This window comes from Micromys minutus (genome assembly GCF_963924665.1).
Source record: "Micromys minutus genome assembly, chromosome: 16".
Classification (NCBI taxonomy): Eukaryota; Metazoa; Chordata; class Mammalia; order Rodentia; family Muridae; genus Micromys; species Micromys minutus.
The window spans coordinates 45,184,087-45,256,175 of record NC_137985.1 but is presented as its reverse complement, the minus strand read 5'-3'; the positions used below and the strand labels follow the sequence as shown (position 1 = coordinate 45,256,175).

The 72,089-nt window shown below is 43.9% G+C and overlaps 1 protein-coding gene across 1 annotated transcript; it reads left to right on the top strand.

Annotated features, from left to right (window-relative positions):
- Positions 1-21,306: 21,306 nt before the first annotated feature.
- On the top strand, positions 21,307-47,572 carry CYP19A1 (cytochrome P450 family 19 subfamily A member 1; the record flags this gene model as incomplete). Its single annotated transcript, XM_080929985.1, has 9 exons — positions 21,307-21,451; positions 27,120-27,270; positions 33,053-33,207; positions 37,946-38,122; positions 40,668-40,782; positions 41,178-41,292; positions 41,961-42,123; positions 45,521-45,762; positions 47,324-47,572. 9 exons carry the CDS (start codon positions 21,307-21,309, stop codon positions 47,570-47,572), a joined length of 1,512 nt encoding a protein of 503 aa, XP_080786111.1.
- Positions 47,573-72,089: the final 24,517 nt, after the last annotated feature.

The following is a 72,089-nucleotide window of genomic DNA, read 5'->3' as shown; positions in this document are numbered from 1 at the left end:
GTGGGTTCTGGCAACTGAACCTCAATCCTCTGCAAGAGAAACAGATGCTCTTTAACGGCCGAGGCCACCCAATATGAGCCTTCATGAACACTTTCCCAATGTGCCAGGCGATCTGCCTAATATCAATTTGCCTTAATGGACCAATGTGCCTGGCACTCTGACAAGGCTTTTACCTAATTTCCTCCTTGAGGTAACCATATCAGGAGACATTGTTTTCCCCAGGTTTTTCTCTTCTGATGGAGAAACTGAGGCAAAGCACGAGACAGAGGGCATACTTGAACACACAAAGGTTAGTGGTAATGGAGGGGAACAAGAGCGGCTGTGGGCTTCCTGTCATTTCTTTTCCCATTGTCTCAGACACACACACACACACACACACACACACACACACACACACACACACGTTAAGAGCACTGACTGCTCTTCTTCCAGAGGTCCTGAGTTCAATTCCCAGCAACCACATGATGGTTCTTAGCCATCTGTTATGAGATACAGTGCCCTCTTCTGGCCTGTAGGCATACATGCAGGCAGAATGCTGTGTGTATCACAAATGAATAAATCTTAAAGCAAGCAAGCAAAACGCTGCTGGCTATCTGCTCCCCAAGGCCATGCCCCAGCTTCATTTTACCCAACTGGACACTTAGACGACCTGACTTTTATTGCATTTGCAGAGGCGGTATTATCTTGACTAAATTAATTCAGTAAGAGCAGAATTTTTCTGTATGCTCAGAGCCTGGAATAATGGGTAGGATATAATAGATTGATTATTCTTTGAGTGAAGACAACGGTCTGAACAAGCATGGGCATTCCATGAGCGGAGTGGGGGTGGGGATCTTCTGTGGAAGAAATAGAGAAGGACCCTGATCCTGGGGAGGGTAAGTAACCCCGAGACAGTGATAGACTGTGGTAGGTCGCAGGGTCACAGGTGGGGTCTTGAGGTTTCAGATGTGCCTCCTTCCCTGCTCTGTTAAGTCATCATACTTGCTCCGTGGGCCAAATAATCTTCAACTTTATCATCAAACCTTCACCCGCAGATTTGGGATCCAGTTAAAAAGAGTAACCTCTAAGGAAATGTCTCTTACATACACACTGGAAGGGATACTTGGCTGGTCAGTGGAGGTGGTTTGGATCTCTAGGACACTGGACATTTGAGGCTAAAAGGTAACAACACCAAAGCAAACCTGCACCGACTTGTTTGTGGGAGGTCAGCTGATAGGCCTCAGGGAGTTCAGAAAGTTAGTACTGGGTTTGAACATTGCCTGTTGATTCTCTACTGTGTCTCTTCAGAGAGCCTTTGTTACTGCATCAGCCTGGGCCCCGGGGCTTGTATGAGAATGGGAAGAGTTAGAGATGGCGGCCAAGGCTTCTTCACCCCAGCCTTCACCACCTCTAACTTGGGGTAATCTAGGCCCTCAGACACCACTGTCTGCTGTACAGTAGTGGTTCAGAAGGATAGGAGGAGCCGAGATGGAGAGAGCCGAGGTACCAAGGAGGACTGTAGGAGCTAGGGGATTAAGGCAAAGTTAGAAATGCTGGACTTTTGAGGCTGTAAGGAGTCCTCATGTGGTCCCACCCCCATTACTAATAGATAAGGAAATGGAGGTCCGGGGAGGTTAAGTAACCCCAACACTCTGGGGGTCATTCAGAAGTCTCCTTGCCAGAGAGTGGCCCTGCTCCAGGACATCTCTGTGTCCTCACAGTGTGTTCATCAAACAACAGATAAGCTCACAAGGAAAGACCAATGGTGCTGCTGCTATCTGGCTGTTTGGGTGGTAGCTATAGGCCACTGGGCTGCTGGGACTTGGCATTTGTAATCACAGATAGGACAAAGAAAACATTTTTCTGGGGATATGTGAATGTATTAGAGGGTTTTTTTTCTTCAGTTTATTTTTTTTCTATTTTACACTCAACTTAAAATGCTTAGGATGTTAACCATTTATTCGTCTACTTCCTTAAGACTTATTAAGCATTCCTGGCTCCGTGGCAGCCTCCGTGGAGGTTAAGGACAGATCTCTCTGGGGAAGGGGGGTCAGGTTGACAAACACCATAATGCAGGGGCAACTGGTTGTTTGGGTGGGGTGGAGTACCTTAAAAGAGCCTACCATATTCAGGCCAAAGAGTAGATGCAAGTCTTGGATACCGAGACTCAGGTGTGGGCATGGATCGCCATGGAAACAGTATCTGGACCACCCCCAAGAACTGTGTATTCATTTGTGGGATCCGTTACAGCTGCTACCCAGGTCGTGAGATCACATGGCTTCACTTGTCATGGAGAATTTAAAGACCAAGGAGTGACGACCATTGCGGCGCGTGTGTGGCTTGCAAGGTTCTTTGCCTCGGACCTCAGTACCCTGCAGCAGAGAACTGACTTACCTAAGCCGGAGATTAAGCCACTTGGGAAGCGAGTGGGCTTCTGAGGCTAGTTGACCCCTGAGTTGAATTCTGGTCTTCTGGCCCCAGCCAAATCATCATAGTTTGACGCTGTCATTTCTGCCCTCCCTTCTTTCAAACTAAAAACCAGAAGTTCTCTGAAAAATTCTGATGAGGCAGGCAATGTAAGAAAAAAAAATAAAAGGAAACAACTAACTGTTTTTTTTTTTTAACTCTTCTTTTCTTCCTTCCCCGAGACAGGATCAGTGAGGGGGAATACACACACACACACACACACACACACACACACACACACACACACACACACACACACACATATATATATATATATATATATATATATATATATATATATATATATATATATATATATAGTTTCAGTGTCAGAGGACCCCAGTTTGACCTTGGAGCCCTTGTTAAAACTTTGATCCCCAGCAATCACTAGCATTGTAATGCATTTGATGGGCCTTTAACTATCAAGACCTAAAATGCTCGTAAGGTGAGTCACTGCTGGCTTCCACGGGAGATAACATCAGACAGACCACACTGGGAAGATATTGGACCATATAACGAGAAATGAGGCACCATTGGGGCACAGACAAAGCTGCAGCAAGAAGATGTTCCTGTTTTGGTCCTGAGGGAGCTGGACTGGGAAGTTGTCATGAAAAAGGAAGGGCTTCACTAAACATCCAGCTCTCCTACTGGGTACCGGACAGGGCCTCAGAGTTGAGGGAGGAAGGCCCTGTGAGCTCACTAAACTGTGGCTCAGATAGCATGTGCCTACCATGTACCATCAAGTCTTCTGGTGTGAGGAGCCCACTGGGTGAGGCTTTCCAATGTTACCCCTCCCTCTTTCCTACATATCTAATTAGGAACTTCCCCAGAAATATGGGGTTAGTGAGGGGCTTGCCCTAAAATTGACTCAGGACAACATATTGATTAGAATTTCCCTTGCAGTTTTTTTTTTTTTCTCTCTTCTGCTATAGAACAAGTGGCGTCCCATTGAAACCTTACGGAGAAGGATGGGCAGGGCCTTTGTGTCAGGTCCCAGAAAGCAAGTGTCAGGCATGACTCCACTTTTAAATGACCCCAAAAGAAGAATCTAACTTTGTAGAGTCTCACACCATTGGATTCATTTCTAAAGGGAAAGGCTACTAGACCTCAGGATTTTTTCATCTCTAGTAACCCAGTGATTCCTTAATGATACACTTTGATTATTCCTCTTTGTTCTCATCTCTCTCCAGGCAAGCCCCTTCCTAACTCTTGCGTGTGTGTATCTGTATGTGTGTGTTCACTCCACTTCATTTGATTAGGGTTGCTCCTTGGGCAAGGGTAACTAGACATTGGCCACAACACTGAGGAACAGGATATATCCTCCCTAGCAACCATTAGCTACCATGCTCCTTAATGTTTCTTTTTACGAAGCCCTCTGAGTCTTTTTTTCTATGGTACCATCCCATTTGAAAGCCAGAGTGCATCCACATTCTGGTCTTCTTTCTTTTTGAATTTCATAAGTTCTGTGGATAGTTTCTAGGCTATTCTGAGCTTTTGGGAGGGGAGAGGGGTTAGTATCCACTTATAAGTAAGTGCATACCATGAATGTTCTTTTGTGACTGGTTTACCTCACTCAGGATAATTGCTTCAAGGTCTATCCATTTGGCAGGAATTTCATGAACTCATTTTTAATAGCTGAGTTGTACTCCATTGTATATATGTACTACAATTTCTGTATCCATTCCTCTGTTGAAGGACATCTGAGTTCTTTCCAGCTTCTGGCTATTATTAATAAGGCTGCTGTGAACATGGTGGAGCATGTGTCCTTGTTATATGTTGGAGCTACTTTTGGGTATATGCTCGGGAGTGGTATTACTGGGTCCTCAGGTAGTACTATGTCCAATTTTCTGAGGAACTGCTAGACTGATTTCCAAAGTGGTTGTACCAGTTTACAATTCCACTAACAGTGGAGGAGTATTTCTCTTTCTCCACATCCTTGCCAACAACTGCTGTCATCTGAGTTTTTGATCTTAGCCATTCTGACTGGTATAAGGTGAAATCTTAGGGTGGTTTTGATTTGCATTTCCCTAATGACTAGGACTGTTAAGAATTTCTTTAGGTGCTTCTCAGCCATTTGATATTTCTCTGTTGAGAAGTCTCTGTGTAGCTCTGTACCCCAATTTTTAAATAAGATTTATTTAAATTATTTATTATTTAATACATTTAATTATTATTTAATTATTATATTTATATTATTTAATAAATTTAATATTATTTAAAATTATTATTTAAATATGATTGATTCTCTAGAGTCTAACTTCTTGAGTTCTTTGTATATATTGGATAATAGTCCTCTATTAGGTGTAGGGTTGGTAAAGATCTTTTCCCAATCTGTTGGTTGCCATTTTTTCTTTTTGAGAGTGTCTTTGGCCTTACAGAAGCTTTGCAATTTTACGAGATCCCATTGTCAATTCTTGATCTTAGAGCATAAGTCATTGGTGTTCAGAAAAATTTCCCCTGTGCCTATTGTTCTAAGCTCTTTCCCACTTTCTGTTCTATTAGGTTCAATGTACCTGGTTTTAGGTGGAGGTCTTTGATCCACTTGGACTTGAGTTTTGTATGGAGATAAGAAGGGATCTATTTGCATTCTTCTGAATGTTGACTGCCAACTGAAGCAGCACCATTTGTTGAAGAAGCTGTCTTTTTAAGAAGCTGTCCTTTATCCACTGAATATTTTTAGCTGCTTTGTCAAAGATCAAGTGATCATAGGTGTGTGGGTTCATTTCTGGGTCTTCGATTCTATTGCGTTGGTCTACCTGCCTGTCTCTGTACCAATATCAGGCAGTTTTTTTTTTAATCACAGTTGATCTGTAATACAGCTTGAGGTTAGGGATGGTGATTTCCCCAGAAGTTTTTTTTTTTTTTTTTATTATTGAGAATGGTTTCTTACTATCCTGGTTTTTTTTTTTTTTTTTTTTTTTTTGTTTTTTTTTTTTGTTTTGTTTTTGTTTTTGTTTTTTTTTATTCCAAATGAATTTGCAAGTTGCTTTTTCTAACTGATAATTGAGTTGAAATTTTGATGGGGATTGCATTAAATTTGTAGATTGCCTTAGGCAAGATGACCATTTTTATAATGTTGATCCTTCCAATCCTTAAGCATGAGCGATCTTTCCATCTTCTGAGGTCTTCTTCAATTTCCTACTTCAGAGACTTGAAGTTCTTGTCATACATATCCTTCACTTGCTTAGTTAGGGTCACATCAAGGTATTTTATATTTTTTTGTGGCTATTGTGAAGGGTATCAATTCTCGAATTTCTTTCTCAGCCTGTTTGTCTTTTGAGTAGAGGAAGGCTCAAGATTTGCTTGAGTTAATTTTATATCCAGCCACTTTGCTGAAGGTGTTTATCAGCTGTAAAAGTTCCCTGGTGGAAATTTTGGGGCCATTTAAGTATACTATTATATCATCTGCAAATAGTGATATTTTTACATCTTCCTTTCCAATTTGTATCCCTTTGACCTCTTTTTGTTGTCTTATTGCTCTGGCTAGTACTTCAAGTACTATATTGAATAGGTATGGAGAGAGTGGACAGCTTTGTCTAGTCCCTGATTTTAGTGGGATTACTTCAAGTTTCTCACCATTTACTTTGATGCTGGCTACTGATTTGATGTATATTGCTTTTATTGTGTTTAAGTATGTGCCTTGAATACCTGACCTTTCCAAGACTTTTAACATGAAGGAGTGCTGAATTTTGTCAAATGCTTTCTCCCCCTCTAGAGAGATAATCATGTGATTTTTTTTCCCTTTGAGTTTGTTTATATAGTGAATGACATTGATGGATTTCCATATATTGAACCAACCTTGCATCCCTGGGATGAAACCTACTTGGTCATGTTGAATGATCATTTTGATGTGTTCTTGGATTCAGTTTGTAAGAATTTTATTGAGTATTTTTACATCAATGTTCCTGAAGGAAATTGGCCTAAAGTTCTCTTTCTTTGTAGGGTTTTTGTATGGTTTAGGAATAAGTGTAATTGTGGTTTCGAAGAATGAGTTGGGTAGTATTCCTTCTGTTTTTATTTTGTGGAATAGTTTGGAGAGTATTGGTATTAGGTCTTCTATGAAGGTCTGATAGAATTCTGCACTAAACCCAACAGGTCCTGGGCTTTTTTTGGTTAGGAACTTTTTGATGACTGATTCTATTTCTTTAGGGGTTATGTGGCTGTTTATGTGGCTTATCTGATCCTGATTTAACTTTGGTACCTGGTATTTGTCTAGAAAATTGTCCATTTTCTCTAGATTTTCTAGTTTTGTTGAGTATAGGCTTTTATAATAGGATCTGATAATTTCTTGAATTTCCTCAGTTTCTGTTGTTATGTCTCTCCTTTCATTTCTGATGTTGTCAATTTGGAGACTCTTCTGGGCCCTCTCATTAGTCTGGCTAATGGCTTGTTGATTTTCTTAAAGAACCAGCTCTTGGTTTTGTTGATTCTTTGTATAGTTCTTTTTGTCTCTACTTGGTTGATTTCAGCTCCGAGTTTGATTATTTCCTGCCTTCTACTTCTCTTGGGTGTATCTGCTTCTTTTTGTTCTAGAGCTTTCAGTTGTGCTGTCACGTTCTTAGTGTATGCTCTCTACAGTTTCTTTTTGGAGGTGCTCAGTGCTATGAGTTTTCCTCTTAGCACTGCTTTCATTGTATCATATAAGTTTTGGTATGTTATCCCTTCATTTTCATTAAATTCTAAAAAGTTGTTGGTTTCTTACTTTACTTCTTCCTTGACCAGGCTATCATTGAGTAGAGCATTGTTTAGCTTCCATGTGTATGTGGTCTTTCTGTTGTTGCTGTTATTATTTTTGAAGACCAGCCTCAGTCTATGGTGATCTGATAGGATGCATGGAATTATTTGTCTTCTTTTATCTGTTGAGCCCTTTTTTGTGGCTGACTATATGGTCAATTTTGGAGAAGGTGCCATGAGGTGCTGAGAAGAAGGTATATTCTTTTGTTTTAGGATGAAATATTTTATAGATGTCTGTTAAATCCATTTGGTCCATAACTTCTGTTAGTTTCACTGTGTCTCTGTTCAGTTTCTGCATCCATGATCTGTCCATTGATGAGAGTGGGGTGTTGAAGTCTCACACTATTATTGTGTGTTGTGTAATATATGCTCTGAGATTTAGTAGAGTTTCTTTTATGAATGTGAGTGCTCTTTTATTTGGAGCATAGATGTTCAGGATTGAGAGTTCATCTTGATAGATTTTTCTTTTGATGAATAAAAGTGTCCTTCCTTGTCTTTTTTGATGACTTTTAGTTGAAAATATATTTTATTTGATATTAGGATGGCTACTCCAGCTTGTTTCTTGGGACCATTTGCTTGGAAATTTTTCCCCCACCTTTTACTCTGAGGTAGTATCTGTCTTTGTTGCTGAGATGAGTTTTCTGTATGCAGCAAAATGCTGGATACTGTTTACGTATCTAGTCTGATAGTCTATGCCTTTTTATTGGGGAATTGAGCCCATTGATGTTAAAGAATACTAAGGAATAGTGATTGTTATTTCCTGTTATTTTTGTTGTTACAGGTAGAGTTATGTTTGTGTGCTTTTCTTCTGTGGTGTTTGTTGCAAGAGGATTAGTTTCTTGATTTTCCTGGAGTGAAGTTTCCCTCTTTGTGGTGGAGTTTTCTACCTATTATCCTTTGTAGGGCTGGATTTGTGAACAGTTACTGTGTAAATTTGTTTTTGTCCTGGAATATCTTGGTTTCTCCAACTATAGTGATTGAGAGTTTTGCTGGATATAGTAACCTGGGCTGCAACCTGTGTTTTCTTAGGGTCTGTATGATATCAGTCCAGAATCTTCTAGCCTTCATAGTCTCTGTTGAAAAGTCTGGTGTAATTCTGATCAGTCTGCCTTTATATGTGACCTGTCCTTTTTTTCTTAATGCTTTTAGTATTCTCTCTTTGTTTTGAGCATTTGTTGTTTTGACTATTATGTGTTTGTAAGAATTTCTTTTCTGGTCCAGTATATTTGGGGTTCTGTAGGCTTCTTGTACATTTGTGGCCATCTCTTTCTTTAGATTGGGGAAGTTTTCTTCTATAATCCATTTTATTTTAAAGAGATTTGAGTAATGTCATAGTAAAACATCCAAATCTGAAGGCTAAGCATAAGTAAATCATTTATATTATTCTTAATATCTTCTCTACAGATAAGTTTCACAGAGCTGATCTTAGGAGGACCAGCTTACCTTTTGGCTGCCAAGCATGACTGAATAAATTTCAGAAAAGACATCAATGGTTAGATCCCCTCATGTGGTTCTCTGAAAGTTATGACATTTAACTTGGCTACCAAGCCTGAAGAACGGCTACAAAAAGACTAGAGTAGGCTCTGGACTCAAAGAGAGATACTTTGTTTGGCACTGTACCTGGTAGTTTTAGAGGAAGGTTGTACTACTCCACACTGCGTGGCTACCAGTCCCTCCCCTTCAACATGCATCTTACCTGCTCAGCCCCTGAAAACTCTGAAACTTGGAGTCACCCAGAGAGGACTGACCATCCTCCCACGATTTCTCAGTAGATTTTTCACAGGAGCTTTTAAAAACCATTTGAATACTAGAGAACCTAGAGGGAAGAGATGAACTGCATTCACCCAACTGCCTGTTATCAAGAATTGAGCAGAAAGTACTGTAAGCAGCTATTTACATTAAATCGGGGCTAGGCCACTGTATTCTCTTGCAGAGAGATCTTTGATCCTCTGGGCCTTGAGCCTTAATCAGACAGAGACCTGGGCTTGAATACCAAAAAGTGGTCAAGTGTAAGAATAAGAAAACAAACCACCTCCCTCTTTCCTTTGGGCAGGCATGGCTGGGTCCCATCAATCCCCAGGGCATGACTAGGTCCCATCAACCATCGGGGCATGACTGAGTCCCAGCATCCACCTGGGCACTAGAAGTTTAATCTCTCCCAGCCAGGCAGGTGGAGGTTGAAATACTAGGAATGACTAAGTATACAGAAAGACACTGGATAGGGCCAGGGTGACTGATGCACAAGTAGAGAATGAAGGCTTCAGGTCTTGCCCACTAAAGGTACCAGCAAAGGGACTCCATATCCCTTTAAGTAAGGGGTCTGTTCCCAAGGTCACAAGCCCATGAGAGAAGCTATAGGAAATTGCCCGGTTCATGCTGAACTGGTCTCCTGCTCCCGGGATGCTGGCAGTGATTCAGCCAGACCCTCAGCCTTGCAGGACCTCGAGAAGGGCAGTGCTGCCAGCCCAAGGATCCTCTGTGGATTGAGAGAGTTCTATGAATGTCACCAACTTATGAATAAATCTATCAAAGCTGTTTTTGAAACATGAAAACTTGTTTTTCTGGAGACGTCATAATTCTTCAACCATTAAACATTTCCGTACTGATAAAAAAGTGAAACATTGGACTGAAGGCCAAGGAAATAAAGGAAAATGTCTTTGTTTAGGGACAGGGCATTTTGGGGAAATAGCTCACAGTGATTGGACATGGGAGGCTGTGATATGAGTATACTGGTTAGAAAGATAGGGGAAAGGGAGGGTGAGAGGCACCAAGATTCTGAAGCCAATACAAGAAGGCTCTGGGTCTGGAGGTTTGGAGAGCCTTGCCAAGTTTGTGTTTAACCTAACTGTGAAGACCTCTGTCTAAGTGACTGTGTGTACCAGGGGATGGGGTTGGGGGAGGGAGGCAGCTGGACTTGAGAGGTAGATGGGGGTGGGGCCAAGGAGTTGTAGTCTTTCATGTGTTTTATGTTAACTCATTTGTCTCCTTATGTTCTCCTCTTTTCTGTTATTGACTCTTGGTGTCCTTTGAGACCATTCTCAGTGTAAACAGCTTCACTGAATGGCGCTTTCAACAGCCTAGGGGTTAATTCGTTCATTTGGAGCTGCCCCCTGATCTCCTAAACATTAGCACCGGAATGTTTGAACAGTTCCTGGAACTCAAACTCAAAGTGTCAATGAGTTTCCCATACCTCAAAATTGCTTCTGTCTAAGAGAATGGCATCACCATTTCTTAATGTAGAAATTTCCAATCTGGGAGCTTAGTGAGGGTTCCTAACACTCTTGACCCTGTTTTGGCAAATTTAAATCAAGACCCGCTTACATTACTTCAAATACCCAATACCTTTTAACCCATCTGCCTGCCAGCTTTGACCTCCTTGAGCCCACAGTTCTCTCATCTCCTCTCTTGTCTACAAAACGATGGAAGATAACAGTGTGTCTCTTTTTAACCTCAACACCTACTACTTCTGTGGTACTCTTTCTTCTGCAGCCAGAATATTTGGAACATTTCTGAAGATGTGATCATATTGACTTCTATTATTGTCCTTTGGTATACAGGACAGTCCTCCAAGCCAAACTGCCACCATCTTTATGATTTGAACTATGCCTATTTACAAAAGATCATCATAGCTGGACCTGTTGACTTTTCCTCGTACAAGAAGGGGTGAGAGGGCCGTGGAACCTGCATTTTTGTATCTGGCCACTCCTCCAAACCAGATGTATGCAATTCTGTCCTAATTGCACATAAAGTCAGGGAGGGACTGGACTACATAAAGGGGGAGGGACTAAAGTGGGGTTTCATTTATGTGCAAACAGACATGTGTGGTGCAGACACTCCAGTGTTGGGGCTTTGGGACTACCTATGATCTCACCCATGACCTTTCACACATATCTTTTTAAGCCTAGTGAACCCATTGGCTCTCCAAAGTGAGCTGTGGTGAAACCACACCCTGGTTTGTCTTTAGGACTTCTGATGAGGGGATCATTGTTTATATGTTCTCTAAGAAGTGAATTCTGGTGATACCCTTCATTTCTTCTCATTTCATGCTTAGCTTCCCATTTCTCTCAGGAAAAGTTCCAGCATCTTTACCACAACCACAGTCTATATGGATGTGTCAGGCCCAGTGTGCTCCACATAGTCTTCCTCTTTTGGAGCTCTGGGTCCTTAGCTTTCTTTCTCTGTCTCTGTGTCTCTGTCTGTTTGTCTCTGTTTCTCTGTCTCTTTCCCCACCCTCCTCTCTCTGAGTGTGTGTGTTTCTTTCTCACAATGGTTCTTTCTTCTTAGCATCAATATTTCTCATCTAAGCCTCCATGCCTTCTACTCCACAGCCCCTTTCTTCTTAGAACAAAATGTTCTCCAGCCAAAAAGACTCTCAGCCCTCTCTAGAAATTGTCACTCACTTGAAAAACCATTCAATAAATGTTTATATGTTTTCAAGATCCTCAGCCACAGGGAGCCAAGGTTACAAGTGTCTTAGTGGTTACTTAGTGCCAACCTTCGGAGTCATTCCCCTGGGGAGGGCCCAGGGAAAGGGGTGTATGCAGTTTTTTTTTTCTTCAGGAAATGAGGGACATAAAAGAGAGAGAGAGCCTGAGGATACTGGAGAGAATGACAAGGGATGGAGACTTGTTCTCATCCCTCAAACTCATAATGACTGGGTCATCTCCCCAGTGGACAGACAAAAAGGCAGAATGTAGTAGTATGGTCTGTTACACTTGCATCCACTTCCTGAAGAGGCTTTAACTGGGGTGTCTAGGGATCCCTTCTAGTGCTGTGGGGACGGAGGTTCGTGCCCTAACCTCAGGGTTGTCAGGACACCAACGCTGTACTCTGTCCTTTCAGGTCTTGCCACAAACCAAGCTGAGGACTTTGCATGGAAGCTTGGTATTTTGTTAACCTGAGGTTAACCAGGGCAATAAGGGAAAGTATTAAGACCTGAGGCAATGACCCTCAGGTGGGCAGTGAAGACACTGGTAGTTAAATTGCTCTTGAAGGCACTGAGCATTTGAAAGTGGTGTGCAAACATGTGTGCATGTGTGTGTGTGTGGTGGGAGAGTGCTTTGTATGTCCATGTATGGGTGTGCAAGCATGTACATTTATGTATTTGAGAGTGTGAGCATGTGTGCATGTGATTGTGCATGTGTGCACATGTGTGTGAGTGTGTGAACATTTGTCAGTGTGCTTGTGACTGTGTGTGAGCATGTGTGTGTATGTTTCCAGTCATGTGAACAATCATAGATTTACCCATGCTAGACCACTGACATCAGACTAAAGACACGATTCCTTCCAAATCTAGCTTAGTGAGACCATGGATTTACTGGTGTCACAGGGTTACAGGTGACAAAAAGTCAGGTGCTTCACCAAAGGCCCACCCCAGCATGGGGAAGATGCACAGATTCGACACATTTGGCATCCTCTGATTAATTGGCAGGCATCTCCAGAGAAGAGAATTTCCTCACACTGACACTCGGTTCACAGTTTACAATGCTGGAGATGGATCGTAAAAACCACGCAGCATCCCAAATACTTCGAATCTTGAGCTTCCTTCTTGTCACTACCGTCTCCGACCAGCAGAAAAGGAGCAACGACACAGCGGTCTTCTCAAAGCGGTTTATTCAGGAACCTTACAGCATGCAAGTGAAAATCTTTCTGTCTCTTCCTTTCTGTCTCTCTTTCTGTCTCCCCTCCCCCCAAAGCCCCCAAGCGCAGTCTCTTTTATCCTCTCTCAACTCCACTTCCTCAGTCCATGTTGCCTGGCTGCAGTTCACAGGTCCGTGTCATCTGGCCTGATCTCGAGTCATGGGTGTGCTCGCGAAGCTTGCACAGTGGGAGTGGCTAATCTGGGGGGGGGCAGGAGGAAGTCAGGTGCTAGTCACAAGACTTGGCCAGAGTCCCAAGTGCCATCTTGGGACTTCAACCATACCCACTCTCCACACCTCCCCCTTCTTTATAATTTTGGCCAAGAGAATGTCTGTCTTAGGTTGCCCCCCCCCGTGGCAGTGCCCCTTACCCGTCATTGGGAGACAAACAGCATTGGTTTGATCCCTGTCTTAGGTTGGTGACATGCCCAGGAAGTCTTACCTGTCACTGATGACTTCTCTAGCATGCCAAGCCACACTTGAGGAGACTGCCCAGTCTCCACTGCTGCAAAAGCCTGTATCATTAAGGCTCGAGTTCTGCGCTGTTGAAATTGTATATGGCACATGCACCAGAATGCCAGGATGCTTATGAGGACCAAACGAAGGGCTAATCCAGCTAGTTCAGCCTATTCTTTCAGCCTTGAGGCAGTGGCGGTGATCCAGAATTCCTTTTAGGCCTGAATAAGGTCATAACTGAGGGGGCCTGTACAGGCCAGGGAACAAAGCTTGGCATTCTAGTTTTCACAGTCAAATGATGTGTGGATGCATTCCAACACATGCTATAAAAACAATTATCATTACTACAATTCAAATTCTATCCTCATAACTACCATTATAAATGATAAACACAAAAGGAGGCGACATGCAAACAGGCGTAGTCTTAAAGGTAACATTTTGTCCCCCAGCACATTGAGACACTGAGGTCTCAAACTTTGTAGATCCATTCCAAAGAAAGCTAGCATTACCCCAACCCCCTCCCATTAGCATGCTTAAAGTAGATAAATCTGTGCAACTACCATTAACACCACACAGCAACCATACATTAAAGGGATTGCTGGCAATTGCCTGACAAGTACTTTGGTATGTCCAATTATATCCTGAAAATGATCCATTATGACTAGTACTGATATATGGAGAAAAGGTAAAATACTCCTTCACCACCCAGACCACCTTTCTAGCTTGGCACCCCGTCCAGGGCGGTAGAGTATCTCGGGAACCCTTACAAAAGGGAGTCTATCGTGGCTGAGAAGGAGGACTGCTACCATTGCCCTTGGAAATCATGGCCGGCCACACTCCTTGAATCCAGGTGGCATTGACCTTGGTAGAGCTATTGATGGGCAAGTCAAACCAAGCTGCAGATTGATTATACATCTGTATGCATTCGCTATTCTGAGAAATGTTGAAAATCATCTGGAAGCATAAGAGGCCTTTCAAGGTAAGTGAAACAGAACCCTCAAGGGGTGCAATGTCCTCGTTCCATGGTAAGAAAGGCAATTGCAAGGAGGTATTAGATGCAAAGAATCGAGGAAAACCTTGCGCTGAATGCGTAAGAGGTAAAGGCTTAGGGAACACTGATAGGAGCCCCCATCGTAGATCTTCAGTCCGTCCCACTGGAAGCATCAGCAGCATCAGGCTCATCCACATGGTCATTGCTCTGCTCATCCTGGACCACTCTGGTCAACCTCTCAGGGACCCACAGTGGCTGTTGATGTTCCTGAGGAAACACACAAACAGACCCTCTCGCCCAAACCAACACCGGATCGGGAACCTGCCATTTGCCAGTCAGGACATCTTTCCACATAACCAGGCCTTTGGGAGAAACATCAGAATTGGCGTGACATTCAGCAGCGACCTGCACATGCTTGTCTTCATTTAAAAAATTTAAGGTAAAAAGGGCAATAGCCAGTCTCTCCCTAGGGGAAGAATCTGCGGAGGCAATTCCCCCCTTTTGTTTAACTAGACACTCCTTGAGGGTGCAGTGAGCACGATCAATGATTTTTTGTCCTGAGGATTATAGGGCAATCTGTGAGTTACTCAAACACCCATCATTTTGCAGAAGGACATAGCAGAAGTATAGGCACGCCCATTATCTGTTTTCAATTCTTTTGGCTGCCCCCAGTTGCCCCATGCTTCAAAGAAATGTGCAATTACATGACGTGCCTTTTCCCCTGTATGTAGAGATGCAAAAATAATCCCAGAGGTTGTATCAACAGAAACATGGAGATACTTTAGTTTTCAGGGAAATGAGTGACATCCATTTGCCAGAGGTGTAGAGGACGCAAACCCATGTGGGTTAACCCCAAACTCAATCTGGGGTAGCATAGGGGCACACTTCTGACACCCTTTTACAATATCCCGTGCCTCATCGCGCATGATCTTAAAGTGTGAGGACAGGGTCTTGGAATTAACATGGAACTGTGAATAAAATTCTTGAGCCAATGAAATAGGTGATGTATCAAGCAAGCCCTGGTGGCTTTATCTGCAATATCATTTCCTTCCACTAGAGGACCAGGTAAGTTAGTATGGGCACAGATATGCTGTACAAAAAGGGGTGATGTTCTTTTTAAAATCAAGTCACGCAAGGTGACAACGAGATGTCCAATAGTAGATTTTGAATTGATTTTACCCACTACTTCTAAGCAGAGCAACATGTTAACAACATACTGGCTATCAGAAATCAAATTAAAAGGGTGATGCAGGTGGAAATTGTATGGTCACTGGTGAGGACCCTGCTACCATGTACGCGCCCTTTCCTGTCTTGGAGCCATTTGTAAAAATGAGCGGGGTACCAGGTAATGGTTCATTAGAGGTAATATGAGGGAAGACCACAGGATGGGCGGCAATCAAGTGTAAGATGGGATCCTTAGAAAAATGATTATCAAAGTTGCCTTGAAAGCTGCATCTCAGAATAGCCCAGTCATCTATAGTAGATGACAATACTTCTAGTTGTTTCACATTATAAGGGATTATAAGATTCTTAGGTAGGATGCCAAAATACTGTATGCATTGTTGAATGCCTAGCAAAGCCAATTGTGCCACTGAAGTGGTATAATGCAGAAGTGTTTTGACTGGGGAAATCTTGGGATGTATCCAAAGCAAAGGATTCCTTGCCATAGAACTCCTGTAGGCTGTGCCTCTGTGGGCAAAATACACAGCAAAATGGGTTGTGATTCATCCCAGCGTTTTAAGGCCGCAGTCTAGATGCCCTGCTCTACTCGTTGGAATGCGGCTCGGGCAGCATCAGTGAGTTGCCTGGGAGAATCAAGAGCAGAATCACCTGGCAAGAATATCATAGAGTGGTTGCAGCTGTCTAGTGGTCAGAGATAAATAGGGTTGAACCCATTGAATATCTCCTAATAATTTTTGAAAACCATTTAGTGTTTTTAACTTATCAGTACAAATTTGGATTTTCTGGGGAGTCACCTAATCCATAGTTATTTTAGTCCCCAAGTAGTTTACCACCATATATAGTATGCCTTCTCATCTAAATATTGACCAGAGGTCAGGCAAGCACGAGCCAAATTTTGCCAGTTACTAGGGGTAATGCAATACCGGTGTAGGTATTCTAGTTGTGCCACAACATACGCAGCACTAACTCCATAGGTGCGCACTCCCTCGGCCAGCCTCTGAACGATTTTCCAGTCTAGCAGCTCATGATAATGATCACCTTATCTTGGAGAGAGCACTGGGCTCACAGCAATCTCCAAGATTCAGAATTCGGACTATGCCCTACGCCCTTCTGCTCTGCCTGGGGCATAAGGAGGCAGAGTTGGCGGCCCCAGAGCGGACAGTTCAACCTGTACTTTCACTTTCTCCAAACTGTCGGCTATGCTCTCCAGATCATCTTCCGACATTTCTCCCTCACTAGACACTTCTCCTGCCTCTGAATTCTGAGAGTGCTCTTCCCTAACCTGATTCAGAGCCTCATTTCCCTTCTCCAGCTCCGCACTACACTGTTCCTCATCTTCTATACCAATTCAATCATCTTCACCAATTTCCATACCGGCAGCACTCCTTTAGCTAGTACCCCTTGCTCTTCGGCAAATCGCAAATCTTTTCCTAATTTTTCCCAACTAGACATTGTGAGATGTCCAGATACCGGGAACCAGGGAGCTACCTGGTCCACTGCTTTTAAATTTTTTTCTACAGTTTCCTTTTTTAGCCTTTCACTTTCAGCAAATCCCTCAGAGCTTGGTGAACTGTCTGAACTGATGTGTTTCCCATAGTGCCGGGTGCAACTTGTCCCTGTACCGGGATCTTTATCATCTCAAACTTCGAACCTTTATCGTCCCCTTTACTGGGGAGCTTTATTGTCTCAAACTGAGAACCTTGATTGTCCCACTTATCTGGGAGCTCACCAACTAGTCACCCTGAACTCGATGAGTTCTAAACGCTGAAGAGGAGGTCCCGTACGGTCTACCACTTGTCGCTACCATCTCCGACCAGCAGAAAAGGATCAACAACACAGCATTCTTCTCAAAGCGGTTTATTCAGGAACCTCACAGCATGCCAGTGAAAATCTTTCTGTCTCTCCCCTTTCCGTCTCCCCCTGCCCTCAAGCGCAGTCCCTTTTTTCCTCTCTCAACTCCACCTCCTCAGTCCATCTTGCCTGGCAGCAGTTCACAGGTCCACGTCATCTAGTCTGATCTCGCGTCATGGGTGTGTCCTCGAAGCTCAAATAGTGGGAGTGGTTAATCTTGGGGGCAGGAAGAAGTCAGGTGCTAGTCACAAGACTTGGCCAAAGTCCCAAGCGCCATCTTGGGACTGCTGCTACACCTGCTCTCCGCACCTTCTGACTTCAGGAAGGAACATTTCCACTCATAGGAAACAGCTGCATGCGTGTGCTTTGGGGTAAGCGCTAATACTGCCAGCAGATTTGAAGCTACCTACCTCTTTGAAGTTTTAGAGCTTTTCTACATTCCTGTATTCAACTAACCTACATTGCTTATTAGAGTGTCCTACTAAATACTAAGCCCAAAGTGTAGCTCTAGGACCCCCTTTCAGGGACCCCCACTTGAGTCTTGAGAGAGGGGTTACCCACTTGAGACACAGGGTTACCCAATGAAATGCGAGAGACCTTCTTGCTGCAAAAGCACGAGGCAGTTTAATGGCGGAGCTCTGGGCCGATACGTATCTCACGCAGGAGACCGAGGTATCGACCTTGAGACTCGAAAGCTGGGTTTTTTTTTATAGGGACAGGATTGGGGGCTAGAAAGAATTAGCACGAGTACAAAGCTCACCCAACACTCACAGCTTACGTGCAGTCAGAAAGTCAGGAGACCAAGCCCCACACAATGACCTCCTCACTCCATTCCCCCTATGTGAGAGCATGGACTCTTCCCAGGGCCCTGGTATCTACACAAGAATTAACAACACTTTGGGGTTCCGAAGTCCCAGGCACCATGGTGTTTATACAAGTTACAGCTTCGCTAATGACTGTGAATTCCGGAGCTCCGCAATCAATGGTGCCCAGGTGTCTCGAGAAGGCAGTTAAGCCCTAAATCTCCTAGCTAACAACTGACAAGATGCTTCCCTCTGTGTGTTCACCCCGCATTCCATCCCCTTGTATAAGAGACAGCCTAAACAAATCATATTCAGACAACTAAAACTAAGGGAAGTATAGGAAACATTATTTCTCCTTAAAGAGAGAATTCAGCATTGCAGAGATTGTCAGATTGTGGAAGGTATTAATTATTAAAGACTAAAATATACTATGAAGAAAATACCAAAAACCAGCAACAGGATTATCAGACCTTGAATTTAATTTCCTTTCATAGCATGAGAAAAATCTCAGTGATCATGGAAGCTTAATCCTTAAAAAGGGCTCATTCTAAATAACCTACCCTGTAAAAGATGGAAAGGCATCCAAGGACTCTCTAACGAGTAACAACATGGCACATGGGTGTGGGGGAAGGCCACATGGGTGCCAGTCCCATCTTTGCTGTATGAAATCTGGGCACCCTGGGGCAGGGTATCTGATTTTCCCATGGCTCCATTTCTTATGTAAAACGGAGGCAATCAGATATAGCTCACAGGGCTGATGTGAGAACAAATGGGTTTACTATCTCAAAGTACTTGGAAGTGGTAGAAAAATTCTTGTTCTGTTTTTCCTTATGTGATGCTCCTGTGGGGGACATATTGAGAAACAGGGATTTTAGTCCCATTGACTCTAGACATATGCTGCCTTCACCATGACTGGCAGCTCACTCCTGCAGGCATGGCCATGCGGCCGAAAACTGTGCACAACAATTTTGAAACTCTAAAGTATATTTGTCATTTTCTATGACCTTAAAAACTTTCCATCGAATCATTACTCTTACCACAATTTGTACTTCTACAGAGAAACAAATAATAAAATAAGTATTTTCATATACAATAATTTAAAACAGTTTATATCTTAAAGCGGTTTCTTTTTGTTTGTTTTTATTCTCTCTCTCCCTTTCCCCTTCTCTCTCTCTCTCTCTCTCTCTCTCTCTCTCTCTCTCTCTCTCTCTCTGTGTGTGTGTGTGTGTGTTCAAATGCTTCAGTTCCATTGTGGAGGTCAGAGGACAATGTAAGATTTGGTTTTCTCTTTCCACCTTACAAGTTGCAGGGCTCAAGTTTAGCTGCAAGTGCCTTTACCCCCTATGCTATCTCATTGGCCTGTCTCCTTTTCCTGTTGAGCATCTTTGTCTCTACAGGAGAAAAAAAAACCCTCAGCCTGTTCAAAGTAGCTACCCATTAACAAAGGGAGCCGCTACAAACGGCTGCAGACTCTTCATCCTCCACTTAGATCAATTAGAAAACAGTAACAATTAAACTGCTGGTCGTAGGCACGATTTTCCAGTGTCTTGAACTCAATCATTGTTGAAATGGTGGGGCAATATAACGAGTTAATGAATGATGAAGGAACTGAATGAATGCAATTGTGAAATTCTGTGGTTGCTAGAAACCGAGGGTTGCGTAGAGGTCAGGAGAGAAATGTTATTACATAGTGCCCTAGAGTCTGGTAGAAGTTATGGCTTTTCTCCTCTCAAAAGTGCATGTGAGGGCTGGAGAGACCCTACTCCATGGCTAAGAGTGCTGGCTACTTACACAATGTGCACTTTCAATACTCAGCCCCCATAGCAGTCAGCTCGCAAGTGCCTGTGTCTCTAGCTTCCTCTTTTGGTCTCTTCCAGCACCTTCATAAATATGTGCATACACACATGCAAACACACACTTAATTTTTTAAAAAGTGTATATGAGCACATACAAAAACTTCTGCAGCATATCTGGAGATCCACAGAGCTCCTGACATCCAATTTGAATTCTTTTTTGTGGTTATAGAGCTCCAGTGTGAGGTCAAACTCAGCCAGGCTTGGCAAGTCTCCTAAACTTCTGGCTCTATCTACATAGACTTGGAGTGTGTCCTCTGCTTTCGGAAAATGCACTTGATGATAACCACACAAGCTTCTTCAACTTGGTTTTTCTGAACTACTGCCATCATCCCTAAAGGCCCTCCCTGTAAGCAGAGTTGCTAAAAGCTGACTGAAGACACAGTCAGCAGCATGCTGTTGTTGGAACCAGAAGGTCCAGCAGTTCAGCCTAAGAAGGAATAACCCAAACAGGGCGCAACCCATCACTGAGAACAGATGGCCGTGTGGCACCTGAGTCGCTGGGCACTCTATTCCTGTTCTCCTTGTCTGCCCACTTCATAATTTCTCTTTCTCCCTCTTTATCCTCCATGTTCTGTGCCCCCTCATCCCCACTGCCTCTCCTGCTGACCTCCATGAACACTGTTTAACCAGCCTATGGTTTTAGTACTAGATCTTCATTAAAGTCACTAGAGAAGGGCTGTTGTGTGTAACATAGCCTGAATTTCATAGATGCCCTAATGAAGACCCCCTGGACACTCTGGTGGTTGTCCAAGAAATGCATTCTTTCTATAGAAGGGTATGTCTGGGAAAGGAGTGGAAACTGGGACATTGTGTATGTTGATTTATTTTCATAATTATATATTTATATTGTGTGTGTGTGTGTGTGTGTGTGTGTGTGTGTGTGTGTGTGTGTGTCCTAGGGAATGAACTCAGGTTGTTAGACTTGGGAGGGGTCCTTTACCTGCTCTTGATTTATTTTGTGAATTGAGTTTGCTTTAAGTAAGGAGGATTGTCTCAGCAAATGCTGCTGATGAAACCACACAGAGATTGTTCTTCTGACATAAACTTCAGAGAGTTGACTCTCAATTGAGCTTGTACGTCACTCTACCCACTCAAGGGCAGGATGATAAGGTTCTATCAGACCAACTGTTGAACAGAACCTGAGTCTCCCAAGGTCATCGCTGTTTTGACTTGTAACCACACATTTGTCTTGTCTGAGTGTCCAATCACCATAAAACAAAATTCCCATCTCTTCATTCAAGTGCCCTGCCCAGCGTCAGGAGCCAAACTGCTGATTTACGGTCTAACTTCTCCACTGCTTTCTTCCTATAGAGCTCTGCATTTTTCCTCCTGAGGCCAAACAGTGCATGATGTTTTTGGAAATGCTGAACCCCAGGCACTATAATGTCACCATCATGGTCTCGGAAACTGTGCCTGTCAGTGCTATGCCACTTCTTCTGATCATGGGTCTCCTTCTCCTGATTTGGAATTGTGGGAGTTCATCTTCAATACCAGGTAAGCTGCTGCTTTAATTCCATACCCACAGAAACTGTTTCATGGGGCCCTGTGGTCCATAGCAGGCATGCAGGCATGCATGCATACATACATACATACATGCATACACACATGCATGCATGCACACACATACACACTGCACACAAATATACACACACACACACAAGCAAACCTGGGAACTGCAGCTGTGTTCAAAGCCCAGCTCACAAGCTGGACTCCAGAAGATTAGGAAATGTTAACTGGTTGCCTGCTCATGACAGAAGAACACATCACAGGTGGGTGTTAAACAGTCCCTCCAGTCTGTACAGTGCTTTGGGAGGTTTGAGATGGAGTGGGCCAGGTGAAATTCTAGAATTTTTGGTTAAGTTAAAAAAACCACCACCAGATTCTAATTCATTCCAGCTCTGCCACGAAGGTAAAGCATCTCTGGGCTGCCTTCTCTGTGTCCTCTTCCTTCTATTCTGCCCTCCCTCTGTCCTCACTGACATCTTCCCCTCCCTTCCTTGCATTTACTCTTTCTCTTAATATTATTCTTTATTTCTCTTATTGGCAGCATGGGGACGGGGGTGTTACCATAGGGGTTGCATGGGAGCTGGGTAGTCGGAGAAGAATAGGGACTAGACCCATTCTCTGGGAGCATCTCAGTCTGACAGAATCATCCAAAGGTCTTTGTGTCAGTCAAAAGCAAAGACTGGTATGATTCTTCTGCTAATCAGTGAACAATTTTGCCAACTGGGGTTGAAATGATCAGTTATCAAGTTAATTCAGAATAAACAGAAATTTCAGATAAGATCTCTAAGTTTAGGCGTGAGTTCCTCATAGTTACCCCTAGCTTCTAACTCTGTAAGATATCCAACAAAGCCCATTTTAATACCATAGTAACTACACATTCACAAATGTGCCAAGACTCTGCACAGGGCAATTGGAAGTAGCAGCTGAGCTGGGGCACAGGGACAAATGCTGTGCCTGGCTTCTTTCTGGAGTGTACCCAATAGTCACCTATCTATCTGATTCAGCCTGTCATTTATGGTGACTTTAATTTCTAATTTAGCTGAACACTGAGTTAAGTTGTTGACTTCTACCTGGTGGTGTCACCTCCGGAGGACAAAGCCCCAGTAATCATGGCTTTGGCTTGAATCCTTTCCTCCACAGATTTCCTTGCCCAAGGTAAGCTCCTCGGTCAGGGGAAGGAGTAGCTGAGGCAAAGGCAGGGTAGGATGCAGTAAAGCACTTTCTCCTCTGTTGCTTATCATAGGCTCAGGGGCTAAAGTCCAATCTGCCTGCATCATAAGAGCATCTCGCAAACAGAGAAGAGGTCAGCATTGCCTCTCTATCGAGAAAGCCACACAACTCTCAAATTTTAATATAAGAACAACTTTAAAGAAGGCAGTTTGCTAGCTGATTCCCAAGCCCTTCCCCCAGAGTGTTTGAATTGCAATCTTAAGCATGTTTCTTCTGGTTGTTGTTTAGTTTAGTTTAGTTTTTTTGGAGACAGGGTCTCACTATGCAGCCCTGGCCATTCGGCTGGCTTAGAACTCATTATGTAATGTAGACCAGGCTGGTGTTGAACTCACAGAGATTTATCTGCTTCTCCCTCCAGAATGCTGGGATTAAAATCATGCAGCACCACACCTGGCTAAAGCATGCACTAATTTTTAAAAATTATATATCCTCTGCATTTACATTTCAAATGTTATACCCTTTCTCCCCACTCCCATCCCCCTCCCCTTGCTTCCATGAAGGTTCTCCCTCTCCCAACCACCCTCTCCACCTCAGCACCTTGGCATTCCCCTACACTGGGGAAATGCACCTCACTGGACCAAAAGCCTCTTTTCCCATTGATGCCAGACAAAGCCATCCTCTGCTACATATGCACCTGGAGCCATGGGTCTCTCCTTGTGTGCTCGTTGATTGGTATTTTAGTCCATGGGAGCTCTGGAGGGTTTGGTTGGTTGATAATGTTGTTCCTCCCACGGGATTGCAAATCCTTTCAGTTCCTTTAGTCCTTTCTCTAGCTCCTTCATTGTGGTCCCCTTGTTCAGTCTGATGGTTAGCTGCAAACATCCTCAACTGTACCAGTATGGCTCTGGCAGAGCCCCTGAGGAGTCATCCATATCTGGCTCCAGCCAGTAAGCTCTACTTGGCATCAGCAATGGTGCTTGGGTTTGGTGGCTGCATATGGGGTAGATCCCAGGTGAGGCAGTCTCTGGATGATCTTTTCTCCAATCCCTGTTCCTCTATTTGTCCCTCTATTTCCTCCCATGAGTGTTTTGCTCTCCCTTCTGAGAAGGACTGAGGCATACACATTCTGCCCTTCCTGCTTTTTAAATCATGCACTTTTAAAAGGGGTATAGTGAGTACTGACAATACCCGGGCCTAGGCCAGGAAGGGAGGTGGTACTTCCTGTGCTTACCACTTCTGCCAGGGATATGGTACTGCTCGTCTTCAGTGTCAATCACCCAGGCAGTGCAGAGGTCCTGTCTGAGGTAGAGAAAAGGGTTGATACTGTAAAACCCTTCCTTGTTTTTTCATGAGCAGCCAAGTTTGAGAGCTACAGAGATAAGCCCAGCTCCTTCACACGAAAGAAGGGGAAAGCCCCAGACAATCTATGTTGCCAAGTAATACGGTTTAACAAGTAAGAGAAGCCCGAAAGTCCAAACAAAATAAAGATTTAAATCCAGGAGGAAGAAAATGGACTGCTGATACCCAGCTAGAAGGAAGTTAGGCACCCTGGAAGAAGACTAGGAGCCCCTGGGAGGAACTCAGGCTGTGAGATCCTGCCTTATATCTATGCTTTGGAAATATAAGGTCTGGTCAGTTCTCTACAGAGGCATAGCCCAGGATTCTCTGAGTCCTGTCAGGCATAGGAAATAAGAAAACTGGTCTGTCCTCCCAATTTTTCGGTCATTGCTCCCAAATAGTGGCTCTCTGGGCTCTTGTATTCACAAGTTTGAGGGTATTCCGGGTGCTAAAATGCCAAAGGGAATTTAAAAGCTGTAGTGACTAAATGACTTACCTAGTAAATTTCAGTTAAGGCAGCTTCTTGCTGTTTACTTTGTCTGGTCATGCTGGTGACAATACCTTTTTTTTTTTTTTTTTTTTTTTTTTTTTTTTTTTCTTTTTTAAGAAGAAACTAGAGTTAAAGAGAAAGAGGTTTTACCCTGTGTGTTATGACTCAGGGACAGGTCTAAGTCTTGTCCCTTATGCTCACAGAGAAGTCCAGCTAGATCTGATGTTTGGCATCAAGGGATGGGCAAGGCACAAAGATGTGGGTCCTGACCTGGGAAGTGGCAAAGGCAGGCTGATACAGAGGGGAAGGAGGCTGCAAAAGTTGGGGAGCAAAGACTGATTCCCTGGGGGAGGTGGCATCACTTCAGATCAATGTCCCACGTCTTCTAGTTCAGGATTTATTGCCTTCTTCCTGGCAACCCTCCCTTCCTTGAGAACACAAGGCTGTTCCAACCTTGACTTTGATTCTCTTCCAGAAGATCATATATTCTTTTCCGGGCATCGCATACACAGAGTGTGATGTGAGGGAGCAGACATGACAACATGTCCCCCTTTTTGTTCCTCTTAAGAAAATATTTCACAGAAAACTGTACGAGGTGATGGCAGACTTGCTATCAGAGTCCTGCACAAGGAATGGGGTGCTAACAGTGTTCCAGATGTTCTCCATGCCATCCTCTCTCCCTCTATTCCTCTTCCCCTCTCCCTCCCCACCTTTTCCCCTTCTATCTCTTTCAGAGGTAAATGGTTTGCCTTGATTTTGTAACAATCACTGCCTTGTTTTGTTACAGTTTGGGACCCAATTTCACACCCTCAGATAACATAGGCTTCGTCTTGTCTTGTTTTAAATACTTTTGAAATACATTGTATACGATTTGTCTCCCTCCCTCCTTTTGATCTCCGTAGGTCAGTAGGACACATCCAGGTAGTGACAGCAGTGTGCTTCCTTTCCACTCTTGAGCATCACAAAAAAAATCTCAAGGTTCATAGGTCAGACAGTGTCTCTAGTTGAGGTCCTAAGGACAGTATGGTGTGTGCATGGGTCTTTGGAGGGTGTGTCCATGGGTGTGAATGCTGGTTTCCCATTTAGGAGGCCTGCTAAGTGTTGCTAGCTATTGGCTTTAAGGAGGTTCTCTGGGAACCTCAGTGGACAGTAAAGTATTTACTGCTCCTGGGAGTGGGCTGAGGGACCCTCTAAATCAGTCTGTGTCTAGAGAAGCATTCCTAGTCTGAGAAGCTGAGAGCTGCCTAATGTGAAAGCAACTAGAACATTTCCCTCATGTTTTACCCATCTGTGGTTCAGTATTTACATATGAGTGTAAGGAATGTATGAACTTAGATATATATGTATATTGTGTTATAATTGTTTGCTTTTACATTTTATACATCTTCTTCATAACTACTCTGCAAGAATATAGAGTTATTGTACTCAATCATGGTTATCTCTAGACCGTAACTTGGAACAAATATCTAAACTAGGGTCTCAGGAGGTATTTATTAGATGAATTAAGATGACATATAGTTAGTTGGCCATTAAATATCCCAAACTCTGTCTTTCTTCCTGTTTGAACATTCAGTCAATCTCCCTTCCCGCCTTCCTTTCTCTTTTTATTTCTTTCTTTTAGATAGGGTTTCTCTGTGTAGCCCAGGTTACTCTGGAACTCACTCTGTAGACCAGGCTGGACTAGAATTCAGAAACCTGCCTTTGCCTCCTGAGTGCTGGGACTAAAGCCTTGTACCACCACCTCCACTGTCTTGCTAAATACTCAGACTCTTAGCCGACATGCTGTCCAGCCAGCTTCAGTTTTTAGTAATGGACAAATATGCATAATTTAAAAAAACTACAAAACATAAGGACTCATGTATGAAAATGCTGTGATGAAACATATTACTTTGTATGTTTCCCTACAAAGTTAACATAACAAACTCAAGCTACAAGTTTGTTTTGTGACATAAGCCACACACAGTTCCCTACCTTTCCCCTGGGTTCTCCCTCTGCCTAATCGTGTTGTTGTCCGGGCTGTAAGCTGCACACGGCTCTCTGCTGAAACCAGATCCTGGAACAAGAGCCCTAGTGTAGGCTGTGAGTTTCCCATCGTACTGATGAGTTCTTAGGTTTGTATTGCCTCATGAGATTTTTTTTGCTCAAGACTCCTTTTCATAAACTGAGCCTTTGAGAAGCAGTGGGTGTTTTGAGCCTGGTGGTGCTATCCTTGCAGACCTTCCCTCGAGTGAAAGAACACCAGGCTTGGCTCTTGTCAGCTCGTTCTGTCAGCCGGGCTGTTAGCAACCAAGAACTTCCAGAGAAGAGCAGCAGGTAGCTGTACAGTTCATCAGCTTGTCATGGTTTCTATGCTTGCTATCAGACAGATAAACCGATGTTTATTCCAGACACTCAGAAACGAGCATATAGCCTCCCATTCAGTGGAGCCGGGTGACAGATCAAGAGTAGCCAATGGGAAGCCATGTGCTTTTCATTCATGCGCGATCTTTGCTTTTGTTTTAAATCATATTGAGTGACTCACATATAGACTCCAGAAGATAGAAAAAAGTTGAATATGAGAGGACAACTTTTTTTTTTTTTTTTTTTTTTTTTTTTTTTTTTTTTTTTTTTTTTTTGGCAGTATTAAGAAGTTCACTGTGTTCTCACGGTTTGTTGTAGGTCCTGGCTACTGTCTGGGAATTGGGCCCCTCCTTTCCCACGGCAGATTCTTGTGGATGGGAATTGGAAGTGCCTGCAACTACTACAATAAGGTGTATGGAGAGTTCATGAGAGTCTGGATCAGTGGGGAAGAGACACTCATCATCAGCAAGTGAGTCTGTAAACCAGGCCAGCCTGGCCAAGATGCAGTTCGGCAAGAATGTGCCTGCGCCGGGCCTGGGCTCCATCTTCAATACACCAACACTTCTTGTGCTCTGGCTACTTCCACTGCCCCCTTAAGTCAAGGCTGAAGCTTTCCATGCTTTATTTATAAAAAAAATCGAGTTTTCTCTCTAAAAAGTCACTTCATTTTGATACCTTGATACGTTGGGAAAGCTACATCTTCTTTTTTTCCCCTGGGAGATGAAGGTGACAAATGGCCATGTAGCACTGTGACACCAAGGACAAGCAAAATAATTAAAAAAATTTTTTTTTTGAGTTGAAGCCAAGAGACACGTAGATAAAGACCCATAGGGAATTGGGAAATCATTCAAAATTTCTCTGAGTCACAAATGTGGAAACCTAGAGAGCAGATGGCTTGGGTTTTGCCAAACATGCTTTAGGGAAGACATACCATCTTTCCTGCCTCTCCGAGCTTTTGGTATTATTTCTACAAGTAAGGGAATACAAAAGCAAAAACCGTCCCCCAAATCCTTAAACAACAAATGGGGGGGCTGATATATGACCAGTACCTTTCAGTTTACCCTGTAGGCTACTGAATACCTACAAGGTGTCAGGGAGCAGAGGCAGAAGTCACCAGCTGCTGTCTCCCAGTCGATGGCTGTGAGCCAGTGAGTGTCCGGGCCGGAGTGATCTGAAACCAACTGGGATCAGTAGTGTCCATTAAAAACCAAAGTTCCCCTTCCTGAGTTGTTATACTTGGGCAGATCACATTCATCCTGGAATTTACAAAGTTCTTGTTGACTGTTAAGAGGAAACTGTTTTCTTGCTCACTAGTTTTTTCATCTATCAATCTGAGAAGATAAAGACATTTTAAAAGATTCCACTAGACTTCCAGCTCCCCTGACTTTTAGCAAAGTTTCCTACGACCACTACATCATAAATATTTTAATTTTTCTGAACCGACAGGGATTTCCTGTTTGCTAACATCTCCTAGGGTGTTTTACCGATTTGTTTGATTCTATATGTCCTGTTATTAAATATAATAGTTTCCTAGAAGCCCGGTTCTGTGAAGTAAATACTGATAGAGAGGCAGAAAGGCACACAGGTGAAAAACATCCTAAAATTCCAAATAGTTCAGTCTCCCCAGTCACGTTGCTCTGGATCTATTTACTTCCCTAGTTTTTGCCGGAGGTGTCCTGATGTTTTAGGGCTCTGAAAAGTGGCTGAGGCAGATTACCTCTACTGAGCGATAAGCAGCTGTGGTAGGGGATGGGCGTGGGAAGTGTCATGTTCCTCACAGAGCATCGCAGAAGTTTTTCTGGCAGGCTTCCTTCACTAGCAACAGCTGTACAGCTCAGAACTTGTCATAAATGCACAGGCTTGTACCCTACCGGGACCTACTAAGCAAACATCTGGACTAGAGCCCCATGGTCCGCCTTCAACAAGTTTTGCGGGTGGTTCAGATGCATCGCCCCCGTGTGACTGGATCACCATTCTGCTTTGGTTTGATATGTTACGATCTACTGAAGTCTGGTCATTCCAATTCAAGCCAATTTGAGATGTTTTCTCTACATCTTTAGTGTTCTAGTGACCTTTTCAATCGGTTATCGTCTTAAAAAAGATTTTGTAAGCAATACCATCTAGGACTGTCTCAGACAGTTCCTCCTGTGTTTTCACCCCCAGCACAGAGAACAGTCGTCCAGCCCTACTCTACTTTGTATATGGCTTCCTTTCCCCAGTTTCCTTTGGCAAACGGGTGATACTTATTCAAACACAGATCTGCCTGAGCTGATGTTTTCTAGTAGGCAGGGAGTGTGTAGGAATTGCAGGGCTCTGAGTCCCAGCCTGGCTGTGGACAGCTACCAGTCCTGCCAAAACTCCCCAGGTGATTCCAAAGAGCTGTGGAGCTCGGGCAAACTCCTACCTGGAAAGCAGAGACATTGTTTTTGGGGCAAGGGTGACTTTCTCCATCTGGGACTAACACAAAGAACTAAGCAGTGCTAGGTAGCTCTTCTCTTACTGTGTTATGCTGGAGTCTAGCCAAGGACAGGATGGCATGAGACTAGATTTGACATGAGGACTAACGGATCTGAGAACACAGTCGTAGGTAAAGTTCTTCCCAGAGAGCAGACATTTAGAAACTTAGGACTCCAGACAAATTCATGGGTGCCTACACACGGTTCCTAAAGCGGGGTCTTTGGCACAGTGAGGATTCCCTACCCTCCTTCTCGAGCAAAGCAGCCCTTACTGACTCTAGCCAGCACAGTACTGGCTCACACAGACCTGCCTACCCTTCCCCCAGCTCTCCCAGCTCACTTCTTGTTATGTTCCCTCCAGCCTTTCACTTGTTGGAGTCTTTGTGTTCTCCTTAATTGCCTCCGAGCCCTCCATTTGGTTGGTAAAGGCTGAGCTCCCCTCTGGAATAGGACTTGTTTGTCCCTATCTCCCTCTCTTGCCCTCTCTTCAAGTCCTTTGCAGAACTACCTGTGCCTCTTGAGAAAACCCCACTGGACCTCAGAAAGATTGTTATTTTGCCCAAGTTCTTTTTCATTTGAAAAGTTTGAGGCTTAGAGTCATTACAACTGTGCGGTGACCGCAGTCCGGCTTTTCCAGCTAGCCCTGTCCCAAAGGAGCAGAGGCTGCAGGATTTCGGGTCAGGCAGTCAGAAGTGCTGCTTGCATGCTGCCCAGACATCCTGAGGACTCTGAAGTAAAGGCCCTGAGAGGTGGATGCTTCTGGAATCTGCACTAAAGCATATAGACTGCCCTTGGGCTGCTAATGGTCCACACCAGGGCCTATAGATGCTGTGGCACACATTTATTTTTGTCACAAATACAAAAATAAAATAATGTGGGCATCATTCATAAAGGATAATTAACAATTAACATGCTAATGAAGTCTTATTTGCATACCTGTCTTAATTATGTATAAATTTACAAGAATTTTTTTTTTCGATTTTAAGAGTTTCATGTACCAACAGTAATAATTGACTTTCTATTCCTTTGATAGATGAGAAGGCATTTCATACTAGGCTTTGCTCTAGGAACACAGCAGTACCACACTTGGAGAGTAAGAACAGTTCTCATGGGAGAGCGTAAGACGAAGAAGTAAAATGTACAGTCTAGCCATGCATTCCTTAATACGGGTGCATCCTGAGGTCACCTTGTCACTGTAGAGTATATAAGATGATCCTGATGGTTGTCAGGTGACATAATCTCCTGGGGTTACACTGTTAACTGTGCAGCCTGTCTGTGATGGACGTGTCATTATGAAATGTATACATGATGACCAACTGTTCAGTCAGCCTGAGGTTGGGAGATTTTCTAAGCTAGGGGATTGCTAATGATAAGTTGAGGAAACCAAGTCCTATGTACTACAGGGGGAAAGTTGGAAAACAGGCTGTGTGGGTTAGTTGTAGGGACCATCGTATAATTGTGTGTGGGTGGTTTGGGGCTGGGGAAGTGATTCATTCAGTGGACACAGTTAGAAAAGTAGTCAGTGATGATTCCTGACATCAACCAAAGGCTTCCATGTGTACACATACACATGTAGGCCTACATAGATGGAGATGTGGATACATACACACACACACACACACACACACACACACACACACACACACTGAAAAATAAAATAAAAACATTTTTCAAAAGACTCAAATTGAGAGGCAGAAATCTGGAGAAAATATGCATCATATAGAAGTAACAGGAGGAGCAGTGGCCCAAGGCAGAGCCTGTCTAACCTGCTCCAGAAACAACAAAGATGGTCGAGAGACTGAGAGGAAACACAGTAACAACTAGAAAGGATAAGGTGCCTGATAATGTGACTCCCGTGGGATGTGTGACGGAGAACTACAGAGTGAACCACTAATAAAGGAGAAAAGGTGTGTGTGTGTGTGTGTGTGTGCTTGGTGAACTTGATGATGTCACAGGGACTGGCTTTGAATATCATCTCACTTGTAGCAATCAGAAGGAAGGCTGAATGCACAGCGTTAGTCTCAGGAACTGTCTTCTAACTTCTACTCTTTCCTCGGCAAAATCTCTCATCTTAGTTTGGAGGAAGGACTCACAACAGAGATTGAGAGAAAGAGGATGGATGGGGAAATTGAGTAGAAATGCCAAACTGTATGGAGGACCCACCTGAATTTGAGATTTCTGTCTGTCTGTCTGTCTGTCCATTCCTCTCCCTCTCTCCCTGTTTCCCTCTCCCTCCCCCTTCCTCCCCTCTCTGGCAGGGTGGGAGGCTTTGCCCATTTTGGTGATCTCTTAACTTCAGTCATATTTAAAAGTCTGGTCTCTGACCTCAGCAGTGTTACACTGTCTCTTCTGAACTCGGGCTGGGAAGTCCTCACTCTCTCAAACAAGACTTTCCCCCAGTTAGGATTGCTGGTCTGGCTCACCTCAGGGTCAGGTCTTTGTGATGTCCAGGGGTGTGAGTTTGTTCTTCAGCAGTCCCCTCTCTCTCCTTAACTGTCCAATTGCTCTGTTTGGATAAACTCTGCCTCACTGTGAGAAAAGACCTTGGTTTAAACTGCCTGTGTGTATGTGTGTGTGTGTGTGTGGGGGGGGGGCTGGCCATATTTTCTTGATGGTTTCTTTGCTGGCAGAGCTTCAGGCTGAGAAAAACCTGGATGACAGCGCCCTCTAAGGGACACATGGATTCGCTGTTGCAACTAAACTAATGTTTTGTTGCGTCCACCAGACAAATGTAGCATCCAGAATTCCTGGGAACCAGAGCAGAAAAAAACCAAACCATGCTCTGCATCCCTCAAGTTCTGAAAATGCAGCATCATGACCAAAGAATGTAAAAAAAATACATTTCTGATTTCATTGTACAGTAAGTTAGGAAAGAGAAGAAAAGCTATGAATATTATCTTAACTATCAGTAATTTCAGTTTGTTTTATAGAGTGATAATTCTACATAAGTCAAATTTGGAGTGTCAGATTAATCTGTTGGAATTCAATTTGAAACGTGGTTTCTTTTTGTTTTGTTTATGTAAAAAAAAATAATAAAACCCTTGAGTCATTTTATAAATATTATTGGGAATTCAATTGAGAGACAATTTGATTTGACGGTTTTTATTTTGAATGTTTTCCTGAAATCAGTACCAATTAAATAAGATATTTGCGGCGTTACTTTGCAGTCTTACCTCATTTTAAAAATGAATTCTAGTGGAATAAACCTCTGGCAGCCCCTCACCCCCCCCCAAGCTCTGCGTGTGTATTGCATAGAGTTGAGTCGGGGAGGCAGGGTCATTGTATACAGCGGAGCAAGGAAGTAGAGCTGCTACGCAGGGATAAACAAGGAGGCAGCGAGACAGGCTTAGCTAACCTCAGTAGGTGCCCTCTCTGCAGGGGAGTGGTCTTCAGTCCCTGATGGAAAGAGGGCAAGAGCGTGGGGATGTTTTCTGAATGCACTGTAGACAGCCACATGTGGACTAGAAGGGACTAGAGGGGGGACTATTCGGTCATTCCCTTCTATCACTGGCAAGGAAGGCTTTAGCCGCTTCTTCTCTCCCAGGGCTTCTCTCGCTCAGGGCCTCCCCTCTCCCTAAAGCGATACCCAGGGAGCCAGAAAGTAGAAATGATTTCCTCAATCAGGGATGTTCTCGGGCTACCTGGCACGCTTATTTAACCTGAACACCGGAAACCAGACATTCCATCTGTGAAGATCAACATGCTTCTGAGAAGAAAGCCACCACACAGTCGGGTGGACTGCCCTGACGTCCCTCCCCTCTGTCAGACTGACAGCCTGGCTCACTTTCTTTACAGGTCCTCCAGTATGTTCCACGTAATGAAGCACAGTAACTACATCTCCAGATTCGGCAGCAAGCGCGGACTACAGTGCATCGGCATGCATGAGAACGGCATCATATTTAACAACAATCCGAACCTTTGGAGAACGATTCGCCCTTTCTTTATGAAAGGTAAATGGGAATCCCGCATTCGTTTCTTAGGCCTGCAATGGTGCTTCTTTTAAAAAAGATCATTAGTAAATGCAACCCCCACCCCCAGGATACAAACACAGAGTCTGTGATGAGAGCCACAACAAATGGACCTGTGTACTCAGGTTCATTTCAACTAAAGAGTTTAGTGTTTCAGCTCAATGTCTGATCTAAGCACGACTAAGTAATACATTGGCAGACCAGATGGTCTAGGAGAAAACAACCAGCAAATGAAATCAGAGAATCTTAGCATGGAGCAAGACTGTGTGTGTTGCCTCATACAGCCTCTGAGCTTTGTGGTTGAAGAAATGAAGTCCTAGAGAGGTTGAGATTCACAGCAGTAGAGCAAGTCCGAGGTGAGCAGAGGTTTCATTCCAAGCTCCGTACCTGTTCCTTGGCCCTTACTATAGCACTCTGAAAATGAAGATGTTGAGATGTACACAAAGCCGATTTTTGACACCAACATCATGCATAGGCAAGCGTTGGCAATCACATTAGAGACAGCATCTGGAGAAACAGATTTTAGGTCTGACCATGTCTCATCAACATTCTTTCCATTCAGATTTGTGGGTCTGTAAGACATAGCCACATTGCTGTAGACATATGCTTGGTTCCTCTGGCTTGCTGTAACACACTAGATAGTTTGGGGTTCATATCATGATTTTTATCTTAAAATTCTACAGGTCAGAAGTTGGTCATGGGTCCCAGCAGGTGATGACAAGCCTGTTGGAGATCCTGGACAGGAGGCATCTTTGATTTTGCCTTGTCCACCTTCATTCCTTGTTTGATGGTACAGGTTCAGTCTTCCTTTGCCTGCCTCTCTTTGCCCCACCTTCTGTTATAGCCTCAGCTGAGAAAGTTTCCTCACTGAGGACTCTTGGGATTCGCTTGGACTTCCCATAATGACATATCATAATCTTGTCCTCTTGAGGACCTACACTTGAGTCACTTTGTGATTAGGATCCCAGGAACCTTTGGGGTAACTTGTGTGTGTGTGTGTGTGTGTGTGTGTGTGTGTGCCACTATTCATGTTGAAGCAGGTCTATCTCCCTTTGTCTTATAAGACTGACACTGGATTGATGGAGAAGTATAGGTCTCAGGATTATTGAGGCCCATGTCCACTTAGTACTCATAGGAGGGTTTGGTCAGGTTGATTAGTGTCTTGGTGCTTTATTACATTATCCACAGAAATCAATGAATATTATAGAACATGAATTTGAGATGTTGTAAAAAATATATTATGTGAATTTATAATTCATATATATGTAATACATAATTCATCTATATACACACCCAAGATAATATATTATATGAATATATTATATAAAATGTGATGTCTAGCTCTACAGCATTATTATAAATTGTATTTTACCTTTTCATTTGACTCAGGTTTACCAGGAGTCTGTCAACTAGTATTTAGGATGCCCTATCCTCTTGACATTCAAGACTTAATATTATCTCTAAATTCATCTGTTCATTTAAGCTATTGTGTTAATCTTTGTGTTAGATACCAAGAATACAATAACAACCAAGACTTGGTCCTGCCATTGAGGACCATGTAATAGAAAGGCTGGGTAGGGCGAACCTACACATTATCAAATACTGTTTGGGTAAGGTTGTACCAGACTGGAGAGAACAGATACATGGGCCACCTAAAGCCAGCAAGGGGCCAGGAAAAGCAGTCCAGAGTAGTGGGTACTTATGATAAATTTGGAATGAAATGAAGTTAACCAAGGCAGTGTAACAAAGAAAGAGATCATAAGAGCAAAGGACCGGATATTTGACAGCAGAGAAAGAGCATCATGACATACCCAGGGACCCTCCAAGGACAAACCTAAGGCCAAGGGAAAGGCAGGACCAAACCGCCCAAGACCTTTCTCATTAAGTCAAGGACTTGACTCTATCTCAAGAATTACAAAGCTTCACTGATTATTTTAAGGAGATAGATATGACCCTTTGGGTGTGTTTTTAGGAAAATCCCTCTGGTAATAGACAAAAGTTAATAGAACAAAGCACAATGATGAACCATGAAAACAAGTAGGGTTACCGAGTGGCAAGGGACAGAGGAGAAGAGGTCATCTAATTTCCCCAAATAGCAAACAGTATTGTGACTGCTGACACAGTTCTAACTATCGAGAGTCCGAAGCAGCTTGACCAAGATCTGTTTGGAGTTAGATTCCTTTGGTTTTCCCGAGAAAGTAGAAAAATCAGGACACATTTTGGAGTCTAAGTTACTTTAGGTAGTGTTATGAAATTATCAACCCACTGGGTATATAAGGAAGTAGGTAAATAAAGCTGCAAAAGTGGTTTATCCTGGAAGATGGGGGAAAGGTAAGCCAGAGTGCAGAGAAGTTGTTCACTAAAACTGTCAAAAAGAGCTGTTTCGACTTAAGTATTTACAAAAATATTAATGCACATTTTAACATTCAAACTTTTTGTGTATATAAAAAAAATCATTGTTGTTTTTTACTTCTTGGTAGTTTTGGCCTTTATATTTTAGACAAATTCTAGACTGGCCTTGAACTTGGTATTTCTAAGGATGACTCTGAGCTTCTGGTCCTTTTGCCTCTCCTTCAGAGTATTTTGATTATAGGAGTGCACCACTATGCCAGTTTTATATAATGCTAGGGATCGATTCTGCAGCTTTGTGCATGGTACACAAACAATATTCCAAATGAACTTAGTCCCCAGCTGGTTTTGTCCTGTAATTCAAACTGTAGATCCTAATTGAGGACACACACTTTCCTGTTACTTTTCATAAGTGGCAACTTCTGGGCTGCGTGATGAACATCTTTCATTGTTTCCCAAACTAATATTTGATACTTGAGCTGCAAACTGAGGGGTGCACAGTCAGCAGCTGCTCATCTTGCTTTTTCTTCCCTTCTTTTCACCTAGGATCAGGCCCTGCTTTGCAGGCCCTCATAGGGTTTGTTTAGCTCCTTGTCACCTGTTCTTTCCTGTCTTGGAGACATTTAAATATCTTGATTCTGTATCTTTGGAAACTATATTGCTTTGTATTATTTTTTTATTCTTTACAGTCTACAAGTTCACATTAAATTTTTAAAAAATTTTAAAAAAGAGCTGTTTCTTGATGAAATTTAAGTACTTGCTGAATTTTCTTTTGAGCAAGATAAGATTATCTTCTAAAGCACATTTAAACACTAAATCATATCCACATATACCAGTGTCCATAAGCAATCATTTTGCATTCTGATCACCTGTGAAATATGGCTTTAGATTCCTTGTCATAGAGAGAAGTCCTGCATTCGCCTGGACAAAGACCATGAATGACATGGTGCCACCCCTTTCATACAAAGGGATGAGGTATTACGGGATGAAATGTCCCTCTCTTGAATGTGATCATTACCAGAGAACAGGGAATGCTCAGTAAGTCCCTTCTACCACCTAGAGGAAGGCTCCCATGACATCCTTCTTTAACACATCTGGGACTCCTTAGGCTGGTCTCCCCAACTCTCTGCTATTCCCTTTCTCCCCCCTTCTGTTTCTTTCTCCCAACTCTGCCTCCAGCACACACCCTCTACCACATTTTTTCTTGACAAGGTCTTACTCTGTAGCCTATTCTGGCCTAAACTCATGAGGCCCAAAGTGGCTTTGAACGTCTAAGGGTGCTTCTGCTGCAGGAGTGCTGGCATTAGTATGAGCCACCCGGCTCTGGCTCTCCAGCTTCTGTTCTTATTTGCAAAGTCTGCCTTCTGAAAGATGTTTACTCACTTTGTGTTGTTGTTTTTTTCTCCTTTTTGAGAGGATGAGCTCCTAACATTCTGTCTTTAAGTTACTCCCAAAATTCCCATGGCATTTAGAGAATTTTAATATCAAATCCAAATAAAAAGACATAAAAATAGAGACTTGTCCTGAAGGAACCTTAAAGACACTACTACAGTTAGCCACCAGAGCCAGTGCTCCGTCAGAAGCAGAGCAAGAAGAGGGTGAAGCCAATTCATTCTGCTTGTTTTCATTCATTCATTAATCCATTCCTTCCTCCATTCATCCATCTACCCATCCATTCATTTTTCCAATCCATTTATTTGACAACTATGTGTCCAGGGCCCTTGTATAGGATTGGTTGTTGTATAAAGCTCATAAATAGTTGTCAACCTCTTTTAGTTCCCCAGTCACTGAAGCCGGCAAAGCAAATGAGGAATTGTTCTCCCTGCTATTGCTCTATTAAATGAGTCTGGAGGTAATGTGAAGAGAGCCTGAGCCAGGAGAAGGACACACATTCAACATTCCTAAGACTGCCATTGTATATCTATGCTACCCAGGAACCTTGGGTGGAAATAGTTAAGGACCAGTTCCACTGGTTCTGTATTAATATCTGTCTACATGCTGAAACGTCAAATAAATGTGACCCTGATAAAATCCAAACCATCACCTCGACAGAGACGTATAAAGCACTGGTTGCTTGTTATCCCCCAAGTATTAATGTTTCATCTGCCGTCTCAGAAATGATTGGTACTCAAGAAAGGCTTGAACCCGAATCGTCTTTCTAAAGTAATATTCGCTCACACATTTTTAGTTAAAAAGGTAAATACTTCTTGCAGAAAACCAGGATAACACAAGAAAGTATGTGAGATGATTATGAAAACCCCCACCTTATTATTTAATGTAAAGTTGGGGATAATCGCTCCAGACGTATAAAGCCGAAATAACTTGCTGTGTGTGCCCTGGTGTTTGTGATGGGCACATTTCTGTTCTTCAGCTCTGACAGGTCCTGGTCTTGTTCGAATGGTGGAAGTCTGTGTGGGGTCCATCAAGCAGCATTTGGACAGGCTGGGCGAAGTCACTGACACCTCGGGCTACGTGGATGTGTTGACCCTCATGAGACACATCATGCTGGACACTTCTAACATGCTCTTCCTGGGGATCCCTCTGGACGGTACTGGAACTTGAATTCTCATGCATCCTCTTCCCATCCATACAGGGAATGCTGAGGAAGTACATGGAAGCTAAGTGCTACTTCATTCACTGTGCACTAAGCATTTCTAAGTATAACTAAGGATATCCCCGCCCCAGCTCGTCCCCAGCATTTCTGCATTGTTCATTCACTTCTAAACTTTCAGAGTAGAGGTCAACCCCATTTCTTCTTCTGCATCTCCTGTGTTGCTCTAGAACTTAGCATTCTACAATGGGCAAACATTATCAGTTAATGTGGTCATTAACATAGCACTGGTAAATTGGATATATTTAATCATTTCTGACCATTCTTTGGGACACTGTACACACACATATAAGTGTTTACGTATACATGTACATGTTCCCTCTCTCAGAGTCACTCTCTATGAGACTTGGTGGTCTCTATATGACAAAATGATGGTGCTGATGCTGCTGATGTTGACAAAATACTGACAACAGCTGTCAGGCATTTTGTATGTATCAAACATACTGGTTTGTACCAAACAATTGGAAAAGAGACTTTATGAGCACACCTGTAATTTAGTATTTATAACAACCCCGCAAGGCACTAAATGAGAAAAGGCAAATATTTAAACATGTGCACATAACTACCACTACCCAAAAGCTGTTGACACTAGTATGTGATTTCCCTCAGTTAATTTAGAACTGTGTTCATTGATTCATCCATCCACTCAGCCAATATGTATTGGTCACCTGCTTCATAGTCTAGGTTCTGGGGAGAGAACTGGGAAGATGGGTACAGTTTTCACCTTTGAGGAGCTTCTATTGCAGTGGAGCACATCAGCAACAAAGCTAGCAAATACCAGGTTACATTTTTGGTGATGATAGGTGCCTCAGGGCAAGAACAAATTAGGGTGAAGAACAGGGACTTAGGTGGGGTAGCAGCAGGACCATGCCCAACATGTAGAGTGGTCAGGAAGTGTCTCCTCAGAGGGGACACTTAGACACGGTCTGAACAAAGTGAAGTCACAGCCCTGTGCAGATTTGAAAGAGAAACAGCCTAGGCAGGGGAAGGAAAAACACACCCCAGCACCTGTGGAAACCATCTGAGCCATACCTCTGGTGTGTCACCAGATTTGCCACGTCCTTCCTCCTTTCTGTTGCCATGGTTTTGCCATCACCAGTGTCCTGCACTTCCTGAGGGCTACAGAAGCCAAATCTGATCACCCATTTCCTCTGGGAAGCTCTTGGGTCGCCTTTCAGCTGGCGTGCCCCCAGCCTTGCTGCACATGTCTATGCTGAAGCTAGGCAGACATGCTGGCCCAGCCCTGCTCCTTGGGTCCCTCCAGGCCTAGGTTGTTAGGAAGGGTTGTGTCAAGGGAGCTGTGAACCCCTGCATCAGTCAGTGGCTGGATCCAGACTTTGATGCCACAGCATCTGTATAACCCATGTGGGCTGTTTGTTTCCCTTCATACTGCACACTTGTTAAGTTTCCAAGCCTACCCGCCTGCCATACTGTCTTTAATTTGCAAAACAAAGAAGTTGTCACTCTTGGCAAGACTATAAAGGATTAAGTTTAAAAGCTCTGTAAAGTAACCTAGAAGTGATTGGCATTTTGACTGTTAAAAAAAAAGTTCTGATTCCTTTTGTGTGTGTGTGTGTGTGTGTGTGTGTGTGTATGTGTGTGTGTGTGTGTGTAACTTGAAAAGTAGACAAGGGCTTTCCTTTCCTTTTTTTATTAAATTTAATTTATTATCACTTACCTGTCATTAATAATGCACAAGGCTCGGAACAAGGCACTGAAGAAACTGAAATAAATTCTGGACTCTGGGCCAAATATAGATAAGTATGAAGGCTATGTGGAGAATGTTATCAAGTGAAGATAGCACTGGAAAGTGAGTCACCGGGAAGCTGTTAGTTAGGTAGATAATCCCAGTACATAGTCCTGTTAACATCTCACCTGATTTCAGAATCAGATGAGTTGTGTTAGCAACATAACAGACTTGGTATTTTCATATTAAGTATGTCATCACCATCATCATCATCATCATCACCACCACCACCACCACTACCACAGTTAATGAGCAGGAAAGAGGCATGAGGCCTCCTGTGTACCCACAGAGGGTGGGGGACAACCCAGGAACTGTTGGCTCCTCCCTCCTTCATGTAGATTCCAGGAATTGAACTCAAATCATGAAGAGGCAAGGACCATTACCCACCAAGTCTCCTCACTTATCCAAACAACACACTTCCAGGTTCCAGGACGAAGGACACAATAGCTGTAACTTCTACTCTCTTCCCAGAAAAGCCGGGGGGAGGGAGGAGCCCAGTCGGACTGGGATAGGAGAGTCTAGGTTGTGGTCTCACACACAGACTTGACAACTGCCATTCTACAGCTAACTCAACCCATGTAGGTGCCAAGCATATATGTTAATGAACTTGCCGAGTAGCCCATGCAGCTACGTCATCCACTTGTGACCCAAGACTGGACAAAGAGTCTGTCTGGAGTTCTGCTTTTAGGCTCATATTCTTTTCTCCCTGAATTTGTTTTTGATTTTGTTTCACAGAAAGTGCTATTGTGAAGAAAATCCAGGGTTATTTTAATGCGTGGCAAGCCCTCCTCATCAAACCAAACATCTTCTTCAAGATTTCTTGGCTCTACAGAAAGTATGAAAGATCCGTGTAAGTAACCCAAGTTTGGAGGATTTACGCGTACACTGTTCATTTTGCCTTTGCTGCTGTTGGCCCCTTTGATAAGTTTATGCTCCCCAGAGTGCAGAGGGCCAGGCTGATTAAGTTACTTGTGAAACACACATAGCAAAAAAAGAACAAAGGAAGCCTCTGGCCAAGAACCTGCTTAGCAATGGCCAAATGTGTGGCCTGAAGGCTCTCTGGGACAAAGACACTGTCACATTTTGAGTTGACAGAAAATCTTGGCTAACCCTCACATTGACACGTGTTGGAGCTTTCTGCATATCAAAAAAAGAGACAGAAACATAGAATTAATTAAAGTTATAGCTTTGGAAATCCACATTGAAAAAATCCTAACTTTCCTTTTTTTTTCCTTTTTTCTTCAGCAAGGACTTGAAAGACGAAATAGCCGTTTTGGTGGAAAAGAAAAGACGCCAAGTTTCCGCAGCAGAGAAGCTGGACGACTGTATGGACTTCGCAACTGATTTGATTTTCGCCGAGGTGCTGGTCTCAATGAGCCACAGCTCCTCACTGTGCCACAGTGTTCCACTGTCTAGAAAATCCTGCTCACAACTATGGCATAGTTTCTCTTCAAAAAGTTCCCCTAGTGGTCTTGTGACAGCCCGTCAAAACAACTCAAACAGCTGTTTAATGACATTTACCACTCGAGGTCTTCTATAATATAATTTACGGAACCAGAAAGAGGGGAGACCTAAGACGCCGAGTAAAAATATCCCTCAATATCTGGGAGCTTTATTCTAGATTCCAAAATACAAGAATGTTCAGCTCTCACCTCTAACACGCTATGGCGCTTTTCTATGTTTGTGTCACCACATAGGGTTAATAATATCCAGTGCAGTCCAGTGCTATGCAGATAGTTCTAGCATTGTATTGTGTAGAGAATAATTACAAAAAGTCTGTACCCGCTCCACAAAAATACATGTGATGCCCACTTAGTTGAATCCATTGATGTGGAACGCTAGTGTATGAAGGGCCAGTGGCACACAGGTAGTCAGCTATTTGTTTATCTATATGTAGAATATTAATATGTAATATGCTTGCTGCTGGTGCTAATTACAGACACCTCTCATCTCATCTTGTTGAGGTTGTTCATTTTCTGAAAGTTTGATTCCTTTCCCCCCACATCTTCTCCCCTTTCGGTTCCTCAGAGACGTGGAGACCTGACAAAGGAGAATGTGAACCAGTGTATACTGGAGATGCTGATTGCGGCCCCTGACACCATGTCTGTCACTCTGTACTTCATGTTACTTCTCATCACAGAGTATCCGGAGGTCGAAACGGCAATTCTGAAGGAGATCCACACTGTCGTTGGTAATGGCTGTCAGATAAACATTGCTTCAGAAACTCCCTTCTGAGTAGGAGTGTCATCGGGGCCATACAGCTTAAGACTCTGATAAAACCTTAAGGAAAAAGAGAGTAATTATGTCACATCTTAGCTATACTCAGTAGGTTAAAATGACAGTCTCTCCTATTTTTATGTTGGGTAAGTCATAAAATAATGTGTGCTTACTGAAGAACCCAAACACCAGAGCAATGCATAAGGCAGAAAGTAGTCCTCCTAATTCTTTTCCCAGCCCTGTTCCCATCCCTCACTGCTACTTGCTTGCTGTATGAGCTTTTGATTTGTGTGTGTGTGTGTGTGTGTGTGTGTGTGTGTGTGGTATGTGCATGTGGAGGTTAGAGGACAGTACGAGGCAGTGATTTCTCTCCTTCTGCTGGGTTCTGGGGATCAAATGCAGGTTTTCAGACTTGATGAGGGGGTACACTTACCTGTTGAGCCATCTCCCAAGATTGAAATCTTACTTCTTCTGCACACATAGATATGGTCAAGTTTCTCCATCTTAGAAAATCATATAGTCCTTGTACATGACCTACTTAACCCTTCCATAGACATGTCGACACCTCTCAGTTGTCTATAATGCTGGATGCAGTGCAACACTGTATAAGTAGTTAGGGCATTGTATCCATTACAGAGTAACTACAAAATAAAGGTCGTACCTGCTCAGTGTGAGCACAGTAAGTATGTGTTGAATGCTGTTGGCTGACTCCATAGATGTGAAACTTGAGTGTTACATGCTCTGCCTGCCTCGTGAGTTACATATGTCTATTTTAGTGGGTCCACCTGGGAAGATGGCTACCATTTATAAAAGTGTTTGTGGGTTCACCTTGTGGAGGAAGGAGGATGAAAGGGTAACAGCAGACACCAGGGAGTAATGTGCTTCCTTTTCCAGGGATGTTAGCCCTTCCCCCACTCTTCCCACCTCTTCTGTAGAGAAGCTGCCAGGGCTCTATCAGTCCTCCCAACCCCGTTTTCATTTCCCTTATTCTTCTGATCGCAGTCCCCTCCCTCCTCTCCTCCCAGTCCCACCCTTACAGAACCCTCCCCCCATAACCCCTCCCCGTTTCTTCAGAGAAGAGGAAGTTCTCCTTAGGTACTACGCTGCCCTGGGACATCCAGTCCCAGCAGAACTAAACTCATCCTCTCCCACTGAGGACCAACCAGGCAGCCCAGTTAGGGAAGGGGAGCCAATGGCAGGCAACAGAGTCAGAGACAACTCTGCTCCAATTGTTATGGGACTCACACGAAGACCAAGCTGCATGCCCACTACAAATGTGTATGGGGCCTCTGACCAGCCCCTGTGTGCTCTTTGGTATTCTGCCCCATTTTTGTGACTCCCTTTAAGCCTCATTCTGCCCCCACTCTTCTTTGGAAACATGAGATCATTCATAACTCTTTTCTGAAAAAAAAAAAAAAAAACTTATTTGGAGTGGCCTTCACCTGTGTGATCTTCTTTGGAGCACATTTGCAGAAGGAAGGTGACATCACATGACAGGGACTTTCCTGGCTTTACACAGTGCTTATGAAACAAGTTATTGGTTGTGGAATGAATGGCACCATCTTTTTTTTTAAAAAGCTGTTTTATTGTTGCTTTAAGTAATTGATACTAAAGAAAAACTGCATTCATTGAATAGATGAGAGGAGGGTTCTGTAGATGCATCGATGAGGGAAAGTATGCCCGGCAAAATAGAGAAAGAAACAGGATAATTCTGTTCCAAATTCCAGAATGCTTTCTCAGTGTTTCTGATATGGCTTTCAAGGTCTGTGTAGAGGGCAGGTTACAGCATTCACTGGGCTGGCTTGTATACTTGCCAGAGAAAGAAAGAAAGAAAGAAAGAAAGAAAGAAAGAAAGAAAGAAAGAAAGAAAGAAAGAAAGAAAGAAAGAAAGAAAGGAAGGAAGGAAGGAAGAAAGAAAGAAAGATGGGAGGAAGGGAGGGAGGAAGGAAAGAAAGAAAGAAGAAGGAAGGAAGAAGGAAGGAAAAGAAGAAGGAAGGAAAGAGAGAGAAAGAGAGAGAGAAAGGACATTTAGTGGAAAGAAAAGGGAAGCCACTGTAGCAGAATCTAGGTGTGAAACTGATTTTGAGAAAATGCTTTTGTCAGATGTGTTGATGCTTCTTAACATCTCCTGACTCTTCATCTGACTCTGCCAAGATGGGAAAGCATCAGGGCATGTTGCAGCATCCATGCTCCCTCTTGTGGTCCACAGGCAGAGTCCTTTGCAATATTCATGCTCCCTCTTGTGGTCCAATGGTCATTACTTTCTAGGAATTCCTTTCAGAAACCTCTGTGATCATCCCTTTATCTCTCCATCCTGGTTAGGCATACTTGTTAGGTCCTTGGGCACAGAGCACAGTACTTGTGATGCAGCTTCTCTTTCTTGGAATTTTCTGAGTGAACTAGAACTCCCCCCCCCCCTCTCTCTCTCTCTCTCTCTCTCTCTCTCTCTCTCTCTATATATATATATATATATATATATATATATATATATATATATATATATATATATATATATATCTGGACCCTAGGATGCTTTGATTTTGTTAAAATGGCTCACTTGAGGGTACTCTTTTTTTTTTTTTTTTTTTTTTTTTTTTTGCCACATCTGGAACAATCTAAGCTTCTTTAACCATTGCCAGGTCAGGCTGAGGCACTGGGTCTGTCTTGTTATTCCTCAGTAGCACTCAGGGCTGGGCAGGGCACTCGCTGTTTATGAGGAGGAGGAGTAAGCATCTTGACATATTCCTGGGACAGTTTGTTTGAGGTCGGATGTGGCGGGCCTGTCGGCGGCATGTGTAGGAAGGTAGCAGCAGGAGTGAGCTGTATGTACCGTACTCACCGAAATATTTCAGGGACTCTGTAGCAGCCTCTGCAACTTATCTGGGTGGCTAGTAGGGTAGTTGGCACATATAGTAAGAGGCAAAGTAAATGTTCCCTAGAAGGTAGAGTAGGTAGACTTAGGCAGATAAGAGGAATATGGGATGCAGAGCAGACATGACCCGTATGAAACTGCAGAGGGCACATCTTCTTCCTAAAAGTGGCTGCCCCATTTCCTGCCCACTGACTGCAGCTGAAAATGTGGGCCTAATAGGAACAAATTTTCAGGTAATTTTAGGAAATTTTTGTTGTGGTTGTTAGAAAATTTGCAGAAATGGTTTCACGCCCAAACTTTTATAATGCCCTTCGTGGACCAGATATAACACATTCGTTCCCAGTGAGTGGTCTGCATTAGAATTAAAAGCATTTTTTTTTCTAACCAAGAATAAATTGTTCCATGGAAAAAGACAAGCTTTAGTTAGTGCTTATCACATAGAAAACCGACATCGCCCTCTTTCTCCCCCGCCCCCCGCTTTTATTTACGTGTTCCACAGGTGACAGAGACATAAAGATCGATGACATCCAAAATTTAAAAGTGGTGGAAAATTTCATTAATGAAAGCATGCGGTACCAGCCTGTTGTGGACTTGGTCATGCGCAGAGCCCTGGAGGATGACGTGATCGATGGCTACCCGGTTAAAAAAGGAACCAACATCATTCTGAACATCGGAAGAATGCACAGGCTCGAGTATTTCCCCAAGCCCAACGAATTTACCCTTGAGAACTTTGAGAAGAATGTAAGAGCTCCTTCTTAGAGCTAAGCATGCTGTTTCTGGTGCTGTGGTCTTAGCTGCTCTGGTCCCGTGCTTGTACCACATACACTTAGAGAGCTTAGACTTCCCTTCCATGTCATGGGAACACCTGTGTCCTAGAACTTAGAACACGGCTAATACATACATCCCAAACCAAAGATATTGGCTCTGTAGCTCTGTAACATGTTTGTATAGTTGCCACCCAAGGGAACAAAATATCCAAAGTTCTTAATCTGGCGAAAACTTATTTAAGGCAACTGATTTCTTCCATTCAAATTTTTCATTTAATTAAGAATATTCTTATGGGTATTTTTACCTGCATGTATGTAAGTATACCATTTATGTGCCCGGTACACACAGAGTTTAGAAGAGGGCATTCCAGCTCTTAGAACAGGAGTTAGGGATGATGATGAACCATCATGTACTGGAACTGAACCTGGGTCTTCTGGAAAAACATCCAGTGTTCTTAGCCACTGAGCCAAATCTCTAGCCCTGATTTTATCACTGTTTCTATAATGAAGTAAAAGAAGATAATGCATCACCTTAGCATCATCTAGATTCAACTGCTAAGCAAAGGAAAAATCAATTTCTACTTTACATAGAAATTAAATGAGATTTAGTTTTATTGCTACCTTAATTCTCTCAAATAGCCTCAGGCAGTAGATGTTATTCTAAACAAAACTCAATGATTAAAAGAATCAGCATTCCTTTTTTTATACAGCTGGTGTCTAGGAGAGATTTTTGCTTCCATTATGTCAGAACAATATTGTTAAGATAGAATGTTCCAAATAGCTTCCCGCGTTTCCTTCTTTTTCTACTTGTGTGTAGTGTGGAGACACAATGCTGACGTGGTACTCGGATCACTGATTCTTGACAGGCAATCCAGTTGATTCCTTGTCAGTCAACGGGTTAACAATAGTTTTTAATTCTAGTCTATTGAGGTCATGTAAATACATATTAGGCAAGAGAGATGGACAGACAGACATGATCCTCATTAATTTTCACAGTAACTAAAAGTTTCCAGGGGACCTGATATAATGGCATATTACTGTAATCTTAGTTGTCTGAGGTAGAGGCAAGAGGAACAGAATACTGAGGCCAGCCCAGGCCACAGAGATGCCTTCTCTTTCTTATGCACACAAGAAGCTTGACACTAATGGTCTGGATATCCATAGCTTTTGTCTTTGTTACATGTATTATATGAGGTCTCAGAAAAACAGACTTTGCCTTAGTAACTTGCAAAGCACCAGGAGACTTGAAATTATTCTACAGGGTTTCTAATGTTACCCATAATGGGGTGATTTGTATTGCTTTACCCCAGCTTACTGACATGCAAAACAAAACTAGGGACTGTCTGTGGTCGGTCTGTGTCACAGGAGAGGCACAGTGGTGGAGAAGGATGCTTCGTCAGCCAGTGGTTTGTCTTAGGCAGGAAGCAGCATGCCAGGGCATCAAGCCAGGGTATTCTGACTGACCTGTGTTTACAGAGAAAAATCAAGGAAAGATGGTGGCATGCTTCTGGCTAATCATCTGATCATTTTCATAGGTTCCCTACAGGTATTTTCAGCCATTTGGCTTTGGGCCCCGAAGCTGTGCTGGGAAGTACATCGCCATGGTAATGATGAAAGTTGTCCTGGTTACATTTTTGAAACGATTCCATGTGAAGACAATGCAAAAAAGGTGTATTGAAAACATACCGAAAAAGAATGACTTGTCCTTGCATCCGAATGAGGACAGCCACCTTGTGGAAATAATTTTCTCTCCAAGGAATTCAGACAAGTACCTCAAACAGTGAAGAAGTTTGGTCTACTCTGGAGCATTATTTATTAGTAGTTACACGGAAGCCATCAATTTTGCTGAGTAGGTGGCATCAACCTCACCATGAACAGTTGATTGTCTGAAGCATTTTATAATCATAGGTCCTATGGTTTGTCAGCAAGCTGGGCATCCATCCAGAGAGCCAGGATGCAAAAGAAAGGCATCTGTGTTGGGGACCAGTGAAGAAACTGAAGCCTTAAAGGACCAATCCTATGAAATATGTGTTGGGAAAGACAGGCCATCAGTAAAAGACAGTCTGGTCTCCAGCTAGGTTCCCCAGCTGTTGGCAGTATATCTAAATGACTCTGGCAGAAATTCTTAAGTTGTTAGAAAGGCAAGGCCAACATCCCAGTATGTGGGGCCAGGATAAATGAACAAAGAAACTTTCATGTATGTGTGTGTGTGTGTGTGTGTGTGTGTGTGTGTGTGTGTGTGTGGTGAGGGTGGGAAGTAAGAATCTGGACTCTTCCCACAAGTTAAGCCCAGTTGCTTATGGTGGATCCATACGTAAACTGTTTGGGAGCAAAAGTTACACATGGGAGTATTGTTTTTTACTCTCAATTCATGCTCCCAGGTGCGTAGATTGACTATAGTAGGTATAGATTCAGGTAAAACCTGCCTAGGTAGTACTAGCCGGAGTTAAATATGGATAGGACTCTAAGTGTGGTGTAGGGGGGGAAACCACATGGTGCATTTCAAATAAATAGGTCTTTAAAAAAAACTGCATTGTTGCTTAGTTCCTTTAGCAGTCTGAGGAAAGAAATCCCTTTGTGCTTACATGGAATAGAGCAGGTGTCTTAGAGTTTTACTGCTGTGAACAGACACCATGACCAAAGCAACTCTTATAAGGACAACATTTAATTGGGGCTGACTTACAGGTTCAGAGGTTCAGTCCATTATCATCAAGGTGGAAGCATGATAGCATCTAGGCAGGCGTGGTACAGGAACTGCTAAGAGTTCTATATCTTTATCCGAAGGCCAGTAGGAGAAGACTGACTTTCAGGCAGGTAGGATGAGAGTCTTATAGCCAACACCCACAGTGACACACCTACTCCAACAAGCCCACACCTTCTAATAGTGCCACTCCCCAGGCCAAGCATATTCAAACCATGATTTTCCACTTCCTGGTCCCCGTACCCCATAAGCTTGTTCAAACACATGAGTCTGTGGGGGCCGTATTTAGCCACAACATAATAAAAGGTACATTTAGTTCAACTTCAAAAGTCCCCATAGTCTAGAGCAGTATCAACGATGTTAAAAGTCCAAAGTCTCTTCTGAGATCCATCCAATCACTTAACTGTAATCCCCAAAGCAAGACAGGAAACCAGCTGGGCAAACTCCAAACTCTACATCTCCACAGCTGATGTCAGATTTTCAGAGTCTTCAGTCTTCAGATCTCCAACAAGCAACTGCAACAAACTTCTTTTCCTGGGCTGGTCCACTCCCTGTTAGCATCTTTCCTTAGCAGATATCCTATGACTCTGGCATCTTCAACATCTAGGGGTCTCCAAGGCAGCTTCAATACCACAGATTCTTGTTTCAATGTCTAGAATCCACACATGATCTTCTGGGCAGCTCCAAAAGGCTGATGTCACTTTTCCAGCTCTGCCCTCTGTAGCACTCTAAGATCAGGTTGATCCACTCCACTGCTGCTGCTGTTCTTGGTGATCATCCCATGGTACTGGCATCTCCAATACACTGGGGACTTCTGCTGCAACTAGGCTTCACCAATAGATTCTTGTAGGCTTTCTTCATGGTGCCAAGCCTCAACTCCTTTGCATGACCCCTTCAGTCCTGGGCCATCAACTACAACTGAGGCTGGAACTTTCTCCAATGGCCTTCAGTGGCCTCTTAGAGTGCCAAGCCTCAGCTGTTCTTCATCACCCCTTCATGCCTTCAAAACCAGTACCACCTGGGTGACTCCGTTACCAAGTACAGCTGCAGCATGAGGTACAACCTTGGCTATTTCTGGAACCCAGCTTCTTTGTGCTCTCAGAAAACACTTCCCAGAAGATTTCATCTCAGTGATGCTGGTCTCTTCTTAAGCATTCCTAATTTCTTAGCTCCAGCTAACCAGCATCAACTGTCCCAGTAATCCCTTCTGTTCTTGACTCTAAAGCCAGAGCCACATGACCCAAAAACTGCTGAGTTCTGCTGCTTCCAGAAGTTGGAACATGGCTCCCTTGTTCTATCACATTATCACCAGCTTTCTATTTTCCAACTCCTTCACTGCCTAAGCTTGGCTGTCCTGGATCTTGCTCTGTAGATTGACCTTGAATTTAGAAAGCTGTATGCCTGCCTCCTGGGATTAAAGGAGTGTACCGACATGCGTGGATCTAAATTTAGCTGGGTAGGATCTTGCCCCAAAGTCCCACTCCCTTAATTTTCTACCTTCTAGAACACAGAATTAGGCTTCATTTTACTTCCTGGTGGCCCTTTTTAATATTTGAACCATATATTTTATATTTTTCCTTTCTCAGATTGCAACCCTTGTTTAAAATATTCTTCATGAGACTTAACCAGAGAACAAAATCTATGTTGGGTGTTTCTAGAATTTTCTTTGTCAAGTCTCTTCACCTTAGCCCCAGGCAGACTACTCAAACAAGGGCAAAAAGTAGCTACATTTTTTTTTTAGCCAAAATATCACAAAAACAGTCTCTAGGCCATATATTGAAATTCAAATCATTCTTAGTGACAAAGTCTTCCATATCCCTACTAGGATAGCCCATTATGCCCCATTTAAAGCATCTCATGGCTTTCCAAATCCAAAGTTCCCAAATACATATTCTTCTCAGCAAAAGCATAGTCAGGCCTATCACAGCAATACCTCAGTCCCAGTACCAACTTGTCTTAGGGTTTTATTGCTGTGAACAGATACCATGACCAAGGCAACTTTTATAACTCTTATTTAATTGGGGCTGGCTTATAGGTTCAGAGGTTCAGTCCATTATCATTAAGGCAGGAGCATGACAGCTCCAGGCAGGTATGGTGCAGGAGAAGCTGATAGTTCTACATCTTCATCTTAAAGTTGCTAGCAGAATACTTTCAGACAGCTAGAATGAGGGCCTTAAAGCCCACACCAACAGTGACATACCTACTCCAACAAGACCATGCCTCCTAATAGTGCCACTCCCTGTGCCTAGTATATTCAAACCATGACAGCAGGCTAGTGGGTCCCAAATTCTAAAGATTCATATCTTCCTTTGACATACCTTCTCACCTTTTTTTGTTTTCTTTTTATTTTTTTTGGCATGATTCCATTCTTTCAAAGAATAAAGGGTCAAATCCTCACAAATCATTTTTTCATCCTACCTCAGATTTAAGAGTTACTTTCAAGATTTATCAATTAACAAGCTCACTGAATCACATATCCACAGGTAAACTGTATACCTTGGAATTAGAATCAAATAAATGGATTGATTTTCTTTACATTGCTTTGTGTTCTAAAGTCACTATGAATGTATGCAATAGTTAGTAACTTAAAAACTGAAAGTTAAAGCTCAGTTACAAGCATGACATGTTTCCATTGAGTGGACAGACATCATGTCCCATGAAAGCCATTGTTTTTGTCTTACTGTTTGGCAACCAGGACACAGATGAGCATAAAATATGTGTAGGTGTCTTGACAGAATGAACTGGTTGTTGTTGTTATTGTTTTATCTTTTCTCCATTCCAAATTTAACCTTTGTTATTCAATGTCAAGATCAGCTTTGCATAGACACACTTGTTCATGGATAGTCTAAAAACTCAAGTATGAACATTGTTAGGAAGGACATATTTGGACTTGGATTCATGTGGTTTAAAGGGAGCTCATATATAACTATCAACCTAAATCTGTCTGTTTACAGGTCCAGATAACCATCCAATTTTTGTTCAGATGATCAAGGTGAAGGCTAGCATATCATGCTAACTCACCCAATAATTCTCAGTGTAACTACTTATATTGCTCTCTGGAACTGGATGGCTGAAGAAACCTCTAATCAGTGTTCTTCACTCCCTAATTCTCCTGAGGTATCTACTTTCATTTTACATGTTAATATGTACTGAAGGCCTATATTTTATGCTGAACTGAGAAGTTGAAAGAGTCATATATAGATAATATGTACACAAAAATGTGTTTAAAAACCCAGAAGTTGGATGTAGAAAACATGGAGAGGACAGAAAGAGGAGAAGTACTGGGTTGAGGACTGAGGGAGCATCTCCCATTATCAAATATTTACTTAATGGTTGAGCCTAACCTCTTTAGACAAATACCATATGTTCCCATAACCGACTGTCTATTGGCTTTCCAGTAGGCTGATGGACACATATTTAAAAATCCTATTATCCCTCCAAAATCTTGTATATTGTTAAGTGCTCATTACTTAACAAATGTGCCACAGATTCTATTTTTTGTCAACTTTTTAAAGAAGCAGAATGTGTGATAACAGTAAAATACATGTACACAAGCTTTACCACAGTCAAGTTGTGAGACTCTCCTTCCAACTATGTTAATCACCTTCCCCGGGCTTTCATGGAGATTCTGTTTCTCTTTCCAAGTGGAAAATAATCAGGTTCTGAACTCTTTTCATATTGAGAAATGGCCATTGGAGATTGTCATTTTGTATTTCTAAGTATCACTTTTCACTATGTGAGTATGTAGCATTGACCATTCCAAAATAATGCTACCTGGACTCTCCTTTGCATCTCGTATCAGTTCTAGGGCTGACCTCTGACTTAGACTTTCAGAAAGACTTGTTGAACTGAACCTGTAATGAATTAGACTATTTGATATTTTCAGTCATTTAATTTTTTTTAGTAGAGAATAGAGTTTACTCAGGTCATGGGAGAGTTAAGAGGGTGGTAGAGGCAGAGAGAGAGAGAGAGAGAGAGAGAGAGAGAGAGAGAGAGAGAGAGTAGAGAAGTAGAGGCAGGCCATGAGCACTTGGAGGGAGAGGGGGGAAGGGAAGGGAAGAGAAGGGGTAGGGGAGGGAGAGCAAGTCTGCAAGAGCACAAGAGCAAGAGAGAGAGGAGGGGTCAAGCAGCTCCTTTTATAGTGTCAGGTCACTGGGGCGGAGCGTACCTGGCTACTAATGGGTAATTAAGGGGTGGGGTCTACAGAATCCCAACATTCCCCCATTTTTGTTTTTAATTAAAAAAGAAAAATTAGTGGTGATGGTGGACCAGGAATAGGGTCATTATGATCTCTTGACTGCTTCATGCTTGTTTGGGGTAATGTTTCTAGAGAGTCCAGAAAAGTGGGGGTAGGGATGTTTGTCCAGTCTTAGAGTTGGCTGTTTCCTTGTCCAGGGTCTGTGGAACCATCTGAGGATAGGTCAGAAGGAACAGGTCCAGTGGAAGCGTCTGTGTCTGCGAGAGAAGGCTGAAGCATCTGTAGGTTGCTTCTCTGGAGCTATTCTAGATGTAATAAGCGCCTTGGACTTGACAAGATGCTGGAACACACATATTTATACATTATAGGTAGAGATTAAGTACATTTGATTTGAAAGAAAGAAAGATTTTTCAGGAGCAGTCCTAATGTTGCCATTCCTCCCCTTATCATAAAAAGGAGAAAAAGGGAGGGGGAGGCCGATGGTGAAAGGGGAATGGGGCAACTAGAGTCTCATTGGCTACTTCCTGCTGTCTTGGGGTGTCTTTGAGGGTGCAGCTGGCTTTCACCATTGGGATCCACCTGGCAAATGTTCACATCAGGCTCCTCTGTGGACAGTGGCTGGTAGTCCTGTAACAGGAACTAATTAATAGTTTGGTTAGAAAGTTTCTGTATCTATCATTGAAGTAGACAGAGGATTGATAAGATTTGGAGCAAATTACTACAGAATGTGTCCTGATGTCTTAAAACAGTTTGCCATGCCATGAAGAGGGATAGAAGGAAGGTGTGGAGTCATGGCAACTGACAAAGAGTGAGGTAAGGTTATTAGGCAACATCACTGGGGAGGCTATAGTGGCAAATGTGAGTTTGTTCTAGGGGGCATGCATAGCCAGCAGTTTTTAAAATGACCGGGTTGGGTGACATCAATTGAGACATTGTTTTTTTTTTGAATGTTGTTAGTACTTACTGGGGACCCTGGTTGATTTTTACAGTAGAGCTTACTAACAACTGTCTCCTACCTGGGATCTCATGGACCTCGTATGTGGAAAAAGAGCTGTAGGCATCTTGAGAATCACCTTAAAAGGGTCCTGGTATGGTCTAGTAATTGGATGGCAACAGAAGAATGTTTAGAAACAGAGGGGTTTTCAGCATCTCAGACTCCGGGGGTCTACTGAGAAGCTGGTAAAGGAAACATGTTTGTGTTAGTAGGTTGACGGGCTAGAAGAAGGAGCAGAGGGGTTGCTGGCAAGCTTGGGTTCAGACGAATGGCGGGGAGCAAAGGAAATAAGAGGCTCCCAACTTAGCTAGAAGATATCTTTCCCAATAAGGAGACAGGACACGTTGGCACTACCAAAAAGGAATGACTGAGATGTATACCCCTAAAAATGTAAGTAAGTGCTGGAATCTGGTGAGGAAGGTAAAGTGTCCTCTTACCCGACAATAGGAAAATGGGAGGGAGAATTAGGTCCCCAAAACTCCATCAGGAGTGAGTAAGTGGCTCCGGTGTCAAAGAGGAAGAACATGGGCTGCTCACATACCATGATAGCTACCCGTGGCTCCCTGTTCGTGATGGCAGTGGTCAGGTCAAGGGAGCCTGGGCCTCTTCAGTTGTCGATAGCCAAGCCTAGAAGGCTGGAGGGTTATTTGGGTGTGATGTCCCTCTGTCCTGCGTGACACGGGGCAATTGACGGCCCAGTGTTCCTCTGGATTGTACTTAGGACATGGCCCCTTGGCTTGTGAGGGCTGGAGAAAGCCTTTGCCCAATGACCTATTGACCACATCTGTAGCAGGGGCCCGGTGATGTAGCAGTGGCTGGGGCTGGTCGGGAAGCCCTTGCCCACATATGGTATTTGTTTGTGAGCCTTTTTACCTTTCCCATGGTACACTTTAAAGACCAGCACCAAGACTTTTGCCTGTGGAGTTAGGGGTCTCCTCTCTAGCTTTTAAGCTAGTCTCTTATGTTGAGGTAGCTCTGGGAAAAGAAATAGGTCATTAGAAGTTGTTTACCTTCTGGGTTTTTAGGGTCTAAGTTAGTGTCTATCTGTTTGATGGATCTCGTCTGCATGCATCTTTTCTGCTCCCAAACTCGCCGGCTTTCCTCAGGAAGTAAATTATTAGTGAGAATGACATGTAAAGCATGGAATATTAGACTATAAGATTGCAGTGGAACATCAGACTATAAGATTTCGGCACAGAAGAGGACAGATAGGGAGGTAAGGGGCACCGGCAGTTGTCCTTGAGGCCAGGTGTCTGGCCGTGGAGGGGAGGGTTTTGAAAAGCTTAGAGTAGCATGAGTAGAAGCTGAGGTAGAAGTTTGGATTTTGCGGCAATGGCTCATTGACTGGATTGAGAGCTGTGGTGTCATCTGCCTTATTTCCTCATTGCTAAAAGGAGGTGGGTGGGGTTATAAGAACACAGAGAAGGATTAGAGCAGAGATAGATAAATGCCTGTACATAGGGAACCTCTTTCCATTTACATTGACAGTATGAGTGAAGGTCTCATAAAATTAATGAGTCTAGGGTGCCATTTTGAGTCATTATCTAGTGGATACGGAGTTCAAACATTGTTGTAGAGAGGTATCAATTTGGATGTCTTTAGCTGAGGTGTCAGTGTTAGAGATTTGAAATTTTCCAGGAGACATTCCAATGGGAAGCCTTGTGACACGTTTTGAGACATTGAGTTGTCCATTGGTAAGGTATAGGGAGAAGCTACCGAGCTATCTCAAACCAGCGTCCCAGTGGATAAAACTCGGTAGGAAAGTTTCACCTATTCGCAGGGGTCGCGAGTTGTCACTCGGACTCCTGGTGGCTTCACCAGATCCCAGATCTGGCAGAGAATGCCCTTGCCAGGCCTGGTCTTCGGCTGAGTGAACCGGCTGCTGGAGCCCTGGGGGAAGGGATAAAGTGAAGGGCACCCCCCGAAGGGACCTTCTCAATGGTCAACGTCTGTCTCAAAACTGTGGCTATAGAGAATTAACCCTCTTTGCCTGCAAAGGCTGTTCAGGCCTTGTTTGGGAAACCGGGGATTCTCTCTGCCAACTGGAGTAATAATCTCTACCAATTTGCTGATGTTTGTGTGGGAATCTTAGCTATAATCTGGTATCAGGAAAAGTGAAACCCTGTGGCATTTGGCTTAACTATCTCAGTGGCCTACTCGGCGAGAGCTATAGTCTTGAAAAGAAAGAAAAATTCTTAGTTGTACATTTGAAATCTAGAGGATTTCAAATCCACCCTTTAGAATAGATAGTGGGCTTTAGGCAGATGTACTTATCTGGGTGGAGTCTTATTTGGTCCATAGGAGGTAGATCTGATTGGGTTTCTTGTAGCTTATAAGTTTATAAAAGAGATAACAACATGAGTTAACAACATAAACATTTTTAAGATGAGCCTTTATGGAGCAGAAGGAGCAAGAATTATATGTAGTGGAAAAGGAAGTTCAGCAAAAGGAAACATGAAGCATTAATGGAACCCGAGTTTACATAAGAAAGTAACCGGTCATATCTGTAGACGCCTTTATCTGAACTACTTGTTGGAAAATAGAAATTTGTCTCTTTTAGTTGTTAAACTGCAGTTACCTTAGCTATCAATGCAGTCAGAAATCTGGCTCAAAATAAATAAAACTTTAATCTAGCTGGCAGAATAAGATTGGAAATAATAAAGGGAAATAAAACATGTTGTCTGAGACAGGCACTAGTGCACACAGGTGAGAGAACGCAGTTGGTGCACTGGAGGCACTCACATACAGGGAAGGGGTGTGGTTCTGTGGCAGCAGGGCAAGGCTAAGGCAGGCGGAAGTCCTGGTCAAGTCATTCTGGCCAGGGGACATGCTACCCCACCCCTCAGTGGGCAGGGGAGTACCTGTGCTGCCGCCATGGTTGGGGGGACCATGTGTGTGATCGGCTAGGCCGCTGCTTACCAGGAGGCCTGCTTTTATGGTTTCCCTAGGGACTGAGAGCAGGGCGGCGAGGCCTGAGGGCAAGGGAGATGCCTCTGAGGGGCCCATGCTGGGAATCCCTTCCCTGAGGGACCAGCCACACAATGGTATAGTACAGAATAGAGTTTATTCGGGTCATGGGAGAGTTAAGAGGGTGGTAGAGGCAGAGAGAGAGAGAGAGAGAGAGAGAGAGAGAGAGAGAGAGAGAGAGAGAGAAGTAGAGGAATAGAGGCCAGCCATGAGCACGTGGGAGAGAGGGGGAAGGGAAAGGGAAGTGGAGGGGTAGGAGTGGGAGAGCAAGAGAGCACAAGAGCAAGAGAGGCCAAGAGAGAGAGGAGGGGGCAAGCAGCCCCTTTTATAGTGTCAGGTCACTGGGGCGGAGCATACCTGGCATTGATGGGTGGGGCTGTTGCTAGGTAACTGAGGGGTGGGGTTTACAGAATCCCAAAACAGGGAGCAGCCCGAGCCTGGGGCACTGAAGCTCCAGCAGAGTGGTGTCACTGGCTGCTGCTGCTTCCTGGAAGCCTGCCTACGGGCAGGATCTACTAGCTCTGGGCGGTTAGCTCTGGATTTCTGCCACGGGCCCAAGCAATCAAGGCTGAACCTCCCATGGGACCAGAAGCCTGCCCACTGGCTCCCAGTGGACAGAAAGAGTCTGGGACAGAGACCAGGACGGAGAAAGCACATGTGGGATGAGAACAGCTAGGTCTAGCAAACAGAGTTCCAAGCGGAGGCTAGGGGCAGGGCCAGGCCCGCTATTCACACAGCAAGCTGGGTAACAGATAGCTAGCAAGGGAGTGCAGTTTATTGGTTTCTGTTTATTGTAAATTAAACCAAAGCATCCCAGGAAATAGGGACAAAGGCTGCGAAGACAAGCCCATGGGTGAGGTAGGGGATAGCTGCCATGGGGGCGCTAAACTCAGAGGCTGTGATCCCTGGAGGCGGCCCATGGGTGAGAGTCAGAAATGGGGTTAAAGTGGAGGCAGTGTTCCCCAGAGGCAGTGCTCCAGAATGAGATCCAGGCCCGGCCTGGGTCTAGTAAAAGGAGGAGGAGGGTCCCAAGGGCAAAAGTCCTAGAATGAAGGTCAGTAAAAGTATCTGTCCTCAGGGGTAGCTCAGAAACACTTCCCTGGGACTGGGTGGATGCTTACTCTGATCAATGTGGGGAGGGAGCTTACCAGGTCTTGGGCTAGTGAGTGTTGGGATGTGAACCTGAATTTTCTTGAGTTGAGGGGCACCAATCCAATGTTAAAAGTCACGGAATGAAAGGAAAAAGAGATATCTGGTCGTGAGGAAATCTAATCTCCTCACACGGGCCACCAATGGAAGGAAAAGATGACGGGGCACCAATGAAAGGAAAAGTCACGGGGCACCAATGTTGTGAAAAGATGACATCCTGGGTTTCAGCACCAATGTTAGGGGAAGGATGAAGAGAGTGGGAGGCAAGGGAGATGCCTCTGTGGGGCCCATGTTGGGAATCCCTTCCCCCTGATGGACCAGCCACACAATGGAATAGTAGAGAATAGAGTTTATTCAGGTCATGGGAGAGTTAAGAGGGTGGGGGGGGAGAGAGAGAGAGAGAGAGAGAGAGAGAGAGAGAGAGAGAGAGAGAAGAGGAGTAGAGGCTGGCCATGAGCACGTGGAGGGAGAGGGGGGAAGGGAAGGGGAGGTGTAGGGGAGGGAGAGCAAGGCTGCAAGAGCACAAGAGCAAGAGCTCAATTTAATTTAGAAAGTTATTATCTCCATTTTATTATCTTATGAAGCGTCCCTTCACATTCCTATTTGTTTGTTTGCTACCCACAGGCTAGAGTTTCCCTCTTTTATGTACACAGAACCCATCCCACATGGGCAAAATCTCCAGATTCTGTTAATACAAAACACAGTTATTAAATGGTATCTATCACTTGAAGAAGTGATCCAGTTGGGACTGGAACCCATGACTTCTGAACTTTGTCCCAATTTCTTAAAAATGACCTTTAGCTGCCTTATCTTCTATCTTGATTCTACAGACCATAAAATTGCCAGGGCAGTGGTCAGTCTCATAGAACTTATTCTATGACATCATGAGGAGCAGAAGTTCCAACTTGGAATGTAGGCAATATACCACTCCCTAAAAAACAACAAAGGACCAGGTAGTTCTCCCAGCTCTCCCAGCCTTACTTTCATCCCAGGACATGCTTCCATGCCTGAAGAAGAGCAATTCCCAGCAGGGGCAGGTACAGCAAAAATTTAACTTTGAGGTGTGGTAGCTTCCAGCAGAGGGAGTGCAGCCTTTCCAAGCTTCTGGCAGTCTCTCACTGTGTCGTATACCAGACAGTTTGGTTGGTGTTATGGTCTGGTAAATGGAAATACCCTTCAATATTCATTTATTTTATCATCTCGATTCCCAAGAGGCTGACTCCAGAAGTTCACCCGAGTTTAGATCAGAAGCTGTCCCCTGAGAGCTATGACACAGGGAGTTACTCTCTGTGCTTTGCTGTCTACATTTGTACACAGCTGAAGCACACTGTCTGCCTGCTGGAGTTGTGACTCACCAGAAACTACCTGCTATCCAGAAACTATTCAAGACGTATAATCCAGGGATAATAGTAACTTACTGTTGTTTCCTGCTATTTTCGTTGTTAGAGGTAGAGTTAATGTTTGTGTGCTTTTCTTCTTTGGTGTTTAACCAGCCAAGGCACTGAGGTAGAGAGGGTGATTGGGAGGAGGAGCACCTTCATGGAAGCAAGTTGAGGGGGAAGAGTGAGGGGAGTGGAGGAAAAGGTATAACATTTGAAATGTAAATACAGAGAATATCCAATAAAATTAAAAAAAAAAAAAAACAGTAACTTATTGGTTTAACCTTAAGAACATTTATAGGCTGTGATATATTGGATGTCTAGGAGACCTAACAATGAATAAGATATTCTCTCAAACCTACTGTATTATTTTGAAAATTTACTTTATTGTCCTAATAGCAGCAACACTATAATTTATAGTTTTGTTTTTGCCATTCGTACAAGCTTAGCCCCAAACACGAAGGCCAGTGCTTCCTGATGTTTTGCTCTGTAGTCTTTCTAGTTGGCGCTCACACTTTTATTTATGCCCCACACTTTCCCCGTCAGTGTTTAAACTTTCAACTTGACCTGTTTTGTGTCGAGATCTGTGTTTTACCCTTCCTGACAAACAGTCAGAGCCAGGCACTCTGGGGACAGGAGGGCTGCCAATCTGGAAAAGGGGATTTCAGTTAAGGAAATGACTAAGGGGACTGGGGTCAGGGGTAGGGGAAGGGAACAGAAGGACCAATGATCAAAGCATCTCAGAGAAGGGCAGGCTCAATCCACAGCACAGGGCAAACTGAAAAGACCTGGACCAAATCTAGCCCACGTGAGCTGAGGACACAGGGGAAGAGGCTGTGAGAGAGATGGGGATAGCTCTCCCATGCTCTCATTCTCAGGACCAGCTCACCCATGACTCTTCAACCAGGGCCAGCACTGTGCTGCCCAGGTGAGTCACAGCGCCTGCTCTCCAGAGTGCTGCAGCTGATGAGGGGCAGGGCCAGCTCTCCAGAGCTTAGGATTCTGTGGGCAGCTTTTCTCAGCTTTCACCTGAGGTGCTGTGGGCATTGTCTCTCTGCCCATGCCACCCCATTACAGGTTGGTAGTGGAGACAGCTCTCCCACATTCTCAGCCTTGGGACTAACTCACTCACACCCCAGCTCCACCATGCTACCTGGACGAGGTGCAGGGCCTGCTCTCGAAAGTGCTGCTGCTGGTGAGAGATGGACCCAGCTCTCCAGAGAGGGGAAGGGCCAGTTCTGCAAAGTCCCTGGACATCCAAGTAGTCCCCTGAGGCTGTCCTGACCAGAAATGTCCCCATGTTTGTGGGGCGCCGCCCACACATTCCCACGCTTCCGTCATTACAAGGTGGCGCGGATATCCGGCTGTGGGGCGCCGCCCACACATTCCCACGCATTCGCCATTACAAGATGGCGCTGATATCTGGCTGGAGTTAGCAGTAAACAAGCCATGTGCGCACAGGCTGGGTAACTTCCGCTTCATGAGTTCCGCCTCTTCCCGTGGCGTCATAGGGCCTGGTGAGTTTCAACCAATCAGGGGGCTCCGCGTCCAAGGCAAGGACTGATCCCTTTATAAGGGGGCGAGCTGGATAGCTCTCTCTCTCTCTTCCCCTCTTCTTCCTCTCTTCCCCTCGTTGGTTTTCGGCCGTCTCGTGGAGCTTGTTCGTCCTGTTCGTCTCCTTGGATCTCTTGGTTTTCCCCGTCCTTTTCGTTACGTGAAGCAAGTACCGGTTTTTCCAGATTAATAAAGTTTACCGCAGAAGGATTCTATTTTGTGTGCCGCGTCGTTCTTGCAGGCGAGACGGTTGCGCGGGACATCTGGTGCCTCAAACCCGGGAAATTCGACCACTCCATCGTCTGCACCACAGAATTCAGAACTGCGGGGAGATTAGTTCGGCAAGGTATGTCTGATCCTGGATCTTTCTTTAATTTGGTTTAAATCTTCCACGGCCGTGTGAAGGGCCTGTAGAGGTTCCGGTCTTCGTCAGTGCAGTTTTTATTCTCTTCCTCTTAATTTCCTCTGTGTCCAACGGGGCTGGTGTTAATTTTGTGCTTAAGTCGGACGTAGATAAGCAGAGGCACCCCTGCGTTCCATAAGTCTTTGTAGATAAAAAAAGCGGAACGCGCTGAGACTTGCCTTTCAGTTTCGCCTTGGGCCGCCACGCAAATAAGCCGCGGGCATTACATCGCTGTGATGGGCTCTTCACACTCGACCATTACAGCCCTGCAGTCAATTCTTAAGCAGAGAGATTTAGAATTGCCCACCCGCATCTTGCAGCGTTTTGTAAGAGAGGTTGAGCGTACTGCCCCTTGGTTTGCAGTTTCTGGGTCTCTCTCACCAGCCTCATGGAACAGATTGGGTAGAGAATTAAACTGTGCGCAGAATGCCGGAGACCTCGGGCCCGGAACCATGGCCATTTGGACGATGGTACAAAATTGTTTAAGAGATGAGAGTTGTAGGCCCGCCGTCCCTGCGGGGCAAGAGGTATTGAGTGAAGCGCAGGATAGGCTATCAGAAGCCGAACAGAGTGAGAGAATGGGCGCGCGCAGGAAAAGGTATTATCCCCCTAAGGAAAAAGGACCTCCAGAAGCGCTGTACAGCGGGAGAGCAGTAACCCAGAAACCCTCAGATTTTCATTCTTTTATGCCCTCTAATGTTAGGAAAAGGGGAGTCAGCTTGTACCCTGTAGAAGACTTTGAGGCTCTTAACATTTATAGCCTCGAGACTTCAGATAATGATGATTATGAGCGAGAAGGCTTAGACCCAGAAGAGGAGGCAGGGGTAGATGAAGGAGCAGCTAGTTATGAGGAAAAAGGATATTATCCTGACGAGCAGTATAGGCCCACGCGCTTGTCCCCAGTTGTCCCGACAGCGCCTCCTTTACCAGTAGCCCCTCCTTATGAGACACGCGCACCTTTAAAAGCCTTCTCATTCCTCCCAGAGAGAGTAAAGAAACAGGTGCGTCTTGCATTATGCCACAAAAATTTGATGATTTTAAAAGAGGCATTTCCTATATTGTTACAGGCACTAAAAAGTAAGGGCCTATATATTGCCACAGAAAAGCTCCAGATTTTTGATACTGGTCAATTCCTAGGGTCTGTGGTATTTATTCACTGATAAGATTGTCCCTCAAAAGCTTGAGATAAGAAGGGATCACCTCCACACTCTTAATGATTTTCAAAAATTACTGGGAGACATTAATTGGCTTAGACCTTTTCTTAAGATTCCTTCTGCTGAACTTAAACCCTTATTCGATGTTTTAGAAGGAGATCCGCATGTCTCCTCACCTAGAAGTTTGACCCCGCAAGCAGAAAGAGCGTTACAGTTGGTAGAAGAAGCTATACAGGATGCACAATTGGTTCGCATGGATTATGATAAACCTTTTTCATTATGTGTTTTTAAAACAAACCGACTCCCTACTGCAGTGCTTTGGCAGCAAGGACCCTTATTGTGGGTACATCCTAATGCCTCGCCAGCTAAAATAATTGACTGGTATCCAGATGCTGTGGCACAATTAGCGCTGAGGGGGCTAAAATCTGCCATCACGCATTTTGGCAGTGAGCCACAGCTGTTAATTGTTCCCTATAATGCCATGCAGGTTTCCACTCTTGCTGCCACTTCAAATGATTGGGCTATCTTAGTCACTTCCTTTTCAGGAAAAATAGACAATCATTACCCAAAACATCCAATTTTACAGTTTGCTTTAACTCAACCTGTTGTTTTTCCCAAAGTAACGTCCTGTAGTCCCCTAAAAGAAGGGTTAGTTATTTATACTGACGGTTCCAAAACTGGGCTGGGGGCTTTTGTGGTTAACGGTCAGGTCTATTCGAGGCAGTATACAGAAACCTCTCCACAGGTGGTAGAATGTTTAGTGGTTCTTGAGGTTTTACAACGTTTTTCAGAGCCTATAAATATAGTGTCTGATTCATCTTATGTCGTTAATGCTGTCAATTTGCTTGAGGCAGCTGGCATTATTAAACCGTCTAGCAGAGTTGCCTCAATTTTTGCGCAAATTCAAAATTGCCTTCTAGCCAGAAGATCGCCCTTTTATATTACTCACATTAGAGCTCATTCTGGATTGCCAGGACCTATGGCTAAAGGCAATGATTTGGCAGACAGGGCTACAAAAATAATTGCTATAGCCATGTCTTCGCCGCTAGAGGCTGCTAAAAGTTTTCACAAAAACTTTCATGTAACTTCCGAAACTTTGCGGCGCCGCTTTTCCATTTCCAGAAAACAGGCTCGCGATATTGTTGTCAATTGCCAAAATTGCAGTCAGTTTCTGCCTGCACCCCACTCGGGGGTTAATCCTCGGGGCATCCAGCCTCTTCAAATATGGCAAATGGACGTTACCCATGTCCCCGCCTTTGGTAAGCTGCAATATGTACATGTATCCATTGATACCTGTTCAGGAATAATTGTAGCCACTCCCTTATCTGGAGAAAAGGCCTCACATGCCATCCAACATTGCTTGGAGGCTTGGAGTGCCTGGGGTAAGCCAAAGTTCTTAAAGACAGACAACGGACCGGCTTTTACCTCACAAAAATTTCAACAATTTTGTAGCCAGATGGCTGTGACTCATCTTACAGGTTTGCCGTATAATCCACAAGGACAAGGTATTGTGGAACGTGCTCACCGCACTCTTAAATCATATCTAATAAAACAGAAAGGGGGGGTTATGCAGGCCTTGCCCCCCGTGCCTAGGACCGCAGTATCCATGGCACTGTTCACCTTAAACTTTTTAAATCTTGATGACCATGGCCATACGGCAGCTGAAAGGCATTGCCTACCCATGGATAAACCAAAAGAGATGGTAAAATGGAAAGATGTCATAACTAATGAATGGAAAGGACCGGATCTTGTGTTGATAAGATCCAGGGGAGCTGTTTGTGTTTTTCCTCAGGATGAAAATAATCTTTTCTGGGTTCCCGAGAGGCTCACGCGAAAAACGGCAGAGACTCCTGATGACAGCCCTGCTCCTGACGCGGTGGAACCAGAGAGCCAGAGAAGAGACGAGATGGGCGATTCTGTCGGCATTCCTGAAACCAATTCCAGTGGAACTTGATGCTACAGTCTCCCCTAACCTTTTCACCCCCAATACTAACTTGGGTGGGGGTGGGACTCTTGGGAGCAATCCTTTGCTGCGGACTTGCGTTGCTTCTCTGGCTGGTTTGTAAGCTCGAGGCCCAAACAAAAAAAGAGACAAGGTGGTTACTGCCCAAGCGCCGGTCGCTCTAGAACATGCAGCATCAGCCGATATCTGTTTGTCTTTGCTTAAGCAGTAGGTCGCCGGCCAGACAGCTCTTGCACTCCTAGAACTTCGGTTCATTGCACAGGATTAGAGTGTCTGGTTTGAGCAGCCCTTGAGGGATGCCGAGCTTAGCATCGCACTGAGAAACCCCTGGTCGCGGGGTATTCTCCGGGAGATAAGCCATTTGTATGAGGGTTTCCTGCCCCAGTGTCCCTCCCTCAGAAAAACGGCAGAGGACAGGTCAGGTGTACTGCGGGCTACAAAAGGCCTAGCGGTTACTCCTGTACATGGTCTTTATACACCTTAATGAGGATTTGACCTCTATCTCCGCCCTCCTAATATGGGTGTCCTACTTTGCTTAAAGTATAAAAGATAGGGGGAGATGTGGGGCGCCGCCCACACATTCCCACGCTTCCGTCATTACAAGGTGGCGCGGATATCCGGCTGTGGGGCGCCGCCCACACATTCCCACGCATTCGCCATTACAAGATGGCGCTGATATCTGGCTGGAGTTAGCAGTAAACAAGCCATGTGCGCACAGGCTGGGTAACTTCCGCTTCATGAGTTCCGCCTCTTCCCGTGGCGTCATAGGGCCTGGTGAGTTTCAACCAATCAGGGGGCTCCGCGTCCAAGGCAAGGACTGATCCCTTTATAAGGGGGCGAGCTGGATAGCTCTCTCTCTCTCTTCCCCTCTTCTTCCTCTCTTCCCCTCGTTGGTTTTCGGCCGTCTCGTGGAGCTTGTTCGTCCTGTTCGTCTCCTTGGATCTCTTGGTTTTCCCCGTCCTTTTCGTTACGTGAAGCAAGTACCGGTTTTTCCAGATTAATAAAGTTTACCGCAGAAGGATTCTATTTTGTGTGCCGCGTCGTTCTTGCAGGCGAGACGGTTGCGCGGGACACATGTTCTCTAGTGGTAATGAGTCTAGGGCATTGACATTGATCCCTGCTGCTGTGTAGCCATGAACTCAGAGACAGTCCTCAGTGGTCACCTCACCATGGTTCCAGGTGGCAGGGCTGGCCATTTGTAACAGGTTCCTCCTCTCCACCCTCGAGTGTCCAGTTCCGTCTCTTCATAATGTTCAAGCTGCTCCTCTTCTCTTGTCTCCGGCCTGACTGTCACATACTTGCATAGCAAGGTGGTTCTTGCTGCAGGCTGGTCACCAGACTGGTGGGCCCCTGGATGACATCCTCCATCTGTGCTGCATTGTGTGGTGGTTAGTGGATGCCTATAGCCCACCTATGTGATGTGCTGGACGGCAGGTCTGTGGGTGCCATGATGGTCCACAAGTCTCTGTGTCTTTTTCCTGTGCTGTGCTGCCTGGATTTGATTTGATTTCATTTCATTTCATTTTTATGAGTCCTGGTCCTAAGACCATTTTGGCCATCAAGTCATGCATCAAGAGGACTGTTATCTGTTCTACCCTGACTGATATAAGAACAACACCACTAATGTGGTGTCTCTTTGCCCATTACCTGTTCCGTTTCTTCATCTGAGTGCTGTTGTGTGTTTTTGTGTTCCCCTTATAGAGATTCACAGGGCTGTACATTTTTTTCATAAGTATATGCCAATGAAAATTAAAATAGACAAGAACATGGAAACCAAACCAATGAACAAATAGACCCAGAAGCCTCAACACAGCAAGGCCTAGGATGAGTAGTGAACCATGTACCTATGCTCAATCCAGTGCCAACTGGGTACAGTGATCAGAGGGATAAGAGGTGACAGCAGTCTCATAGCCGGTGCCTTAGCATGGGCAGCCAAGCCTGTGCATGGTGCCAAGATTGGCAGCATAGAACACAGCAAACAGTAACTTCCGGTGATACATCCCAGATCCTGGTTCAGGGCAGAACTACCCAGAACCTCAGTTTCCACTCACGTGGAACAGAGATGGCAATATGTTGGATACATTATGTTAAGGCACTGTGACACGTGAAAAATGAGAAAGTATTTGGATCTGTACTTACCATGTGCCAGACACTTTGGTCCCCACAGATCTAGCAAGAAAGAGATTTGGCCAAGTGATTTGTATGAAGCCACACATTGCCAATGCTAAGTGGAGAACTGAACTCAAGGCTTGTCAGGAAAGCCTACAATCTAAGACTTTCTAAGGATAGATTAAAAATGCATTCCTGGAAAAGGAGCAGAGAGGCATCATGGGAAATCACTCATTTGCAAGGAAAAGTATAAGAGTTTGGGATGAGTAAAGGTGATTTCCAAATGACCTTTTACTGGGAGCCCTCTCAGATTATCTGATTCTATAGGGACTTTGGCTTTTATTGCCTTTGGGTGGTTTTATGGCTTTGTAAATTGTCACTCATATAAATGAAAATAATTCATGTCTATAGACATATAAATAATTCTGCTCACCCCCAAGTAATAAAAGCAAGATCCAACCCCATATAAAAATCACTTTGACATTTTCTTTATTCCATATGAACCTGTCATTTTGAATGAGTTACAGCATCTGACAAGTCCCACCATTCAGTTAATGAGGTAGATTTTTGCTTAGGTATTCATTTTACAGTTACGTGAGAACCGTAATTTTTACTTTAGAGAAACATTGGCCTCTAACACATGTGGAGAGGTCAGGTTTAGTCCCATGGCCTCTGTTTCCTGAGGAAGGCTCACTCTGCTGTAGTGAAATCTGCTGACAAGATATCTCAGGGGGTTTCACTGGGCAGGTGCTAGGCTAAAGCTCAGATTTGGCCTTGTGTTTTTCCTGGCTAGGGTTGATTAGGATGCTGGCAAAAGAGTTGGACTTTAGGAGGACCCCTTGTAGCCTGGAAGAAATTAACAGTGGATGAGTGGGGGGTGGACTTAGGCCTCAGACTAGACCAATGGAGTCTGATAGTGAAAAAAAATTACAAATGGGTGAGGTCCAGGAAGTCATAAACAATGGATTTTGGAGTTATGTTTAAGTACTTTCTTTGCTCGTTTCCTAGTCCCGTGTTCTGGCAAATTATCCGAATTCTCTGCCAGACTTTGGACCTTAAGTACCCAGACTCTACCACCACTTTGTGTGTTTAAAGGCTTGGTCATCGACACATCACTAACAGAAATGGCAGACCCTTTAAGAAGTGGAGTTAACTACAGTCTGCAGGTGGTCAAAGGCCATGCCATTGAAGGAAAACCCCGGGACACCAGCTTTTCTGTTGATCTCTGCTGCTCCCTGGTTGAGAAGTTTGGCTTTGCAATGTTAGCCCCAGGCTGCCTCATCACAGCCCCAAAGCAGCAAAGCCAATCACTCCTGGACAGATTATCTCAGGCATGGCTACAGGAAAGGGAAGATGCCTATCAAAGCCTCCAAATTTCACCTCTAAATTCCACTTCTTCACCTTTGTCGATGGGAATGTGTGAAAATGAAGCAACGTGGCACATGTTCGGTGTTGGTCCTTCTGCAGGTTCTGACGAAGAAGGAGGCTGTGAAAAAGTGCTGGTAGGGAAACTTTTGAGGTTTTTTTGGGGGGGGGGAGGGGGATGATCAGAGCACTATTTATTTCCAGTATTTTCCAGGAGTAAAAGAACAGCTATATCCCTTCCCAAATGACATGCAGCCCAACCAGAAGAAAAATCAAGTCCTCATTATTCTCTCCAAACCAGTGCATAGCTTTTAATTCTTAGCTATATAAAAAAAGGCAATCAAGAGCATTTTAGAAATAAAAGCAGAGGTGACTAGGGACAGCGATAGTGATTGATAGCCATTGCTGGTTGAGTATTTGCTCCCTGCTCCTGGGACATCATCATGCCTTGTCATTCTTAGTCTCAAAGAACACAAACTATATAGCAGAGCAGCCTAGTGCAGTGGGTGTGCCGTAGCCCTTTGTTTCTGGGAAGTGGAGTTGGGACTTAAACTCATGCTAAGTCAATCAACCCCATGTACCGTGTGTGGATTCCTGGAGTATAGGATTGTATGGGGGAAACTGTGGGTGGGTTTGATCAAAATACATTATATTTGCATATGAGAAAATTTAAAGAGTAAGTAAAATATATGTGGAGGGGGAAAAAATCCAATTTCCCCAAATCAGATACTGCAGTTCCGTAACACAGTAAGGTACTACATTAGTTAGTTTTTTATAGCTGTGATGGAATATTGTAACAAGAAGCAACATAAGAAAGAGAGGGTTTATCTCAGCTTACAGTTCTAGAAGACTAAGAATTCATCATGACCCAACAGGCTTAGTGACAGGTAGGCGAGGAGCAGATGCTGACTAACCACATTTCATTACACAGATTCTGAAGGCACATAGAGAGGTCAGGAAGTGAGGCGAGGCTATAAACTCACAAAGTCTTCATCCAGTGACTCACTTCCTCTACCAAATCTCTACTTCCCCAAGGTCCCATGGCCTCCACAAAGATCACCACTGCCTGAGGACCAAGTGTTCATATATGTGAGCCTATGGGGCACATTTGTCATTAACCACCACGAGCCATGTGGGAATGTTTTCCTCTGGTCTGTTAGGACTGAAAACTTGTGTCAAACCAAGACAGTGGCCAACCAAGGATGTAATATCTTTCCATAGGGAAAAGTGTTAATATCCACATAGAAAGATATTAACAGCTGACATGAAAACCTTTGGGAGATGGAACAATAAACTAGCTGAAAGTCTTTCCTCTTAACTGCTAGTAGGCATGAAGCCAGGGTCTACTATGAGATGAGTCTCCTAAGTCTTTGAGGGCCCCAGTGGCTGACAAGTGCCCAGTGTTTGAATCTGTTTGTTAGAGCCATTCTGGTTAGACTTCCGTACCAAGCATCCACTTGGGTATGCTTCATCCCGATGACCTGCTCATTTGAGCAGCCTCTGCAGCCTAGAAAACCTTCCAGTGGTGATCAACATTGAGACCAGATCCTCTTTTGTTCTTATCCCTTCAGTATGTTTAATTTGCAAGATTCCATTTGTGGAATACATCTAAACAGCATCATTTAGAAGAAAGCAAAAAAAGAAAAAAATCACTATTTGAAAAGGCATAAGCTCCCTGGGCAGTCTAGACAGGGTAGCAGAATTATTGCCCTGCTGTGCATTGTGCAGCTGTGTTCGGTATTTGACAGCCTATGTTTTTCCAGAAGGAAATAAACACAATGCCAATGGAACTCTGTGCCACACTGCACTCTGAGAAACGTTGGCAAACCAAAAGCCATCCTAACATCACCACTTTATCCTAGAACAATACCATCAGGTTGGCAACTATGTTATCTACGCAAACCTAATTCCCAAGAGTACAAGCAACACCGTGAGCCACTAGCAGCAGCAAAGCCAGAATGATGGGGAAATAAAAGAGATGCTACTGCTTTGTTCTAAAGCAAACCAAGAAAACCAAACATGCCCCCCATGCCATCATTCTGCTCAAGTGAAGGGTGTAAACATTTTTTGTCAATAAGCCATAGGTTCAGGAAGTAAGTCACAACTATTGTTTCTTTTAGACATTTGCTCTCCCAAGGGATAACACAAGAATGAAATGGTGCTCAAGTCAGGACTTCTTAATGTTATATTTCCCTACATTGATCTATACTGTATTCCCTGCCTCTATGCACAACACGACTGGATATAATTTGTCCAGAAAAATGCCAGGTGCTATTAAGAGTGGTAGGAGACTTTTAAGCCCTATATTCATATAATACAATCCAGCACTTAGCCATTCTGTGATACTCAGTGATTCATTTGACCTCTCTGAACTATTTCTTTCCAGTTCTGAATAGCAGTTCTTGCCTCATAAGTTTACCCTGAGAACAAACAACAGAATTTAAATTGGAAATTCCTGGCACAGCATCAGGACTACAAATGGCAGCCTTTATAGCTACTGTGGGGATGTGGCTTCAGCTTTGTGATACCAGGGTTAGGGCCTGGTGATAACAGCTGTTTCCAGGGGTTGTTAAAAGTATTGTAACTATGATGCAGACACCCACAGCCAAACAGTGGGTGGTGCTTGGGGACTCTTATGGAAGAATAGAGCCACAAAGGGGACAGGAACTCCACAGGAAGAGCAACAGAGTCAACTAACATGGACCCTTGGGAATCTCAGAGACTGAACCAGCTATAAGGTTTCCATAATGCTACACTCTCCCCAATTCTCCATCGCTTCTATGTCACCCAGTGTGTTACCTCTGGCTCGTGTATCAGTGGCCCCTGTGTATATCCACTCCATGTCACCCTGAGACATTCCTGAGGACAGGAAGCCTAAATCACGTCTGCGTTCTTAACCCTATCTTCTTGATTCCACAGGAGTGACTAACCGATTGAAGATGCTCAACAAACACATTCTAGATGAGAAAGCAGCTATTTACTTAACCACATGAATACCTAATATACAACACATGGTGAGACATTATTCTATACACTGCATTCTATTTCTTAATCTATAAATACTGACTGACATCAGGAAATATTTGTTTTCTTCTAATTTCCTATACCTAATGCTGGTTCTTGAACCAGCAGCAAGGCTGGCTCAGTAGCAAGAATTCCATTTTACTTCATTTTCCCTAATTCGATTAATTTGAGTCTTGACACGTCTCCAGAGTGGTGAGAAATTCAACTTTAGTTACATTTAGGGGTGTCATAGCATAATCTTCAAAATTCTAAAAACATAATTGTATACAAATATGTAAGGAGCAGGTATCAAAAGATCTATATAATTTATTAAAGAGGGAAGGCAAAATAAACAAGGCTCACTTGAAGGATGGTGCACGGAAGGGATACATATCTGGTCAGCGACCTAAGGTAACAAGGAAATAGCAGCTACTTAGGTACAGAACTAACTCTTAGTACTATACTCAGTAGTCAAACCACCACTTTGGAGGCTGCTAAAAATGTATTCACAGTATAACCACAGGAGAAAATAATTTATTTCCTTTTAAGTTTCTGTAATGGGTTGGCCTAATACTGCTTATATTCTAATGCTAAGAGCTGATCTCGAAGATTTGGAGTCTGCACGTAGCGGTAGCCTAAGGGACCCTGCCCCCAGTTAATTCTGATTGGTAAATAAAGATACCAGCAGCCCATAGCTGGAGAGAAGAGTTATAGGCGAGGTTGGAGATTCCCGGGCTTGAGATCACAAGGAGGAAGGAAGAAAGAGGTCTCCACGGAAGAAGAACATTGTGCAGGAGGGAGAGGAGAGCCATCATGGGCTAAAGGCCAAGAGAATGTGGCCCAGAGGGCTGCTCAGTTGGGTCAAGAGCAGCCAAGGTGGAACATAGAAATTAGTAAATAGTAACTCGAAGTTATCAGTAGGGAAGTGGATTCTAACAGTATGAAGGTTAGGAAGTTGCCCAGATATTGTGCTGCTTAAAGCTGTGTGTGTGTGTGTGTGTGTGTGTGTGTGTGTGTGTGTGTGTGCGCGCATGTCTTTCATCCAGGAACATAAATGGTCAAAGATGAGAAGAAACCCGGCACCAGGATTTTAATAATTATCACGATAGTTTTCTGTAACTATGGTGGTTTGAATGAGAGTGCCCCAGTTTGAATGAGAATGTTTGAATACTTGTTCCCCAGCTGTGGAATGATCTAGAAAAGATTAGGGGTTGTGGCTTTCTTGGAGGAGAAACTGGGTGCAGGCTTGAGATTTCAAAAGTCTAAGCCACCCTCAGTTAGCAATTTTTGCTGCATGGCTGTGGCTACTGCTGTAGCCTGCCGGCTGCTGTGTTCTCCACAGGACAGTCATGGCCTCTAACT